This window comes from Vicia villosa, linkage group LG3, assembly GCF_029867415.1.
Source record: "Vicia villosa cultivar HV-30 ecotype Madison, WI linkage group LG3, Vvil1.0, whole genome shotgun sequence".
Taxonomy (NCBI): Eukaryota; Viridiplantae; Streptophyta; class Magnoliopsida; order Fabales; family Fabaceae; genus Vicia; species Vicia villosa.
This window is the reverse complement of record NC_081182.1, coordinates 25,685,715-25,757,803: the sequence shown is the minus strand read 5'-3', so window position 1 is coordinate 25,757,803 and position 72,089 is coordinate 25,685,715. Positions and strand designations below refer to the sequence as shown.

General features: G+C 32.2%; 6 protein-coding genes and 2 non-coding genes across 8 annotated transcripts; 2 read left to right on the top strand and 6 right to left on the bottom strand.

Moving 5' to 3' along the window:
* Positions 1-12,704: 12,704 nt before the first annotated feature.
* Positions 12,705-12,776, bottom strand: TRNAD-GUC (transfer RNA aspartic acid (anticodon GUC)). The gene has a single exon. It is a non-coding gene; the product is annotated as a tRNA-Asp (tRNA).
* A 104-nt stretch (positions 12,777-12,880) lies between these two features.
* On the top strand, positions 12,881-13,969 carry LOC131655209 (NAD(P)H-quinone oxidoreductase subunit U, chloroplastic-like). The gene is made up of 4 exons (XM_058925102.1): positions 12,881-13,216; positions 13,314-13,465; positions 13,542-13,682; positions 13,770-13,969. The coding sequence occupies exons 1-4, from the start codon at positions 12,970-12,972 to the stop codon at positions 13,863-13,865; spliced, it is 636 nt and encodes a 211-aa protein (XP_058781085.1). The 5' UTR covers positions 12,881-12,969; the 3' UTR covers positions 13,866-13,969.
* Positions 13,970-14,050: 81 nt separating this feature from the next.
* Positions 14,051-15,551, bottom strand: LOC131655208 (uncharacterized). The gene is made up of 2 exons (XM_058925101.1): positions 15,139-15,551; positions 14,051-15,027 (listed from the first exon to the last, which is right to left on the bottom strand). Exons 1-2 carry the CDS (start codon positions 15,465-15,467, stop codon positions 14,544-14,546), a joined length of 813 nt encoding a protein of 270 aa, XP_058781084.1. The 5' UTR covers positions 15,468-15,551; the 3' UTR covers positions 14,051-14,543.
* Positions 15,552-44,282: 28,731 nt separating this feature from the next.
* On the bottom strand, positions 44,283-47,263 carry LOC131655207 (uncharacterized). The gene is made up of 7 exons (XM_058925100.1): positions 47,009-47,263; positions 46,884-46,926; positions 45,857-45,927; positions 45,207-45,301; positions 45,037-45,104; positions 44,784-44,894; positions 44,283-44,589 (listed from the first exon to the last, which is right to left on the bottom strand). Exons 1-7 carry the CDS (start codon positions 47,175-47,177, stop codon positions 44,457-44,459), a joined length of 690 nt encoding a protein of 229 aa, XP_058781083.1. The 5' UTR covers positions 47,178-47,263; the 3' UTR covers positions 44,283-44,456.
* Positions 45,560-45,639, bottom strand: TRNAL-UAG (transfer RNA leucine (anticodon UAG)). Its single transcript has one exon. It is a non-coding gene; the product is annotated as a tRNA-Leu (tRNA).
* A 9,296-nt stretch (positions 47,264-56,559) lies between the features above and the next one.
* LOC131655206 (uncharacterized) lies at positions 56,560-58,720 on the top strand. Its single transcript, XM_058925099.1, has 2 exons — positions 56,560-56,839; positions 57,959-58,720. The coding sequence occupies exons 1-2, from the start codon at positions 56,749-56,751 to the stop codon at positions 58,561-58,563; spliced, it is 696 nt and encodes a 231-aa protein (XP_058781082.1). The 5' UTR covers positions 56,560-56,748; the 3' UTR covers positions 58,564-58,720.
* Positions 58,721-60,665: 1,945 nt separating this feature from the next.
* LOC131660725 (uncharacterized) lies at positions 60,666-61,791 on the bottom strand. The gene has a single exon (XM_058930027.1). The coding sequence runs from the start codon at positions 61,372-61,374 to the stop codon at positions 61,033-61,035; it is 342 nt and encodes a 113-aa protein (XP_058786010.1). The 5' UTR covers positions 61,375-61,791; the 3' UTR covers positions 60,666-61,032.
* Positions 61,792-61,907: 116 nt separating this feature from the next.
* Positions 61,908-64,023, bottom strand: LOC131660724 (ylmG homolog protein 2, chloroplastic-like). The gene is made up of 3 exons (XM_058930026.1): positions 63,663-64,023; positions 63,380-63,582; positions 61,908-62,347 (listed from the first exon to the last, which is right to left on the bottom strand). The coding sequence occupies exons 1-3, from the start codon at positions 63,921-63,923 to the stop codon at positions 62,083-62,085; spliced, it is 729 nt and encodes a 242-aa protein (XP_058786009.1). The 5' UTR covers positions 63,924-64,023; the 3' UTR covers positions 61,908-62,082.
* Positions 64,024-72,089: the final 8,066 nt, after the last annotated feature.

Below are 72,089 nucleotides of genomic sequence, written 5' to 3'. Positions count from 1 at the left end.
ATTGATTTGAATACTTATTATGTTTTAGCCTTAAATTCTTATCCCCTTAGTCACACTTAAGTAGTTTTACTTGCAGTCAGCTCCGACTTAAGCATACTTTACGTAAGGAAGCCGATGAATATAAGTGAATGATCCTAAATTTTTATTTATTATGATAAATTTAAAATAGGTAAATGAGCCCATAAGTTGGGTGACCTTCACAGGGTCACTTAACCCAACGGTTGTGAAATCTGCAAAAATTATAGAGAAACTCGTTGTTATTTACGCTGGTTCAGTGGTTTCTGGTACTGAACTTGGTAGGGTGGATTACAGTCTGATCTCCCGTAACTACGATAGAGTAAGCAAAAGGGTTACACCGTTTAAAGTGCCAGAACCCCGAGCAAAAAGTTCATAGTCACTAACCGGTCGCCTTGCTATGAGTATGTACGAATAACAAACTTAATATGATTGCATGAGGATGAAAAAGGTGAGGAAAAGGGGTGAGAAAGTTAGACTTAGACATAATAAACATGATTCAAATTGGTTTGTATAAGAGAGAGGCTTATGATCGCTAAATATGCGATTATGTGTTCTCACGATGTCAATAGTATATAAGTAGTGCGTGTCAATACAAATAGCCTACAATGAGTATCCGCATGCAAATGTTGTTCACTAATCTGGATTCTATGATAGCAACTTGCTTTAGGACAAAAAAAGGTTTAAGTGTAGGAGAGTTGGATGACACTAAATTACACCATATATTTGACTCAATTTATGCATGTTTATTGATCATTCATTTTATATTTCCACTGTTATGTTGGTATTCTATTTATGTTTCAGGAAATTTACAAATTAAAAGTCGATCGCAGAGAAACGAAGAAAAACATACAAAAATGAGAGAAATAAATTTCATTGTACTCGTGGCGACCACCATGGCGTTCACCATGGAGGTAGCCACGACCAACCCACGTTCTCAGATCTAGCCCTTCTGTTTGAGCCTTCATTGGTGTTTCTTATTTTCATGTAAATATTCTTTGCTAATTTGTAAATATTGGCATCAAGAAGAGAAATTTGTATCAAATGTTTTACTTTTGAGTTGAATCATAATCAAATCGTTCAAAGACAAATAACCTGTTAGTTACCTTATTTTGTAAAGAGTCTGTTCGCCGTAAAACAATATAGGAAAATGAATGTCTTGCATAGAAGACATTGAATTGAACATTTAATTATAGAGTAAATATCACAAGAATTTTTGGAAGAGCTACTAATAGATGATAAATAAGCTATTCACAACACTTAATTCTCTCAAAGTCAATTTTATTCTTATGAGTTTAGCAAGTAACAATTGTCCCGTCCGTCGTAAATTATATAGTGCAAGATTGCAGCTGTATACATACAGTTAACAATGCATGCATCAGAAAGGTTTATAAGTGTCAAGCACACTTTTAGTAGCACCCTAAGTATTGTATCCCTGCTCTAGTAAAAATTAAAAACTACTTATAGAATTGAAAAATATATTTTTAGATGTATTTCATTCACATTCGTTTTTCAGTCAAATCTTAAGATTGTGTTAAAAGAAAATTACGAAGTATAATTGTCACATAATTCTTTCATATTTCTTGGAAGTAAATTGTGTTGTAGACTTTTTTTATTAATAATGGCAAACGTGTTTATTATTTTTTTAAAAAAAATATTTTCAATCACAAATATTCGTCATTTTTATGTATATGTAAATATTTTGTCTCATTTTTTTTTAATATCCATGAATAAAAAATTTATCTTATAAATTTATTTATATTAATCAGTAACAAATATTTATTTTATAGTATTTATGTATCAATAATAAATATGTATTATGTAATTTTTTATATTTATCAATAATCAATATATGTATTATATATTTTTTAATTATTATTTATAATAGTGGTAGTTAGATATTAAATTATTATTATTAATATTATTATTTATTTTTAATGTAGGGGTAAATTAGTAAAAATATAATTAGTGTTTGTGCTTAGAGTTGTTACCAAGATGCCATGTGATTAGGGTTGCCATCAAGACAAATTTGGATTTATATTAAATAGATAAATTATTGTTATGACCTTAAATTGTTCTTCATCGAATTCTTTGTACCATCTTCATCAACGTGTTGGTGATATGTAATTTTTGACACACCACAATTGTCGTTTTACCTTTTTTGTGTAAAAGTAATTGTTCATTGTGTTTGTTCATATATACAAGAGTGAGAATATATCATACAGATCGATATGCGTATACAAGTTAGCCTATGTCAAGACTAGGTTAGCTAGATTGAACATTTTTGAAATAGAGAAAGACTTAGGCATTTAAAAAAAAATTCCATTGAGCTAAATAGTCCAAGCTAGTTAGCATTAAAAAAAGGAAAATTCTAAGGTGAAGTCATCAAATTAACTTTTTTGGTGAAGTCCTAAATTTGGCCAATCAGAAAACAGTGTTGACTTTAAAATTTCTAGTATTGACTTAGTCAATGTCGCGTAGGATTATATGATGCACACCATTATTGTGTATCCTCTTCTGTGTACCTCATAGATCAAAGTCTTTAATCTTCATCTTCTACATCTGAATCCAGATTTTCAAGTTCATCTTATATATCTATAAATCTCTAGATCAATCATTAACAGCATGAAAACACATTTAATTAAGATTTTCTAAAAATCTATTCAAGAACTTTTATGAACTCAAGAACACAGAAATGGCAAAACCATGATTATTAACTGTTTCAAAAATTCATAATACATATAAGAGTATATCAATCTAAATTTTAATTATTATTTTAGAGTTTAGTCTATAATTTACAAAATCTAAGAAATTTTTTAATTCAATGTGAAGTCCAAAAAAAAAGTTTTAAATCATATGTTCTCCAGATATTTTATTTAAGGAGAATACTTAGATACAGTTTATTTGGTGTGGTTTGTACTATTTTTCAATGAAAATATGACATGGTATAATTTTCTCTTACACATATGCAATTTTCTCCTATTTTCACTCCTTAAATGATGTTAAAGTACACTTGTCATATTTTCATTGACAAATAGTATAAACCACATCTAACAAATTGTAGGTAAGTTTCCTCCTTTTTAAAATCATATTATATCTTACTATATATATTTTTTATTCGGTGTTCCTAAGTTAATCAAGTAACTCCATTCAAAATTTTATGATTTTTTGTTTGTTTATTATAGTGGAAGAGATATGTCGTGACATGGTTAATGGATTGTTTATTTCATATGGTATTGAAAACTATTATTTATTAGAGGTTAATCAGCTTAATAAATTAATTATTTTCATTTCAATAATTAAATTAAAGAAAAAAAAGATTTTAAAAATTAAAATGAAACTTTAAAGAGTTTTTTTCTCAATTTTATAGGCATTAATGATACTAAAATTTATTAGTTTTTTAGCGAAGCTATCTTAATTTATTTTTACTAAATAGTGATATTTTTACTCTTAAATATACTCTTATTATTTTTTTAAAGATTAACCCGTATATTTACTATCATCCATTAAACAAAATAAATAAATTATTTATAATATATTTTATTTATATCTTATAATAAATCAAATACTCTATTATGACATAACTTTTAAAATATTATTCACAGTTTAATAACTTACAACTAAATCGAATATAACTTACAACAAAAGTTTATTTTACAATTTTATTTTTCGTAAATGATTATGTAATTTAAAAGGTTATATAGAGATAGTTAATAATTATTATCATATCAGTAATAAATAATAATAATAATAATAATAATAATAATTTAAAAATTAAAATATAATTTATAAGATTCAATTGATGTGTAAAATAAAATAGAAATTATACTAATTATTCATATAAAAAGACAATATTATTAAAGTAATTTGTAACAAAAATTAAATATTTTTGTGGTTATAATGCTTTAAAAAAGAAAAAAAAATCTATAAACATAAACATAGAAATAATGGAAGTGCATTGTTAGAATATGCAAATGCATACCTATTACTTAATCTATTATGGTAATAATACTCAATAAATATCGTATGCATACCGATAATTTTCATATTTAAAAATTGTAAATTTCTTTATTAAATTTTTATTATAAAAAAAAATTGTGTAACCCATTTAGACAACAGATAATTTTTTAAAATGTAATTAAAATAATATATATTTTTATATTTTCGTTGAAAAGTAATTTTAAATGCATTTATTTCATTTTTTAATGTTTATATATTATCATCAATATAGTTATTAGTTACAATTTCAGTATTCATTATAATAAAAATTAAATGAAATAAAATAAAATTTAAAAAGTAAGAGTTAAAGTTAAGATATTGGAGAGTTTTATTAATAGACAATTGAATAAAAGTTTTATGAGATATAAAACCAAATATTTTATTATAAGAAAAAATAAACACTTTTATTTCATTTTTTTAAATGAATAAGTTATTTTTTAAACATAGAAATTTGTAAAATAGATGAAAAAAAAGAGGAAAATAGAAAAAATAGAATTAGATTATAGCAAGAATTAATTTAAAATTATCTACTTTATCATAAAAATTGATTACTCAAATTATATTTAAATTTTATTTTGATAATTTTATATATATATATATATATATATATATATATATATATATATATATATATATATATATATATATATATATATATATATATATATATATATATATATTGAAAGATTTTTTTAATAATGATTTTTATTTGGAGATTTTTAATAGTGGTAATTGAATATTATTATTTTTATTATTATTTATAATAGTGATAGTTGGATATTAAATTATTTTATTATTATTATTATTATTATTATTATTTATTTTTCATACAGGGATAAATTGGAAAAAATATAATTAGTGTTTGTACTTAGAGTTGTTACCAAGATGACATGTGATTAGGGTTGTCATCATGACAAATTTGAATTTATATTAAGTAGCTATATTATTTTACGACCTTAAATTGTTCTTCATCAAATCCTTTGTACCATTATCATCAATGTGTTGGTGATATGTAATTCTTCACACGCCACAATTGTCGTTTTTTCCTTTTTTGTGTAAAAGTAATTGTTCATTGTGTTTGTTCATAAATACAAGAGTAAGAATATATCATACCGATTGATATGAGTATACGAGTTAGCCTACATCAAGACTAGGTTAGATTGGACATTTTAAAAATAGAGAAAGACTTAGGCATTTTTTAAAAATCTCATTGAGCTAAATAGTCCAAGCTAGTTAGTATTAAAAAAGGTAAATTCTAAGGTGAAATCATCAAATTAACTTTTTTGGTGAAGTCGTAAATTTGGCCAATCAAAAAACAGTGTTAACTTAAAGTATTGACTTAGTCAACTCCACATAGGATTATATGGTGCACACCATTATTGGATACCGTCCCGTGTAGCTCATAGATCAAAATCTTTAATCTTCATCTTCTACATCTAAATCTAGATTTTCATGTTCATCTTATATATCTATAAATCTATAGATCAATCATTAACTGCATGAAAAACATTTAATTAAGATTTTCAAAAAAATATGTTCAAGAACTTTCATGAACTCAAACACAAAAATGGCAAAACCATGATTATTAACTGTTTCAAGCAAATGAATACACCATTAGAAGTAGAATTTTACCACAAGCACATTTCTATAATAAGTTTTTCATAAAACCTCAACCAAGTTGAACCGAACGTGTTTTTGTTAGAGTTTCTCGCCACTTTTTTGCTTCGATTTGTCAAATTCACAACTTGTTTGGCAACTTTGAATACATATTTGAAATCGAGGTGAAATTTTGGTTCCAACGGTATATAATTTGTGAATTAATTTGTTGATTTGATGATTTTTTGATTTTTTTTTGTCCAGGATATCTCATGAACTCAAGATCCCAAAAATGACAAAATCATTATTCTTAATTGTTTCAAGCAAATGAATACATCATAATAAGCGGAATTTCACCACGAACTCGATTCTATAATTAATTTTTCATGAAACCTCATAACCAAGCCAGATAGCGTGTTTGTGTGCGAGTTTCACGCCACTTTTTGTTTCGATTTGTCAAATTCACATTTTGTTTTTCCATTTTGAATACGTACTAGTAAGATACTTGTGCTTTCGCACTTAATTATATATGTAGAAATTTAAAATGAATAGTTTAATTATAAATGAAAAATGATTATATAAATTTAAGTATACTAAATAATCATATAAAATAACTGTAAGATGATCATATAAGCATTAGACAATGACACAAGTGAGAACGCCATTGTCCAATGCTCAACTGGGAAATCTTAGTCAGCGATTGAATGCGGCAAGTTCAAGTGGAGTTATCAAAGGGAAAAGCCCACTTCTGGCTACATCGGGGGGAACGGGATTGGAAACGATTGTGGAGGAACAAAAACAAGCAAATACAGAGGAGAAGGAACCAAAGGAATCACCCCGCCCATGGGTGGATATCATTCGAGGTAACCGTCTGGCTTCTAATGGCATAAAAATTACTTATACCCCCCTTCTATTATTGATGGAGAAATAGAAGTTATACTATGTGAGAATGATATTGCATCCGAATTGGTATACTGGGAACATGCCTTAGTTATGTATGTGTTAGGGGAGGAACTGTCAATGAATGCTGTCAAGAAATTCATGAATAATGTATGGAATTTCGTGTCATTACCTGAGCTGTTTTATAATGAGGAGGGTTATTTCCTAATCAGATTCAAATCCAAAGAGGACAGGGATGCAGTGCTGATGAGAGGGCCATATACAATATATAGGAAGCCTATGTTCCTACACGAATGGACACCAGATTTCAAACTTGAGGAGGATATGCTGAGGGTGCTGCCTATCTGGGTAATCTTTCCTAACCTACCTTTAGCTTTCTGGGGGGAATCCAGTATTGGGAAAATTGTGAGTGCTATAGGAAAACCCTTAATGACAAATGAATGTACGGCAAAGAAATTACGGGTATCCTATGCTCGAGTGTTAATCGAAGTGGATGTAACAAGGGCTCTCAAGAGAATGATTAATATAAGGGATCCTACTGGAAACAAACTTAGCCAAGAAGTGTACTATGAATGGGAACCTTTGTACTGCCATAAATGTAGTAAAGTGGGACACATTTGCAAGGAAAAGAAGCCTCCAATACAACAGAAAGTGTGGACAGTGAAACCTGTTAAAGAACCTGAGCCAATGACAAAACCAGCTGTGGAGAATCAGAACATCCCAGAGGAACCAGTTTTACAACCAGTGATAGTGAAGCCTGCAGCTGTTCCATGGCACACAGTCATGGCATCTAGTAGGAACAAGGCAACTAGAACTGAGGGGAAAACTGGACAGAGTGGTGAAGTACCTATGAAGAATGTGTTTGGGGCCCTTGAAATGGAAGGTTCAAGTGCTCTGCTAGATGAACCACCATGCTAGCTTGGAACATAAGAGGTATGAATAAAAGGGCTAGACATCTTGAAATAGCAGCTCACTTAAATAAATTACACATTAATTTGGCAGCCCTGCTTGAAACTAGAGTGAAGAAGGCTAAAGCTGATGGCATAAGGAAAAGGTTTGGCAATAAATGGAATTGGATAGATAATTATGATGATCATAATAATGGTAGAATCTGGCTCATGTGGGAGGAAAGCACTATACAAATCCAACCCATCCACACCACTGAACAGTATATCCACTGTGAATTCCTTGATAGACAGGAAAACCAAAAACACTGGCTTACTGTGATATATGCTCAGAACCAGTTGACACACAGAAGGAAACTTTGGGAGGATATCAAGATGCTGGCTAGAAAACACTCAGGGACCCTGGATCATTTTGGGAGATTTTAACAATGTTCTCCATATTGGTGATAGGATTGGTGGCCACCCTGTCCAGGAAAGTGAGGTTAAAGATTTGGTTGAAATAATGGAAACAGTTGGATTATTTGAACATGGCACCAAAGGTAATTTCTTTACCTGGACTAATAAACACACAACTGACATCATTTATTCTAGAATTGATTGTGTGGTGTGTAACCAAGATTGGTTTCTCACCTTTCCTCAGTGTGAAATAAACATCCCTCCAGCCCACATATCAGATCATAATCCTCTACATGTACATAGAATGGGGTACAAAATGAACAAAAGCAGAGGTAGTAGATTTAAATTCCTTAATTGTGTGACTGAAAGAGAAAACTTTCTGGTCCGTACGACTCAGGTTTGGAACAGGGAGGAAGGTGGCAGACCTATGCACATCCTCTGGAAAAAACTGAAGAACACCCAGAGACTTATGCAAAAATGAACAAGCAGGCCCTCTCTCAAATTAATAGTATCAGGGAATACAGGCTTTTTCTGGAACAGGCTCAACACAAGCTATCTACGGATAAGTTTAATGCTGAGTATGCCAGGGAGGTTCAGGAATATACTTCAAAATTGATGCACGCCATAGAAACTGAAGAGCTTATATTGCAGCAAAAGGCTAAAGTTGAGTGGTTGAAACATGGGGATGGTAACACAGCCTATTTTCATGCAACTGTTAGGGGAAAAAATAAAATCACTGGCATTCACAGCCTGGAGGATTCGAATGGCAGAAAATTGATTAACCAACCAGAGATTAAGAATGAAGTGATTCACTTCTATGAGAACCTGATTGGAAATTCTGCTAGCCAACTGAAACATGTGGACATTACTATACTCAGAAATGGAACTCAATTAGAGACCATGGATAGAGCCACTCTAGTGCAGCCAATAACGGACCAGGAAATTTGGAAAGCTCTTGGAAGTATTGGTGACAACAAAGCTCCGGAGGTTGACAGTTTCTCTGCGAAGTTTTTTAAAGCTGCTTGGAATGTGGTAGGAGGAGATGTAAAACGAGCTGTTCATGATTTTTTCTCACAAGAAAGGTTACACCCTGCCATTAATTGCGCCCTGGTTACCCTAATCCCTAAGAAGAGTGATGCAAAGACTATGAAGGATATGCGCCCTATCGCCTGCTGCACGACGATATACAAGATTATCTCAAAAATCTTAACTAATAGACTAAACAAAGTGATTCACAAGGTAGTTAATTATACTCAGTCTGCGTTCATCCCTGGAAAAATCATTCACAATAACATCATTATTGCGCAGGAACTTCTTAGAGGATACAATAGAAAATATATCTCCCCTAGATGTGCCATTTAGATGGACGTGCAAAAGGCGTACGATACGGTTGAGTGGACAGCTCTTGAAGAAATTCTGAGTGAGTTGAATTTCCCAACCCAATTTATCCGGTGGACGATGATATGTGTCAGAAGTGTATCCTATAGATACATGATAAATGGTCAACAGAGTAGAATTCTTAGAGCAAAACACAGATTACGACAGGGTGATCCAATTTCGCCGTTATTGTTTGTTCTTGTGATGGAATATCTTCACCGCTGCTTGGCTAAACTTCATCAACAACCTCAGTTCAAATACCATCCTAAGTGCGGAAAACTGAAAATCACTAACATTTGTTTTGCCGACGACTTAATTCTGTTTGCTAGGGGGGATGATGTCTCCATTCAACACATGATGGCAGAATTCCACAATTTCTCTGAAGCTACAGGTTTGAGAGCCAATCCTAGTAAGTGTAAAGTGTATTTTGGGGGTGTTCCAGTCAATATCCAACAGCAAATTTTGGTGATTACGAACTTTTCTGCAGGAAACCTTCCGTTCAAATACCTGGGCGTACCGTTGGCTAGTAGAAAATTAACTGTTTTCCAATACGAACCGCTCATTGAGAAAGTCGTGGGGAGAATTCGTTACTGGACAGCAAGGTTACTTAGCTACGCCGGCAGACTGCAATTGATAAGAAGCGTTTTATTTGCAACCACAACATATTGGATGCAAGTATTCCCGATTCCAAAGAAAATCCTCCATAGAATTGAAGCGATTTGCCGTACTTTTCTCTGGACAGGAACAGACATCATCAGCAAAAAGGCTCCGGTTGCTTGGGATAAGGTCTGCTATTCTAAAGCGGCAGGTGGTATGAATCTCATTTCTTTGGTGGAATGGAATGTAGCAACCATAAGTAAATTACTATGGAACCTTCAAGCAAAAGAGGACAAGTTATGGATTAAATGGATGAACACTTACTACATTAAAGGACACCAAATTATGGATTGGCAGGTAAAAAATAATTGCTCCTGGATGATAAAGAAGATTATGCAATGCCGGGAGAAAGTGTGTCATACTAGGTATTGGGCCACGGCTGCAAGTGCACAGAAATTCGTTACTGCCCATATGTATCGGGAGCTTCGTGGCGCCCAAACTGAGGTTAGTTGGAAGAGAGTGCTGTACCATAATATTGCAAGACCCCGAGCACGATTTACTTTGTGGATGACCCTCCTAGGTAGACTTGCTACCAAAGACAGATTGATCAGGTTTGGGGTAAACATTGTTGCTGATTGATGTTGGTGTGAACAACCTGAATCCATTGATCACTTGTTCTTTGAATGTGGAACGACCCTCCCGATTTGGACGGAGCTTCTTGGTTGGTTAGGGTACAATAGACACCCGAATGGCTGAAGGAGGGAAAAAGAGTGGATTGTCAGTGAAACGAAAAGAAAAGTTGGAGAAGTCAAATTCTTAAGGTTCTTACGGCTGAAACGATTCATGAAATATGGCGCAGGCGGAATGAAATGATCTTCACCAATGGCTCCAGTGGAAATCTGAATGTCACTAATCTTAGCATACAGTAATCCTTGTGTTGCTTGGTTGCTTGGATCGTTTGCGATCGGCGTGTATCTATCCGTTTTTTTGGTAATAAAATCTTTCATTTCCAAAAAAAAAACTGTAAGATGTAACACCCTTCTAAAACCCCGCGGAATATATTAAATAATTCAGAGTAAACATGGAACAAGATGTCACAATTCAAAATAAACCACACTTGATATCGATTGTCATGCTTCACGAGGAACAAAACCTCATTTTAGTGAACCATGTTCAACACAACGGAAATAATTTTAAAAATTGAATAACATAACTATCCGTTATAAACACCAATCACTAATTCATAAACCAAATAACATAATCCAACAAAACCAATAAACTGAAAGTATAACAATCAACTATAAAAAGAGCGTTCCTTAGTGTTACAAATCAGAGCATGACACCAATGCTAAACTAGACGGATTAGCCCATAAGCTATCCTCACCAAAGCCAAAGACCGCTACTCCTCAATCTGAAAAATGTCAACAGTAAGGACAGTGGCGGAGGCAGAAATTTTAGGGAGCCTGGGCAAAAAATTTATACTTTGTTTTTACTAATTTTACACTATGTTCCTACTAATTTTACCCTTAATTTTGTCCAAAAATTGTACACCCTATTTTTACTAATTTTGCCCTTAATTTTGTCTAAAAATTACTAATTTTTCCCCTAGTGTTGTCTAAAAAATCAACTATTAGATGGGGAGTATACAATGAAAGGAGGGGTAGTGCCCGGGTGCGTGCCAGAAAAGTGGTAGGTAGATTTTGTTTGTTAATATTTTGTCAAATTTGTAGTGTAATATTTTTTAGTAGAAAGGGCAATTTTGACAGTTTGGTCAATTTTTTAGTAATAGCTATATAGTAGATTTGAATTCGTGGTAAAATTCTAGTTCCAAAAGTATATAATTTGTGAATTAATTAGTTGATTTTGTGATTTTTCGAATTTTTTGTTCATGAGATGTAATTGAAGATGATGAACACAACCATCTTGACAAGATATAAGTCAAAGTCAAGATGATGATTGCGGGTCTGAAATTGGGTTGAAGTGACCCGACTAAAGAATGAAGATGATAATTAAATTTTATTATTATAAATAAAATAAAAATAATAAATTCATGTAACATTGGATCCATTCCCAAATGATTTTTTTAAAACTGTCATTTTTACAACTTCACAATAGAAGTTCCTGAAAAAAATCATATAAGTTGGTATACTTAAAGAAATAAGAATTGTAATTTTGTAAAACTATTATCATATTATATTTTTGTATTGGTGACTATTAATTTATTATTTTTTTAAATCTTTTATAGTGATTTATGATAATCATCGTATATAATTTTTTTTGCATATTTAAAGTTATTATTATAATATAGAATTGAGATATAATATTATATATTAGGTTGATTATCTGAAATAGAATGTTAAATATTAGAATGGATCTTAATATTATATTTAGGCATTCAAGGATCAAGAGAGATTTAGATGTTGCAAATACTAGATGGATTCAATCTATCTAAATATATTTGATAATAGTGTTAATTTTATATTTTATCATTTGTGATCTATTTTTATGATTTAATATAGTTATTTTTTGAAAAATATGAAGTAAATTAAGAAGGTTTGAATTTAATAGAAAACAAAAAATGATTTAAACTAAAAAATAGTTAACAATTAGTATTTTAATAATTGAAATAAAAATTAATTATGAATATATTTTGGTATAAATGAATTATTAAGAGAGTGTACTGTAAATATATAATTGTGACATTAGAGTAATAATAATTGTAATTTCCTGTTTGAAAAAAAACAAGAGCAGCCCAAATAATGAGAGAGAGCCCACGATCCAGAAAGAAAAAGCAAAAGAGCTAACAGTTAAACGACGTCGTGTTTAGGAATGAATTCAAAAACGGAATGAATTCAAAAACGGAAAAAAAACGCTAAACGACGTCGTTTTGACGCAAAACACAAATAAAATGAAAAAATTCGCCGTTGCCGGGGATCGAACCCGGGTCACCCGCGTGACAGGCGGGAATACTTACCACTATACTACAACGACTCAGTTGTTTATTTTTTGTATCGTTTGTTATTAATATATTTTATGCAAACCATCATCATCAAGATAACACTTTTGTGGCTCTGGCTAAGTTCCCTTACATTATCTCATTCTCATCCGTCTGTTTATTGTTTCATTTCATACTGTTTGTTACCTTCAAAATAATCTCCAATTAATGAATACTCACTAGCTAGCAATGGCCTTGTCCCCCTCTACATCATTATGCATTCTCCCAACTAACCCAATCACTCCAACACCCAAATTCAGATTCTCAACTAACCTTGTTTTTACTGTGAATTTGCCAAGGAAATTATCCATTAGAAGCTCTGGTGAAAGCTCTGCAGGAGCAACAGAGGTAGATTCAGAGGATTCCATTGAGCTTCCAAAAGAATCGTCATCTTTAATTTCTACTCTCAATGTAGAAAGAGCTCTCCGTGGTATACGTAAGTTTTCAATGTGTATGTTAATTAATAATATTGTTATTATAATTTATAGTCCTAAAACAGCATCGAATTGATGAAGATATGGTTTAGAATGCAGCAATAACAGACGCAGATCATTATGGTAGACTTGGATTACCAAGAGGATGTCCTTATGACATGGTGCCAGTTGCGTATAACAACAAGGTTCAAGAATTGGAGAGTCAAGATTTAGAGAAAGACATACTCAACAAGAAATTGGAGCTTCTCAGAGTCAGTAGTTGAATATCTTTGTATTTGCATTATTTGTTACATGATGCGATGATTTGATTAACTTTTGTTTGTATAGGAATCATACACCATCATGTCAACACCAGAAGAAAGAAGAATGTATGACTGGAGTTTGGCCAGAGAAGGTAACACAGAAAAATTCATTTGGCCATATGAGGTTGATATCCTAGGGATTGAAAAAGGAGAGCCTCCAGCACAGGTACAATTGATTTTGAATGAATGAACTATGTAACATTGATTTAAGTTAAATGATAAATTATGACAATATTTTCACTTTTCATGGCAGGAACCTGAGGATGTTGGACCAACCAGACTGGTTGGATACTTCCTTGTGGGATGGATAGTGCTAGCATTTGTGTTATCAATTGGACTAAACTTATAGAAACAATTCTATGTATATTATGCACAACCTATGAAATTTTTATCCCCAAAAAACATGATGTAATGTAATGGAAAAATGTTTCAATTGAATGAAACTCTAGTTTCTATATTAAACAATGCTAGTAGTAGAATCTGAACATTCATCACCAACAATAGATTAATTCAATTATATATGGCAAAATCATGTTATCATTTGATGTACAAAACATAATCTAAAACGAATTAATCAAATATAAGTAGTTGAAATTTAAAGAAAGAATTACATCTCCCTAAAAATACTTTTGTACTTCCGACACTTGAAATTGAAAGCGTCTGATTTAAGAGGGATAGCGATCTTACAATTTTCTTTGTTGCTTCCCTATAGCACAACTCTCCTCTGATTTACTACAATTCAAAACTACGCACGTGTTTGGTTCTGCGCTGGACTCCAAACTCGCATCTAAACATTAGCCAAGATTTCACAAAAGCCACAATACCAAACTTCTATATAGAAATGGAAATTCTTTTGTAATCGTTAGTAAACACGGAAAATTCGCTGCAAAACCAAACATACACTACTAAATAGTACTCAAGTTATCACTACTAGATCATTGAAAAAACTTTTGAGGAATCCAAATGGCAACTCAATAAGTGTTGTTAAAAGTAACTGAATCAAATGCAAAGAAAAACACAATAATCTTCAATTTTGATGAGTGCTCTCAGAAACAAAAAAGAATTTTCGACCAGTAATTTTCTCTATGCTTGAAACAATGGAAGACTCTCTTCGTTTAGCAAGATCTCTCTCACGTGCTTTCACAATAGCTTCTCTTTCATACAACTCATTCTCTTCTCGCCTCCAATTTTCTTCCCTCTCTATTCGTTTTCTCTCCATTCTATCAATCACCTCCAACAATCTATTCTGAAGAGCCTCTTGATGATTCACCACACGCTTCACCAGCCTCTTGAGAAACGAATTCATCATACTCAATTCTTCCTTCACTACTTTCCTCTTCCTCATCTTCTTCCTTGTACTTTCCCGTTCTTCTCCATTCCGGCCAAGTTTGTTTTTGTACACTGCTTCAAGCTCGTCGAAGTTGTTGTCCAAAACCAAACATGTCTCGTTTTGGTTTTCATTATGTTGTTTTTCTGTTGCATCATATTGCACTGTGTTGTTGAATGCTTTCCTGAAAATATAAAACATACCATACAAACACAAATATTAGTAAAGGGGAGTGGTGCATAGTTTATTGTCCGTTTGTCTGCTATTTCTGTATAAATGTATAAATGTGAATTACCAAAAAGATACTCTAGCTGTGGATCCTTCCTCGCATTCGATGTAACGGTTTACAATAGTCTCACCCAAAGAATATGTTTCTTGTTGTTCTTGTTGTTGTGGTGGTTGTGGTTGATATTTATGTTGATAAAAATGTTGAAATTGTTGTCGGTGATGTGGAGAGTGTGAATGATGATAGTGTTGGAGAATAGGGTGATGAATGTGGTTTGGTGTTAAGGTAAGTTGAGGTGTGGAGAGAATGGAGGAGTGAGAATTATCAATGGTGAGTTGTTGTTGTTGATGATGGTAAAGGGTATTATTGGGAATTTCATTTTCATAGTAAGGCTGCATAAGCAATGTTATGATAAAGGAGGCAGGAAAGAATGGGAATACTAAATAAAACCTTTGCAGAGGGAATGAACTAGTGGACTAAAAGTGTTGAGTTGGATGGAACTTGGGTTCTATATAGTGTCTTGTTTTTTTTTAAAAGGAGTATCAAAACATTTTTATTTTAATAGTATTTTTGCTTTAAAAAAAAACCATTTTACTATTTCATTTTGTTACATCCAGTGGGGAGTTCAAATTATGTCATGTATCTTTGTAAAATAACTACTAGTACAACTTTAATTATGTGAAATGACTCAAAGTTGTAGAAAAACTAGTGAATCCACAAACTTATGATGAGTTGAGTAATCGATTTATAGCTCTGAAGTGTAATTCCTTTTTGTTTCTAACAACTATACTAAAAGAAAATTTCTCTTTCCATTATGAAATTTTTAACTCTTGTAACTAAGTGTGAAGTTGGTGTTTTTTAAATTACATAAGAAACATAAATATAAAATAAAACAAAAAGATAAAAGGATAAAAATGTGATGATAATTTGTTTAATAGTCATAACATCTTGGATGTTAGAATTTAGTCTTGTTCCACTAATAGTATGTGATTATTTCCGTTGTTTTGTTGTATGTAGCGTCCTAAATTCGGCTTGATCTTTTTTCTTCCACAACATTTTTGGTTTTCTTTGTTTTTACATTCATTTCCTCTTTACTACATGTCTTCCTACTTATCGTTGATGTAATTAGATGTGATATAAACATAGAATATGAATTAAATTTCAAATTGTAAAGTTCTCGTATATTTGGATGAGTCTAACATTCTCACGACCCTTATGAAACTCTGTCAAATTCAAAAAGATTTGATTGTCTCGTATTTGAATGTTTTGTGTTTGTGTGACCTTTATCCAATTAAGAGGAATGTCGCACACCCTAAATTTGACGACTTGTGATTCCCGACCAACATTTTGCTACTTTCTTTGACTATAAAGTTCTTTTGTGGTGGAAAAATTGTTATATTTTTAAGAAGAGACTCTTTGTATTTTTAGTTGTATTCATTACTTCTATACCAACATATTTCTATTTATTTTACATTACTTTTTACAATCTACAATACTATCATGAAAAAATTTGTGCAAACAAAATCAAGTATTAACAAGTTTAATGTCATAAGTGGGATAAGGTTTGGTTGTTGTTGTATCAACTTTTTTTAATTTTGTAATTTTTCAAAAGAATTGTATATTTAGAGATGAAGGTAGCATTTTTGTGTGTAAATAAATTAACTTTTATGTTGCATTATTTGTTAGTTTGACCATAGAGGTTTGCACAAGAATAATATCTTTATTGTGTCAAAAAATAAAATAAAAAGTCATGGTAAATCTTACCTCAACTTCGAATGGAAAAAATTATTGTAATCTTTCTGGGATGAATTATTCTAATAGATATTCTTATCTTTTTAATTTATTATTATCACTTAGTTTGATCTATGTAGTTGATCTTCATTTAGTGAGATAAAGTTTGATTGGTGGTGTTGTTGTAAAGTAAAATTAAGTAAAATATAACAATAAAATTATATTAAAAAAATATGTAAATAACTTGTTTAATTGAATGTGCATCCAAAAGATATGTACAAATGTAGTATTTAGAGACAAATAATAGTCTTATTAACCAACATAAAATAAATTTTTTTAAAATTGACAATATATAAAAAAAATTTAATCAGTAATAATTTGTTTTTATATAAATATTATTTTTGTTTTAGAATTATAGTCAAAAATATTTAAAGTAAAGTTGTTGTATTATTATTCAATATTTTGATCAGTAACTTCGTGTTTCCGTTATTATTCAATATTTTGATCAGTAATTTCATGTCTATGTTATTATTAAATATTTTGATCAGTAACTTCATGTTCCCGTAAATATTCAATATTTTGATCAGTAATTTCATGTTCTGGTTAATATTAAATATTTTGATCAGTAATTTAATATTTCTGTTAATATTCAATATTATTGTAATTTGTCTCCGATGAATTATTCTAATAGATATTCTTATCTTTTCAATTTATTATTATCACTTAGTTTGATCTATGTAGTTGATCTCCATTTAGTGAGATAAAGCTCGATTGGTGGTGTTGTTGTAAAGTAAAATTAAGTAAAATAAAACAATAAAATTATATTAAAAAAATATGTAAATAACTTGTTTAATTGAATGTGCATCCAAAAGATATGTACAAATGTAGTATTTAGAGACAAATAATAGTCATATTATTAACCAACACAAATGTGTTCTACAAACTTAGAATTGTTTGGCTATTTACACGAGTATTGTGTGTTTCTTTTTTAGTGAAAACTAGTGGGATACTCGTGCGTTCGCACGGGTACCGGTATGATACGTGTATTTGTTTATAAAATATAATTAAAATAAAATAAATTTTTTTAAAATTGACAATATATAAAAATATTTGAATCAGTAATAATTTGATTTTATATAAATATTATTTTTGTGTTAGAATTATTATCAAAAATATTTAAAGTAAAGTTGTTGTATTATTATTCAATATTTTGATCAGTAACTTCGTGTTCCCGTTATTATTCAATATTTTGATCAGTAATTTCATGTCTATGTTATTATTAAATATTTTGATCAGTAACTTCATGTTCCCATTAATATTCAATATTTTGATTAGTAACTTCATGTTCTCGTTAATATTCAATATTTTGATCAGTAATTTAATATTTCTGTTAATATTCAATATTTTGATGAGTAATTTCATGTTCCCGTTAATATCCAATATTTTTATTAGTAACTTTATGTTCTCGTTAATATTCAATAGTTTGATCAATAACGTCAAGTTCCCGATAATATTCAACCGTTTAATTAGTAACTTAATGTTCTTGTTAATATTCAATAGTTTTATCAATAACTTCATGACTTAGGAATATTGGAACAATAGTTTAGTATGGTTACCCGTGCGTTCACACGGTACTGGTGTGTTACCCGTGCACTCGCACAGGTATTGGTGTGTTATGCACATTTGTTTTCAAAGATATAATAAAAAATGAAATAAATTAGTATAAAGCAACACATTTTTCTCGTGTTTGGATTAATACATTATTTTTACTTTGGTTTTCTTTAATTGTACAAAAAAATATAATAACCTGTGCGTTCGCACGGATTTTGGTATGATTACCCGTGCTGTGTTACTCGTGCGTTCACATGGATATTTGTGTTACACATATTTGTGATTAAAGATATAATAAAGAAATGAAAAAAGACAAAATTGTGTAACCAAAATAATTTATTATTTTTAAAAGAGATAATAAATTGGTTTCTATAATTTCTTTCCTATATAAATACTATTTGAATTAACAATATAATTATTCATTTATATAAAAAAATTGTTTTGGAATTATTTATAAAATGTTTTGGAATTATTTAAATCTATAGTAAATTTATTTCCGTTATTATTCAATATTTAAATTAATAGTTTAATATCAATATTATATCGTGTACTATATCAGTCCCCGTTTGTTTGCACGGATACTTGAGTGATACGCACGATTTTGTTTTTGAAATATGATAAACATTTAAATAAGAAAAAAAATTGTTTTACCAATTTTTTTTATTAATTTTAAAATAAAAATTTATTTTAATTTATGTATTCATTATACATGTAATTCCAACTATTAAATTAAAATTTCTATAGAAAACTTAAATCAGTTTTAAAATTTCTATTAGATTAAAACTTAAATTAAAAAGTCATAGTTTTATAAGGATCCAATATTATTCTTTTCTAGAAAACACATTGTAAAGGATTCCAGTATACAATAAGAGTCCTTTAAATTATATTTATCGTATACAAAAATGAATTGTGAATTAAACAGTTACAGATCAAAAAAGTCAATTAAATTATATTCATCGTATACAAAATAAATAAGTTAGAGTCGTTACGAATTGAAGACTAATAAAATGATGAGTAATATTATCCAAAAAAAATAATGAACAATAAATTAAAATGTTACTGATTGAATGAGTCAATTAATTTATATTGATGGTGATTTTAAATTTGATATTATGTATTTACATATTACATGTGCTCAACTTTATAAATAATAAATTTACAATAAATTAATATAAATGAATGATTTTGAATTTGTGATTTTTTTAAATACATGTACAATATAAATAAATTCAAATGTAAAAACATAATCAATATAATTTTGTTTATGAATATTTTTATTTATTTTATAATATATATTTACTTCTTATTATGCTCACCTTTAGTAAAAATAATGAGGTTGCATTTTAAAAAGTCTTTTTTCTAAATTTTATTTAAGATTGAAGTGTTAAAAATCTATTTAAATTTAAATTAATAAATTGAATTTTGAATAAATTAGTATTTGGGATAAATTAGTAAATGAATATGACTTATCAAATATTTATTCAATAAAAAAATTAAATAGTTGGTATCTATTTTTAAAAGAAAAAATTACCTAAGCAAAAAAAATTATTATTTTTAAAAGAGATAATGAATTGGTATCTATTTTTTTTGTAGTATGTAAAAATATTTAAATCAAACAATATATTTTTCTCTTATATAAATATTATTTTTATTTTGACATTATTAATAAAAATATTTAGGTGAATAAATAGATTTTTATATTAAGATAAAACAAACTTTATTAAAAATTTTAATAAATATATTTTTACTGGTTATCTATTAAAACTACAAGAAAACATCAAATTTTAACATTTTAAATATATAGATTGGATTATTTATAAGAAAAATGTGAATAAACATAAATATTTTAAATGGATGTGAATATTTTTATTGGTCAATTTAAAATAATTTGGTATCAGTAGCACATATTTATTAAATCATTATTTCGATGGCACATAGACTTCAAAAAGTAACATTTTTTTCATATTTAAATCAATAATAAACATCACCTTCTATTTTTCTCTTATTTTGATCATTATTATGTTTTTGTCGTACATGTAAGATATTGTAATTTTTTTTCCGTATATATAAGTTATTGTAATATATATTTACTTTATTTATTTTAAATATTTTGAAAAATCACTTTTATAAATATTTATCAATTTTAGACTTTAATCTAGTAATAATAATAATTTTATAAATATTTATCAATTTTAGACTTTAATCTAGTAATAATAATAATTTTATAAATATTTATCAATTTTAAACTTTAATCTAGTAATAATAATAATTTTATAAATAGTATTCTTAACAATTGAAACAGAAAATTATATTTTATGTTTCTCTTCTTTATAATTTAAATTACTTGAATAATAACACATAAGCAATGTCTTTTTTCCTTTGTTAATTTTTCTTATTTTCACTTTTCATCTTTCTGATTTGGATGACCTCTTTGTGATATAATGGATTCAATTTGATTTATTTTTGTTCTACTCAATCACATTAAATGTGTGACTTATCAAAGTTTAGAACAAAATTAATAGATAGGACTAAGGACTCTTTGAAATGTGTGACTTATCAAAGTTTAGAACAAAACTAACAGATACGACTGAGGACTCTTTGTGTGACTTATCAAACTTTGGAACAAAATTAACGGTAATGAAGAAAGAATACACATATATCAAATTTAATCAGAAAACCCTTGTCAAAATTTGAAACAAAAAAGAATACAAATAATATTGATGTCAAATTTAATAAAACTCTTATCAAAATTTGAAACAAAATTAATCTGCAATGAGGAAAGAATACATATATTGATGATGTAAAATTTAATCTGAAAACCCAAAAGGCAGAGAACAGCTGTGTGACTGACAGTATGTTGATTAAGATCGGCCAACAATATTACTTCACCCAGCTACTGCAAATTTATTTAGACCAAAAGCTAATTAAATTATTTCAAAATGTAAGTATAGTCTAATGCTAAATGCATATAAAATTACAAAATATACCAAAATCAAACAGTATGCTACCAAATAAATAGATTCACAATCGGTGTCGTAAATTACATTTTTGTCTATGAAGATCATCTTAAAGTGTTTTTGTTGTTGGACACAACCGTCCATTTATGATGCAACCACCTTTAATAGCTCCTTGCTGTCAGCCACCTTAGATTTTCTCCTAAGATCTGACCGTGTAGAAGCGGTGGGAGTGCGAATAATAAATCCTCCATGTTTCAGAGGACAGGTTGATGAACATGAGAAAAAATTTAAAGTATTCAAGGGTATAATAGGTATAAATAACTGACGCTTAAAAGATGGAACGATTTTAGAGTAATGAATGTTATAAATGTTTTAGTAGATGGAATATGGAATAAAAGATGTAACGATTTTAAAGTAATGGATGTTGAAACTATTTTGGCCGATGGAATGTGGAATATAATGGGTTATGTGAAACTGCCAACCTTGATGTTGGTAACTGTAGTAGAAAATGTAAAAGAGGTGGAATGGAAAAAATTTGGAAAATCATTAAGGAGAGTTTTAAGGCAGCCACGTGGCTTATTGTGGAAAAGGTAAAATTACTTTTCTTATATGATAGATATATGGCGCCCATATTTGGCCCTATCATCTTTCCTTCCTTCGCGTTATTTTTTGTTTCTTCTATCCATATATGCACACACTTTTGTGAATGTGCCTTTGTATCAACGATCACTTTGAGTAGTGGCCTAGTAAGCTTAAATCGTGAATAAAATGTTAAATTAACAAGTTTTATCGTACTTTGATTAAATCTAACACTCTCATAATTCTTGTGAAATTTTCTAAAGTTGAAAAATATTTGATTATCTCGTATTCAATTGTTCAATCCTTGCATTACCATTATTCGACTAATAGAACTTCAACTATTAATTTATACTACTTCCATTTTCTTTTATAAAAGAGAATGGAGAGAATGTTATTTTTTTCGCTTTTAACTAATATTTTATTTAATTTTAGTGTTAACACAAACTCTTTTTACTTTGAACTAATAAGAGACTCCACGTTTGCACTGGTCACAAAATGTCGTAATAAATAATAAATAAATATAATATAGTGATGATTAAAAAATATATAAAAGATATATAAATTATGAAGAAATAATATTTTTAATTATTATTGTCATATAAATATTAATTTAATTTAGACGGTAGTAGTGTTTTGTGAAATATATAGAAAAACTATGTTAATTGAATTGAATATATAATAAATATATAAGATAAGTGAGTAACTTTATTTGATTTAGGAACGTGTATAATATTATTTTGGCCAAATTTTACTCATTCTCATCTCTACGCCTCTCTTATTATAAGCACTTCCATAATTTTTTTCATATATTTTAAATAAAAAGATCAACAAATTTGATAGATTTATTTTTCAAAAATATCATTTATATATTAATATTTGCAAATTTTAATTTACACATTCTTAATATCAAAATAAAATATAACATGAAATATTATGCTTCAGACATGTCTGTTTTGCTTGCATATTTTGTAGGACATATGTTTGATGGTTAAGAGATTCTCGCCGACATAACTTAAACCTCGTTTACACTTTTATTCAAGTGGGTCGATTAATTTATTCATCTTTTTTCTCATTAATATTTAATTTATAATAAAATATATTAAATAAAATTTATCACTGCAAATAAATAGTATAAATTAAAAATAAAAACTATTTAATGTTATATTAAATAAATGATTCGTGCAATGCAAATGAATGGTATAAATTCAAATAAATTCAAATAATTTCTTTTATTTGATTTTATACTTTGTCGGCTTAAAACTCTATGTTACGAATTTAAACTAATAAAAAAATAAATTAATTAAATAGAAAAACCAAATAACTAACCTATGTTTTGGTTATAGTAAATTTAGATAGGTCAATCAATTGAAATAATATTAGAGGTAATTAATTATTATTTTTTATAACAATTTAAACTCAAAAAAAAATCTTATTTAAAAATTAAAAAATAAATAAAAATTAAAGTAATGTAGTTATTATATGTATCATTATCCACAAATATTTTGGGCTCACACTCCATATTGTGTATGTCCACCTATTTTTTTTGGACGCACACATTAATGGGGTGAGTATTTTTTTTTTCAAGTTTTAGGGTCTGTTTGGTTCAAATAAGAGGGAGGGGAGGGGAGGGATTTTTTGTAATTATATATATGTTTGGTTCAAACGAGGGGAGGGAAGGGGAGGGAAAGGATTTCGTTTAAAAATATGTTTGGTTCACGAGGGGAGGGGAGGGATTTTAATAATAATTTACAATTTTATCCCTGTAATTTTATATAAGTGATATGATATTCAATTGTAAAAATTTCATAAATATTTTCTTGGAAATAATATTTGTATAACTGAGTGACTAAAAAGTCATAACTTATACTATAATATTAAAAAAATTGAGTACACTTGATTCGTATTATAACTCTCTACACAAAATAAACTATGGTTGATAACCACTTTTGAATACATAAACTAAATTATAATAAAACACAAAAAATTATAGTAGTTATAATTTTTATTAAGTAAAAAATAAAAAATAATTTAAAGATGAAGAATAATTATAATAAGTTGATGGAAGGCTTGGAAGCAATAGATAAAAAAATCACAAAAAGAAAAGTAGAAACATGAAAGAAAATAATATTTTTATATTAATAAAATAAAATTGAGGATATTTTAGTAAATATATTAATTTAATTAATATTAAAACTCAGATCCCCTCCCCTCCCTTCCCGTCCGAATCCCCCGATTTGGGGGAACGCAAAAAGTGTCATTTGGAGGGATTTTGCTCCCCTCCCCTCCCCTCCTCTCCCCTCCTAAAAATTGAACCAAACACATTTCATTTTAAATATTCCCTCCCCTCCCCTCCTCTCCCCTCGCCCTACCTCGAACCAAACACACCCTTAGATTTTATAGAGCAATGACCGTTGAAAATATATCATATATAATATGTTGTACTTTTTTTAAAACTAAGAAAAATATTAATGAGGTGAACATATTTGTGTTTTACATAACAAATTCGTGTGAGAATTTCTTAGTACACGGTAAAAAATAATTTTGAAATCTCCAAAATACTCTTCGGATATGCATATTCAAACGCACCTAATTTTTAATTTAAGGTATTTTCGGATATGCATATTCGAAGTATCTCAATATTTTATTTTTAGGAGTTTTCGAATATGCATATCCGAATTAACTAATATTTCAAATTTCTTTTAATTTTGTTTTGATGTTATTTTGAAAAGATATTTATTTATAATATAGTTATAATATAATTAAAGTGAGTTATTATTGATAAAGAATAATTTAAATTTATAATTGAAAACTAAAAATTAAAGTAAATTTATGATATGAAATTAAACAATGAATGTAATAATTAAATTTTGAATTGCAATGGTGAAATGTAATTGTATTTTTTTTATTTAAAATTATGAAGAAAAAAATTGATAAAATATATAAGAAGTATTTTTTAATTGTAACTTTAAAAGTTAAATTAAATTTAGATGACACTTTTATTTGGAGAAATAAAACTAACATTTCTAATTAAAATTTTTTAAAGTTTTTATTAGAATTGACAATTAATTATTAAGTTGTAATTAAAAAATTTATTATATTAAAAAGATATTTATATTATAATCAAAATTTATAAGTTATTAATAATTAATAATATTAAAATAGGACATTTAATATTAAATAAATACACGACGCGATAATTTTTTATAAAAAAATGATGAATAAATTATAAACTATAGTATCATCTATAAAATCTTTTCAAAATAAAATCAAATATTGCATTAAAACTTTGTTGAGATATTATTGGGATTGATATTATTAATATAATATCAAATATAATCTAATTTAATAATATCAAATATAATTCAAGTTGGGTAAGTCCAAGCCCAATAAGAGTTGTATGTAAATAGTCATAGTCTGTATCATTATTTGTACAATTCAATTCAATAATATAATCCTTATTTTCTTTATTCTCTCTATTCTCTCCTCACTAAAAGTGTCTCACGCACTAACAATTTGGTATCCATAGCTTCTAGTTATTGTTCTTGAGAACTTCACATCAGAGATCGTGTTTCCAGGTAACGTGAATCAATCGTTGCAATGATGAACGATACTAACGGTATTCCAAATTCACTTTCAATGTTTGACGTCAAGAATTGGATTTGATGGAGAAAACATATGCAATCTCTATTTGGCTTTCATGAAACCCTAGAAGTGGTTACTGGTGGAGTTCCTATGCTGGTTGCAAATGCATCCGAGCATAAAAACTACTCACGTCGAAGCCAATAAGAAGGATTGCAAGGCTGCGTATTACATTCAAACGGCGGTTGATACTACAGATTTCAACAGAATCTCTCATGCTAAATCGGCGAAGTAGGCATGGGAAATTATTGTCAGATATTATAAAGGAGCTAAGAAAGTCAAGGTTATCAAGTTGCAAACCTTGCATCGGTAATATGAACTGTTGTTGATGGGAGAAGACGAAAAGGTTACAGAGTATGTGTCGAAGGTTTTGAAACTCATCCATCTCATGAAGGGTTGTGGTGAAAGTCTAACTGATAAGATGATAGTTGAGAAGGTAATATGTACGTTGACCTCTCACTTTGATCACGATATCGTAGCTATTAAATAATCCAATCAACTTGAAACCCTAAAATTGGAAGATTTGGTTGGTTCGTTTGAGGCGCAAGAGATTAGGATTGTCGAAAGGAAAGGAGTTCAATATTCGATACAAGCTTTACAGCCCGAGTCATGGAAAATGAATGGTGGTTCCAATAAATTCAAAGGTAAATTCGACAAGACTCGGGGCAAGAAGCCTTAGTCGAACTTTCACAAGCAGCAGGTCGAAGATAGAACTTCTGAATCCTCGAAAGGAGGACGAGGAAACTATCGAAAGGACAAAGAAGATAAGAAAGGTAAAGGTGTGCAGTGCTATCACTATGAGAAGTAGGGCCACTTATCTAAACATTATTGGTACATGAAAAACAATGGATCGACAAAAGGCAAGGACGAAGGAGTGAACCTTGCACGCCAAGATTCAGATGATTCTGAAGGTATGGTGGTTATGGCTGCAGTTGCAGATAACCATGTTGAATCCAAGATATGGTTCCTCGATTCAGGCTGCTCGAATCACATAACTGGACAAAAGGTGTGGTTGGGAGATTTCAACTAATCGAAGACGAGCAAGGTAAGACTTCTTGATGATATTTCGTTGCAAGCATAAAGTACTGGCAACATAGTTTTTTACATGAGTAATGGAGGGAAAGTTATGATCAAAGATGTGCTCTATGTACCTGGTATGAAGTGTAACTTGGTAAGTGTTGGACAATTGGTCGAAAAAGGATTCTCAGTGTTCATGAAATATGGAGTTCACCCAGAACAATTTGGTCTTGAAATCTCCTCTGTCGAAGAACATGATGTTTAAGACCATGATTAGTTCTACTGAAGTTCAATGTCTAAAAAATATTGTCGATCACAAGGATAATTGGTTGTGGCATTTGAGGTTTGGACATTTGAACTTTCTATCACTCAATCAAATGATTACTCAAGATATGGTTACTGGTATTCGAATAACATACCCTTTGTGGAAACAGATATTTTGTTTTGTTAGTCGATGAGTTTAGTCAAAAGTATTGGCTATATGTGATCAAGAGAAAGGGCACAATATTTGACATATTTAAGAGATTCAAGATACTTGTCGAAAACCAAAAAGAGAAGAAGATCAAAGTTCTGCGAACAAGTGGAGGTGGAGAATACACATCCAAGATGTTCGAAGAATTTTTTGTTGAACATGGTGTTGATCATGAGGTAATTACTCCTTATACTCCTCAACATAATGGAATTGCCAAAAGAAGGAACAACCATATTGGATATGGCGAGATGCATGCTGAAGAAGAAGAATCTGCCAAAGTCTTTATGGGGTGAAGCTGTTTCGACTACAGTTTATATCCTGAATAGGTGCCCTACTAAGAAGTTGAAGAATAAGGTTTCTGGAGAAGTGTGGAGTGGAAAACGAACATCAGTGAGTCATTTGAAGGTGTTTGACTATATGTGTTACAAGCATGTTCCTGATGCAAGAAGAAGGAAGTTTGATTACAAGAGTGAACCTATGATTCTAGTAGGATATCATCAGACTGGTGCATACAAGCTATTTAATCCATTTAATGCAAAGATTGTGTTGAGTCGATATATTGTGGTTGATGAAAATTCTTATTGAGATTGGAATTCGAGTAATTCAATCAACAGGCCATTGATGAGCCTTAACTTCGAAGAAGAAACTGCAGAAGTCAAAGTTGATGCAATTTTCGAAACTCCAGTCAAAGTCGAAGTAGCTTCCAACATTCCCAACAGAGTCGAAGTCTAAGAGGGTGTGGCTGATACAAGCCAAAGACCCCAAAGAACGTGAGTTCTTCCAGTAAGACTTCAAGACTATGAAGTGGCTGGTGATGATGAAGTCACATCAGATGGAGAATTAGTTCATTTTTCTTTACTTGCAGGTGTTGAACCAATCAACTATATAGAGGCTTTAAAGATTCAAAAATGGAAGTTAGTTATGGTTCAAGAGTTACAGGCAATCGAGAGAAAAAACACATGGGAGTTAGTCGAATTTCAAGCACATAAAAAAGCTATTGACGTAAAGTGGGTGTTCAAATTCAAATACAATGGTGTTGGGTCGATAGCAAGACATAAAGCAAGATTAGTAGCTTGAGGATTTCTTCAAAGATCAAGGCTCGACTACTCTGAAGTATTTTCTCTAGTAGCAAGATTGGAGACCGTTCTACTAATGGTAGCATTGGCATGCAATCAAGGCTGGTCGACATTTCACTTAGATGTGAAGTCAGCATTTCTGAATGGTCCTTTAGACGAAGAGGTCTATGTCACACAACCTCCCTGTTTTTTGATTCAGAAGGAAACGAATAAAATATATAAGTTGCACAAAGCACTCTATGGTCTCAAGCAGGCACCTGGGGCATGGAACAAGAAGATCAACTCATACTTAGTTGAATTAAGATTTGTCAAATTCAAATCTAAGTATGGTGTCTATGTTCAAGTTGCGGCACAAAATATAAAAATCATATGCTTATATGTCGATGACTTACTGGTTCAAAGAGCTTGGAGAACTTGTTGAAGTTCAAAGAGCTGACGATGAAGGAATTCGAAATGTCAGATTTGGGAAAATTGTCTTATTTCCTAGGAATGGAATTTCAAATATTGAAGCAAGGTATGGCGTTGCATCAAAGGAAGTATGTCAAAGAGATACTCAAGAGATTCAGAATGGATGATTCAAATCCTGCATCCTTATATATCGAAACAAACTTAAAGTTGGAGAAGCATAGAGAGGAAGACAAAGTCGACGTAACTTTGTTCAAGCAAATTATTGGATCTCTAAGATATGTGTTCAACAGTCGACTTGATATAGGTTTTGCAGTCAGATTAGTGAGTTGATACATGAGTGAACCAAGAGTGTCACACATGAAGGCTGCAATAAGAATTCTAAGATACCTAAAAGGATCGATAGTCTATGGAATTCTATTTTGACGAGACTTTGAAGGCAAAGAAGCAACAATTACTTGCTTTTCAGATGCTGATCGGTGGGGAGATAAGAAAGATTGAAGAAGTACAACTAGATAGTTCTTTCAAGTATTTGGTGCCCCAATTTCATGGTGTTTGAAGAAACAACCTGTGGTGACATTATCATCATGTGTACCTGAATATATAGCAGGATCCTGTGCTGCATGTCAATCAATTTGGATCAGATCAGTACTTGAAGAAATGGAGGTCGAAGTGAAGAAACCTCTTGTGTTTCAAATAGACACTAAGTCAGCCATAAGGGAAAAGGTAGATTTCACTTCCTAAGGGTAAAGGTAAATCGAGGTGAACTTGAATTAGGCATTGCTCAAGTGAAGCATAGATGGCTTAAATTTAGGCTTTCCTTGACAGGTTGCCCTTACCAGTGCATAAAAAGGTTCTACACAAAGCTTCAATTCTCTTTATAACTCTTTTGGGCAAGGGAATACACTACAACCAATAATTGGCGATGATAAAAATCACACTATTAATGAGTTGTATCCTCCCTACATAGATTAAAAGGTGAGAACCCCAATGGTTAATTCTAGCACCAATCCTCTCCACAAGAGCAATACATTGGTAGTTTGTAAGTTTCTTACTGGACAGGGGAATACCCAAGTACCTGAAAGGAAAAACACCAGGACAGAAACCAGTAATGTTAGCAATCTACTTCACAGTACCATTATCAATATTACCACAACATATCTTGCATTTTTTAGGGTTTACAACCAACCCTGTGGCCTCAGAGAAAGACTTGAATCTGTCCATTACAAGTTGCACAAAAATCACATCCCCTCTTGTGAATAACAAGAGGTCATTTGTAAATCTCATATCTACAAAATTAAACTTTTCACACTTACTATGGAAATTGAAATTAGGAATCCTTTTAAGATCTTCCAACTTCCGATGTAAATAAATATTCCATTACAATCACAAAAAGCAAAGGGGAAATGGGATCCCCTTGCCTAATGCCTCTCCTAGCATTCATATTGTCGGTATAAGTACCATTCAAAATAAATTGGTATGTAACAATTGTCACAACTTGCATAATCCAGAAAGTGAACCTCCTAGGAAAACTCAATTCCTCCAAAATAGACTTCAAAGCATGCCAGTCAACTGAGTCATAAGTCTTTTGGATGTCCATCTGTAAGACTGTAACATACACCTTTGCATATGACTTTTCCTATTATACCCTTTTATTAGTTTATAGGCCAACAGAACATGATCATGAATCTTCTGCCCAGGGACAAAGGCAGCTTGGTTCCTACTAACAATGCTACTCAACACTTAGCCCATCCTGTTAAACACGATCTTTGAGATAATTTTGTAAATAGTGGTGCAACAAAAAATAGGTCTCTAATCTTTAATTGATTTGGCATTCTCCTTCTTAGGGATAAGAGTCACCAAGGTTTTATTAAATCTTTATCCAACTTTCCCTTATCGAAGAATTCCATCACCACCTGAATCACATCCCTTTTAGCAATATACCAGGCTCGTTTAAAAAACTTTGACCCAAATCCATCAACCCCTGGTGCTATCAAGTCACCAATGCTCTTTAGTGCATTTTCAATTTCCCCAACAAGCCACCGGACTTACAAACATCTCTCTTTGGACAATAATTTTTTACTCCTATAAAATTATTATTGTCTACGGATATATTTATGATAATTAAAAACTATTTAAATGTTATTAAATTATTTTGTTATTAACTAAATACGAAAATTGTTATGTAATATAAAAAGTTGATTATTTACGCCATATATTTTTTTTTAACAGTTATAAGAGTTTTTACCACTAAAAAATATATTTGAATAAATGAGACTTTAAATTTATTTCCTTAAAAAATATAAGGTTAAATATACAAAAATCTCCTGTAATATAGGCGAAATTCATTTTTTTCCTTGTAATTTTTTTTTCAAACACCCCTAAAATATAAAAATATTATGTATTTTACCCCCTAAGTGTAAAGTTTACCCCGGTAATATTTTTTTTTTGTTTTTTCCCAAATTTGATATTAAATTTGCATACTTATGGGATAATCCAAACAAAAAAAATATTACAGAAAGAAACTAAAAAAAATATTACTAGAAGATAAAGCGAATTTCGCATGGTATTAACCCAAAAATATATAAGTTAGAAAATGTTAATGGAATTTAAATGATATCAAAATTTGAAAACTAAATCACAACTTTAAACCAAAACAAACAATGATATTAAATTTTGAAAAAGTTAAAACCAACGTTGTATCTGAAAATGTGCATTAAATTTTGAAAAAGTTATAAGTTAGAGATTATAACAATTAATATTTATCTAAGGACATAACTTATTTTATTAGTTATGGTAGTAATTTATTTTATTAAATTTATGATAAATATATAAAACAAAAAGAACAAATATTATATGATCTCTAATAGACAAAATTTATTTAACGCCATAATTGATGAGTATTTGTGATGAATGTTTTGATAGGTCAATTTTAGCCGGCTGCAAGTGCGTATAATAAGCCATGGAAACAAGATATTGTTATCGCAAGACACGTGTGAATCCAATTATGATCTGACGAGACTAAGACATTGTTTTGGAAGTATACAATAGATGTTCACATGACTGCTCTATTACGTCGTTCTCATGTCTTCACCATTAATTTTGTGTTTGCACCATCTAACGGTCATAGTAACATCGTTTTCCTTTTCATTGATTTGACTTTTGTTTCGTCAGTCGGACCCAAATGAACGGGGGGCCATCTGCAACTTTGTATTTCATAGGCCACCTGTGTTGCCGTGGGATGTTAAGTCACTTTCTCTAACGTACTATATTCCATTGCTTTCTTTTTTTAAAAGCATTAATTTGCTTTTTTTTAATAAATAGAAAATATCTCTTAAAATAATAATGGAAAATGAAAGGTAGATATTTACTGTATATTTGGTGGCGCTGTTTAAATAAAGTTAAATTCAAAATAAATTGGTTATTAAATTATTTATGTTCTAATGTATTTAGATAAAAAGTGATTTTATAAAATCATTTTATGTTTAGGTTAAAATTGTTTTTGAATAGTGTTCTGATCAACAAATAACATGCAGCATTAGAGAATTTTGTCTAAAAATAAGTTATAGTTTCTTTCTGTTTTAAAATGTTTTAAAATCAATGTCGTATAAAACTTTTGCAAAGAGATTAAAGAATGTAATAATAGTGTCATAAAATATTGTACTTTTATTATATTAATTAATCTTTTTAATGTATTGAAAGTAGTATACAAAGTAATAATTAAATGACACAACTCAAAAAATAGCAATTATTTCTAACATTAAAAAATGAGAATGAGATTTATTTTAAAATAATTTTTTTTCTTTAAACCGAAACTCATTTTAAAAGCGAAGAAAGTATAAGATACATTCATCAATCTAATCAAACAAGAAAATTTTTTAAAAGACAAAATTGAGATGAATTTTACTTACACTTAAATCGGACAATACCTTAATGCTAGAGTGATCAGTAAATTTGAAATCGATAAGATATTGATGCTTAAAAGGGGGGTCAGATCTATTTGTTAGAGACCCACACTATGCCTCAATTGAGGAAAAATTGCTTCATTCGTCAAATGATTTTGCTTTGAGAATCTAAGTTAAGATACTTTATATAGAACACTTAACTTTCAATCCAAAGAGTTGCATATTCTAAAAGAGAAAGTTGTGAAAGATATTTACAACAAAAACAAAAAACATCTCATAATTGAACTTGGGTTATACTCATGTCTAGTTGGGGTATAACTAGGGGTGGCAAACGGGCATGTCTGTCCCGTTTAGGTTCGTCCCATAAAAACCCGCAAGAAAACGTGGCGGGACGGTCATAGCTAAGGGTGCGGACCTAAAACATTGGTCCGCTCCGCAAAAAAAGTGAGGGTGGGGCAGACTAAGTCCGCGGACACTGCACTTTTTAAGTTTAAAAATACAAAAAAATTGTTAATTCTCGTGCCCGGAAAAGCCCACATAGAAAACAGAGCGGGGCGGGGCAGTCACACTAGAGGGTAAGGGTTTAAACCCTTGATCCGCCCCGCACAAAAGTGCGGGCAAAACGTGCATGCCCAACGGGCCGGACCCGTTTTGTCATCCCTAGGTATAACTAGTGCCAGAGCTTGAAGATTTTCTTTATAAGAAAATGTTTAACAAAAAAAACAACCATATTGCTATGGTGCGGGTAAAATTTATGGGCGAGATTTCGCTCATTAAATTACTAGTTGAGTATTTATGAGAATGACCGTAGTTTTTGTTGTTTGGGCTTCGGCCCTCCTTTCTATCAAAAAAAGTTAATCAGAAATAATTTGATATGTTAAAGAGAATGATCAAAATTAACAGTTTCGTAAGATGTTGGTTTTTATGCATTTCATTGACATATCAAATGATTTCTCATTGATGTTATATTTTATTGACATGATCTATATGATGTTAGCTTTCAATCCAACGGTGGATTTTTGTTATACGGATATGCGGTAAAAAGTTATCGAAGATGTCATGTTACTAAATTTGACACCTTTGTGTCATTTGATCTTGTCTTATATATATATATATATATATATATATATATATATATATTCTGAAATTAGGGGTGCTAAAATAGATCTGATCCGTTGGGCATTTCTATTTTGCCCACACTTTTTTGCGGGACACATCATAGTTATAGGCTCGCAACCACTAATGTACTCGTCCTACTCCGTTTTTAAGCGGACTTTTGCAGACACGGGCATTTGCATAAAATTTTACATTTTTAGACTTAAATGGTGCAGAGCCCACGGGCATTCCCCGCCGCAATTCAAGATATTATGCCCACACCCTCAACTATGTCCATCCTGCCCCACCTCTTTTTTTTGTGGGATTTTGTGGGGCGGGCATGCCCATTTTTCACCCTTACCTAAAATGGGTGTGCTTTCTATATTCATAGTGGAAAGGTTATAAAATCTTGTCATTCGTTAAACGTGAGATGCGGGAAGCCGTTGGATGTATATGGGATTTGGATCATCTCCATTTATCTGTAAGATAGTTCTCGTGCATTGACAAGGTTCTAGAAGGATCGCAACCTTTTTGGAATGGTCGGTCGTGAATCATTATGGTATGCCCGGAACAACTGCCCTCAAAGCCCTTGTTCCTATGTGGCAAGGCAAGGGTTTGTCATATTAATCTCAGTTGCTGATCATTATTTTAGCTATCCTGGAAGAACAAGGAAAAGTGTTATGGTTTCTTCAGAATTCATGCCTTTAATCCCTCATGCTGCAAATGTCTTTTTAGGGGTATACTCATTATGACCCTTGAGAAATGGAAACTTGAATATTGCATGTAAGGGTACATAACTTTATAGTTTAACTTGAATATTGCAAGTACTAAAATAAGAAGCATTTCTTAATGGGAAAGTGGTTGTATGCTTACAAAGGGGACAACATCTCTTAATAAGAGTTGTATAAAAATAAACAACATATGAGTTTCGTCAAATATTTGGGTTATACCCGAGTGTTACTCCTTGGTGAAACTGCTTGAAAACTCTTGAAACTTCTCATTGATACCCGCTTACTGATGGATACCCGCACCCGGAAAAAAAGGAAGATTATTTTTGGTAAGTCTCAAAAGCTTTTGGCCCTTATATTTTTAGTTTGCTTAATTATGGCGTATTTATTTTGGTGATGAATGTGTGTAGATTCAATGAAGGATGAAGAAGTGACCTAGATTTTACGGAGGGTAATATGGCTAGGAAGAACTACAGTGGGCTCTCCCACCGCTCCGAAGGCCTTTGGGAGTTTTGCTACTCCAAATGTCTCTCAGCAACCACAATGTGCATCAGGTCCTTGGCCCTCGTGTCGTTGATGGGACCAAGCTCATGCCCTTCTAAGGAACTTCAGTTTCCCCCTTTAAAGAAGTACAAACACCTTCCACTTACGTCCCCTTAATCTCCTTGGTTTTCTTGTTGATCAGGTGACTCGATTGGTAAGGGAAGTAGAAAGAAAGGAGAAGTCACTAGGTTCTGTCTTGGATACTCTATTGTTTACTCAGGAATCTCTTTTAGTAACTCAAAAATAGTTAGAATATTTACGCCTTGAGAATGCTTTGTTGACCCAGCGTCAAACCGATTATTCTATTACTAGCATTGGGGCCATCTAGGAGTCTTTCGAGAACGCCTTACAATAAGTGGAGCATTTTCATAGTCCTCTGCATATTTTGAGGGAGTAGGTTCGGCATCATATGCTCAAAGATGGGAATTTTTTTAACTGGGGTAGCCTTGCTACTTTTTATATTGTTACATATTGTATGTAAAATATATATGTAATTGAAAAATATATATTTTTACTTTTACCTGTCCGAGGTATGTTTGTGTGATTCCAAAAGCGGAGCTCCGAATCCCGTGCGAAATTATAAGGTCTTCCCTCAAAGTTTATTGGACATCTCTAAAGCCATTTTCGGTCAAAGATGGGTTTCCCTTCCCCCGCCAATGTGAAAACCATATCTGAATTTGACATTTGGCTAACCCACTGCGACCTCTGGAGCGGATAGCTTCCAGAAAAGGTAGACCACTATTGTTGTTTTAGTGTGTGCTTTATTTTGTGAGGAATTTATTATTGTATTTGCACGCGTGTGGCAATTGCGACGATCCTCTAGACTTTCTTTGTATGTGTTTTAAGCTTTGGGGAATTGATTTTTATAGTCGCACATGCACCATATTTGAGATAACACCCCTAAGTCATTGTGCTAGGGCCTCGATACCTTCAGTCATACTCAGGATTCACCGTTACCTTACACAATCACAAAAAATGAATATTTCAAAACTTAAAATATTTCATTAATTCTTGAAAATTAGCTCTACATTGAGAAATGTGATTATACAAACATATCATTTAACGCGAATAATAAGGAAAAACATAACCAGGCGGGTTGGCTACCGCTTATTCCTCTTGTTTTATTTCTAGCTAGCTCAACCACTTTTGGGGGGATGAATGTTCATGCTTATGAGATGGTCGGTCATGGATGTCATGTTGATGTCCATTGCTTTGCCTTCTCCTTGGTTTCATTGGAGTGCTTGATATATTCTCTTCACTCTTTCAAGGTCGACATTGATTATGGTCGACTTTCCTTGAAGATTATGGTATTTGAGCTTGAGATGAATCGACGAGGCTGCAATGCCTAAGGTGACTGCAAAGGTTTTTCCAAGAATACAATTGTAAATGCACATGCAGAGAACCAAAAGGAATCGTGAGTTGACGTACCAGACGTCATTCCCTTATCCAACAGATATCATTAATTTGACGTACCCCAGGGATAGGTTGTCATACCACCGAATGCTTGCAGGTTTAAACCTTCGTACGACCATACATATCCTATTTCAAGATCCATCTTCTCAAACAGCTTAGAATACACGATATCACATGAGCTTCCATCGTCAATCTAAATTCTTGTTTTAAATTATTTTTCATTTTTAATTTTTTTGAAAATAACCTTTATGTTATACAATAAATTGTTAGATTGCATATAGTTTTTTAGATACGATTTTATAAAATAAATTATTATATTGCATATCAATTCTTTAGATTCGATTTTATCAAAACATTTATTCCGTTAAGTTACTTTATGTTCAAAATATTTCAGATACACTCTTCTTAAATGTTTTAAATCAATTGTTTTCAAGTTAGATCTGTCGGATCGGCCCGTTAGCCACCCGTTTAAATTTGTAATTTTTTCTAAGAGTGTGGTTGTTTCAAGTTTAACAATTAACTTTCCATAAGTAATTTTAAAAAAAATATTATACCCATGTTTGTTAAGAGTTTGAAGAAAATTTACTATTAGGCATAAAAATTCTAAGGAATAAAATAATTTTCAATAACTTCTATAAATCTAATGGTTTTATTTTCATGTAAGAAGGTGAGAATATTCGTTCTCATGAAATTTCATACATTTTTTTTTTAAAAATATAACTACTAATTTTTCTAAAATTATCAAATAATATGTCAAATACTTTTTTTTTTAAATATACCCTAAAACCAAATTTCCTTATTTATATTGTCGGATAATTTAATTTTAGGAAAATCTCTTTCAAATTTTTGAACCAACACACCCTAAATTCAAAATGAAAAATAAAATAGAGAAACTAAAATCTACAAAAATTTGGTAAAACGGAATTAAAAAAGGTGGGTTTTATTTTATGTTTATTTTAATCATTGAAGTTCCAAAATTTTATTCCATACCCCCAACAATTATCCACCACCTTTACAATTTATTTGAGAAAACATCTTACCACACCCATTGATTCTCTCACTCATCATGCGAGTTGTCTAAAATGTCATCCTGCTTCCGTATCTTGAAGCACTCTTTTTTTTGTTTAACGTTGTTTTATTCCGTAAATGTACATATGGAAGCTTCTGTAGATGCATCTACGGAAGCATTTGATGTTATATTCACGTCAGACTCTTCCTCTCCCCCATTCTTCAGTTTTCATATTTCCAAACTCTCCAAACCTCTAAACCTCAAATATCAAATTTCACAAAACTTATTTTCTTCTAGTTTGACCAATAACGTCAACATCAACTATCAACACATTCCAACAACTTCCAAACTCAATTTAATCGGGTAAGTTTTCGACGTTTCGAGTTATTTTAGAGTTTTTGTAATAGACTTTGAATTTGATTTTTAGGTGTAGAATGATTGGATAGTTTTAGAAATATAGTTTAGATACAATTTAGGTAGTGTTTGTTGTGTAAAACGGACTATCAAGCCACCAAAATGGGGTTTTTAACCCTCTGCAACAGTGACCAGACGCCATTGTTGCGTTTTGGAGGTTTCAGAACCTTTCGTAGATTCATTTACGGAAGAATGGAACGTTGGGTCATTCCGTAGGTGCAACTATGGAAGAAACTCAGTTTTATGAAACTTAAGGTACTTTCGTAAATGCATATACGGAAGAACAGATATATTTTTTCTTTCTTTTCTTGTTATAACTACATAGTATCTAATTTGATGTTATTTGTATCACAATGCAGACATTATGGCCGACCATCCAGACCACATTATACATGGGAGGACTGCACAATATGCATCTGTGTGGTGTGAACGGATGTGTGTAGTATCACAGGTGACTGATGGAGCGGCCATTTTCAGCTGATGTACCTGTTACACCCGTTCTAGCCGGGCCTTCTCCATCTGTTCCAATCGAGGGGCCTTCTCCATCCGTTTCAGCTGAGAGGCCTTTTCCATCTACTACTTCATTACGGAGGCCTTGGGATGATGCTGAAGGTTCCTCGCATATGCCCTCCGCCTGTAGATGTCGACGGGGCAGTTCTTATACTTTTGTGCATGTGTCAGTGACGGCCGAGACTCGATCTTTGGTGTCACCTCCTGAGCTGCACGAGGATGATCCAGTGCCGGAACCTGTCTTGTACCCAGGAGGTCCTATAGATGCATCTCTGTTGCCAGGATATGCACATCATTCATCCAAGCATATCTGGGAGAGGGAGATAAATTTTCTTTGGTTATTACTTATTAATTTTTTTAATCAGTTTATGACTTTGCTTGAAGGTAATAGTGTTTTTTTTTGAAAATTTTAGGAGAGGCATCCCCAGAGGTTTTACAATCGCAGTCGGAAGATTGCTGCTCTCGCGCAACCTGACAAGTCGTGGTTCTAGGATGCCCTCGTAGCTTTTGAGCTGAGGGACCTCTATCAGGTCGGCTTCTAGACGATCCTAAATGAGATGTTGCTGGCATTTGCAGAGAGGTGGCATCCAGAGACTTCGTCCTTTCATCTTCCTCACTGTGAGATTATCATTACTCTTAACGGCATTACATGCCTCCTACACCTACCTATCATGGGTACCCTCTTTGTTCACGGTAGGCTGATGAAGGAGAAAGCGATGGAGATGCTTATCAAGGAGCTGGGGCTGATCCTGCTGACGCGCTTGATGAGGTGGAGAGGACACGCAGGACGCACGTGAGGTTTCACTCCTTGCAGCGAAATATGATGCAGAGCTTCTTGTGGCACATGAGGCTGCTAGTGACGAGGCAAAGGCGGATATACATAGAGAGCGGGTGTTGAGATGTTAGTTTCTATATTTGATAGGCACTCAACTCTTTGTAGACACAAGCTCGACGTACACAAAGGTCATTTACCTGGCGTACATATCGGATATCGCACGTGTCCATGAGTACAACTGGGGAGGGGCTACAGTGGCGTACACCTACCACAGACTCAGGATGCTTGTAGAAGGCAAGGACTGTGGTTGGTAGTTGTACCCTCTTAGTGGTAACAATCTTATATCCTTCTACATTTTCTCTAAGTTTATTATATATTTGTGATAGTATGTTTGATCACCGTGTTTTTTTCCAGGGTTGAATACTACAGCACTTCCTTGAAATTATTGGATGGGGGGAGGTGTCGGGTTACACTGAGACCATGCCGCGTGCCAGAGCCTTCGCCCCCTCAGAGGGAACCAGGTGTCGGATCCTTACAGGCACTGTCTTGAACGCATGGCTCCTGAGGGCGTCTGATATGAGTGTTATAATGATCACCGAGAGACGGTTCCGTTTGATGACATTGCACTATATTTTGGATGGTTGGCTGCCAATTTGACCATCATTGTTTGTTATCTTCCAAACCGCGTCATGCGGCAGTTCGGCTACCAGCAGACGATACCTCGCCACCCTTATGACTCCGCTCATATCGCCACAACCCGTGGGTAGCTAGATGAGGTCTTTGCAAACTAGGAGCACCACATGGTTCATGCCGAGGCTCGGGCGACCACATCAGAGAAGGACTGGAGCTGCGTCTACGGGTACATCACCTGGTACTATAGAGTGTCACACCCGTACATGATTCTCAGCGAACCTGGATCACCGTCCAGACCAGCCCACGAGGAGATTTTGTGGACTCATCAGGCTCAGTTGGACCACACTCAAGATGTTTTCCTCGGTGTCGTCAGATAGCTGACATGGGGCGGGCAAACATTGCAGATGGTTTCTTCCCTGAGGGGTCTGATGCTAAACATGTAGTGGATGGTATGATTAGGCTGGCAGAGGAAGCATTTATGTACCATCGACATTGTGCCGGGACAGGTGGGGAACTTGACGGTAGAGGCAGAGTAGCCAGCAGACGGCGTGGTGGACGCAGAGGCGAAGGCGAGGCCAGAGGCATAGTTTCGACACACAAAGTAGCGACGCGTGTGATTTTTTTTATATTTGTATTTTGATTTCATTTATGTAACGTTACTTTGATTATGTATTCAACATGTTGGCCGACGATTTATACGATGTATTTTTTTGATGTACTATTTACTATTGCCTTAAATTGCATTACTTTAATTTATTATAATTTAAGTTTCCATTTTTTTTATAAAAATTGAGTTTTTGAGTAAAATATATGTGATTTGAAAATATAGCAGACTGTTCCGTAGATACATCTACGGAACACTCTGCTTTAACACGTTCCGTAGATGTACCTACGAAAAGAAACAATTTTTTTGAAAAAAAAAATGCTTTCGGATGTATATCTACGAAAGTAGGGGACATAATTAAAATTTTGTCAGGTGACTGAGAGATTCAAAGAATGGATTGAGATTTTCTCTTATTTGATTTAACTAAAATACTCTTATATTATATATAAAAAAAAGTTAAAAAATAAATTTTCATTTCGAATGACTTATGATAAATTACTCGGAGATTACAACAAAAATAACTTTAGGCAATAATGAAAAATTATGCTTAAAATAAAATTAAAAAACAGTTGTTTATTCTCAAAAAGTCTTTTTATAAAATTATCTGGTTGTATTATATTTAGAAAAAAAATTACAATCTGAATAACTTATAAATAAGTTATTGATAATTACAAAAAAGTGAATTTATGCAACAGTAAAAAAATGTGAATTAAAATAGAAAAATGTTTTTTTTCCTTGTCGTATGAAATTTGTTTGAGTGATCTTTCCACTTTAAAAATGATATTTGAATCCAATAAAAAAAATGATATTTGAATATTTTCTATTCCATTTTAGTAATGGTTTTCAAACCGTTGTCTATTATGTGATGTAAAATACAAGAAAAAAAATATTGAAAAATCCGTTGAACAAAAATTTGGTAAAAAGTTATAATACTGAAAAATTTAGAGAAAAAAAAATATGTACCAACAGTATAAAGTATTTTTACTGTCAAACAATCACAATCATGTATCTAATTAAAATACAATTTTAATTTAAAAAAATTAATATAATATGGCAAGTGTAAAAATTTTGATTGAATGTATATGTAAAGTTAGTTTACATTGTCAGTGCACTACCTTTAAACTCAAAAATTTATTGTAATATATCATGTGAACAAAAATTTGATAAAATATTATTATATTTAAAAATTATTGCAAGCTATCGGTTGGAAAAAATTTAATAAAAAATTATAATATTGAAAAAAAATTATAATATTGAAAAACTTATTATAAATTATTTGACGTAGAAAAATTAGTACCGAAATTCTTTAATACAAAGGTGAAGGGGCACAATAATTTTTTATTTTGAAAATATAATAATAAATAAAAATATATATAATTGAAAAAATTTAAAAATACAAAAATAGGAAGATAATTGTTGGGTATCAGAAAGTTTTCTTGAATTTTTTTTTTTCAGAAATTTAAGAAGTGTTGTTAAACGTCTTGAATCAAACAAAAATGTTAATGTAAGAATCAACCTATTTTCTTATAAATCAATCTGTAGAAATTTTGAAAAACCTCCACTAAATAATTTCATTATTAATCGGACTTTTGGGTTACTCTTTTAATCTTATAGGGTGTGATTCACCCGTCTGAAAATCTAAAAATATTTTTGTTGTGTTTGGAGAATACACCTACAATTACATTAACAAAAGTGTTATAAATAAGACACCTTTATTTTTATTAAAGAAAATGTATGAAGATGTATTTTCTAATTTTGAAAAGGTGAATTTTATCTACCCAACACAAAAAGTATATTATTTAATAATTAATTAAATAGGATAAAATTAAATGTTATACTGTAATTAGTGTGATTGATAGAAGGTACACCCAACTTTTATGATAGATAGAGAAATTGCCCCCTTGTAAAAATATATCTCTTCTATATAAATTCTTGGACACACGAGATATACTATTTTTACCTGATACTTATTTTTTGAATTTTTTATTGTTGTACCATCTTTTTAGAAGTTATTACTTAATATACCACACTTTTTAACACAATTCCCAATATACCATCTTTTCAAACGTTTTTTTTATTGTTATAGAACCTCCGCCAATTGAATGGGCGGAGGTGTGTAAAATATAAGAGGCTCCACCCAATGTATTGGCGGAAGCATGTAAAGTTTGTTTTTTTTTTTAAAGAAAATTGCACAGCTCCGCCCATTCATTGGGCGGATGTTTTATAAAAAGTAAAGGCTCCGCCCATTCAAATGGCGGAGGTTCTATGAAGAATATTTTTTTGTTTGAAATGATGGTATATTAGGAAATAAGAATGAAATTGATGGTATATTGGAATTTATTTTCTATAAACATGGTGTTGGTAAAAGATTCTTACTTTTCATGCTCTCCTCACTCTCAATTTCATAAGAAGCTACTCACAATTGATTTGATTTGAAGTGCCATGTAGCTTGGTGGACAACTTAGTTACATTTGATTTGAAGTGCCATGTAGTATGGTGGAGAACTTATTTGAAGTGTCATGTAGTATGGTGGAGAACTTAGTTGAATTGTGTGCCTTAGCTTTTATGAGTTGATTTGAAGCCATGTAGTATTGTGGAGAATTTAGTTGAATTGTGTGGCTTAGCTGTTATGAGTTTAGAGACCTACACTTGTGGTCTGGTCTAGACGGCTCTAGTAAGGTATGGGGCTTTCAAAGGGGGAAAATTAACCCAGTCTAAGCCAGGCAAGCAATGCAAAGCTAGACGAACCTAGAGAGAAAGACTGCAAAGTATTGCTACAAATTTTTAAGGGTGGAATTTTTACGGAAGGGGAGATGCATTTCAGGATAATTCTTAGGCAAAATAGAGGTGCCTTCGCTAAAATGTGTATAAAGAATGTATTCGTAGATACACCTCCGAATTATATAAACAATTTTTTATTTTTCACCATAATGAAGAGCGTAGGAATCCCGTTTTCCGAATTATATAAACAATTTTTTATTTTTCACCATAATGAAGAGCGTAGGAATCCCGTTTGATGGAAAGATGTGGTGTGAGAGGGGTAACCCCTTTTGTAATGATAAATGACTTTCAAACTAACATTTAAAACCCAATTTTGAAGAAAATAAAACAAAAACTAACATTTTAAACCCAATTTTGAAAAGAAAAAAATAAATAACATTTTAAACCGTATCAAATGGTGCTTCCAAACACTTTAAAACATAAAAAAATTAATTATTAAAAAAATTTACTAAATAATGAATTCTGAAAATAGTCAAAACTAAGAATTTGAAGATCTAAATTTCTCTATATTTTATGTTTAAGGCCCATATTTCCAATGACTAAATTTCAATTAACTTTTTGCATTGTCCGTAGGGGTGGGAATAGGCCAGGCCGGCCTACGGCCCAGCCTACATAGGCCTAGGCCAGGCCTATTTAATAAAGAGGCCAGGCCTATTTAATAAAGAGGTCAGGCTTAGGCTCTTTTAAAAGCCTATTTTATTTAATAGGCCAGGCTTAGGCTATTAAAAAAGTCTATGAAGCCTTATAGGCCGGCCTATATTTTCATATATATTAGAGATATGTTAAATAAGTTGGTTCATGTATGCATATATATTAGAAAAAAAAAACTAAATAGGCTACCCTATATATATATATATATATATATATATATATATATATATATATATATATATATATATATATATATATATATATATATATATATATATATATATATATATATATATATATATATATATATATATATATATATATAGGTCGACCTACAAGGCTTCTTAAGTTATACAGACTAATTGAAAACTTTAATAAGATACAGGCTTTTTAAATAGGCTTTCAGGCCAGGCTTTTAAAAAGGCCAGGCCAGGCTAAAAAACTGAGCCTATGATAGGCCTTAGGCCAGGCTTAGGCCTTTTAAGTTTATCGTAGGCCAGGCTCAGGCCTTCTAAAGCCTAGCCTAGCCTATTTCCACCCCTAATTGTCCGTACATAGTTATTAAGCACTTGATAATAAATCAACATGGTTGGTGTAGTAGTGTAAGTGGTAGATCAGAAGAACCTCAAGTCCTTCAACGTGGTTGGTGTAGTATAAGTGGTAGATTAGAAGAACCTTGAATCCTTTTATTATTTGTTTAATTTATGAAGATGCAGATGCAATGAAGCACCAAATTCAGTTTCTTCAACTGAATATGAACATGTGAGGATAACAATGATTGGGAACATAGAGGTGAGAAAGTAATACAGGTTGGTATAGAGATATAAACAAGGCTATTTTCATAGTATTGATTCTAATTGCTTTAAACCAGGGTCCAAGCTCTCTGTTTCGACGTCTTCCCGATCCTCCAAGTATGAATCAGCTATAACCTTTCCCTTACTTAGCACATCCGATGGTACTGTTTGTAAGAGGCTGAAACAGAAAGTTTATTAAGAATAGCATCTTTCTCTGCCACGGGAATGTGTAAATTGGTAGTATGACACAATTCAACTAGTCGGTTGCAGGGTCGTTAGATTAAGAGAGACGTTTCTCTCTCGTAATTTAACGGCTAGCAGCTGACAGCCCCATAAAGCCGGCTAAGGAGAGAAAAAGTACATGAAAATCACCTGTCTAGAGCAATAAGGGCAGATTTGACGTTTGTCTTCATTGATTTGACTGAGGCGCCAGGATCATTTCTTGATGCACGCAGAAGCAAGGAGTCGAGTTCCTCAATTGACCTTCAGACACCAAATTCTTCAATTGAGGTTTAAGTTTATACATAATCATGAAATTTATTACTATAGCTCAGTTGCTAATGGTGATAATTATTTCAAGCATATTAGTTTCATAATGATTTTTGCGGGAAATTGATTATGTTACCTCAAACATTCATCGACATTGTTGAAAGCAGCTTTACCATTGCCACTGTCTGAAGCATATTGCGCAACCTATAAAAAGATTGTGGAGCTTTAATTAACTTTCACAGATACTAACATATCATAAAGTAGGGAGGGTGAAGAACTAAGATGCTGAAGGAAGCCTTTACTTACTGCTCGAATATTTATACGAAGAGATGCTGCAGGCCCAGAACGAAGTAGAGACCGGCAGAGGGCAAACTGGGGTTCATTGCCCTCTAATGTTTTATCTGTAGTAATAGAAAGAAAAGTATAAGTAGAATTTATATGAAGATAATCAAGAGATTACATGCATACAATTATATAAGAATGAGGCCAAATTTAAATCTCAAAAAATGCATACAACTCTAAGAGATTAGATGCATACAATTATATAAGAATGAGGCCAAATTTAAATTTCAAAAAAAAAAAAAAAGAATGAGGCCAAATTTAAATTTCAAAAAACTAAAACAATAAATAAATTTCAAAAAACTAAAAAAAAAAATGAATGACAGCTGTGGGATTTGAACCCACGCCCTTTCGGACCAGAGCCTAAATCTGGCGCCTTAGACCGCTCGGCCAAACTGTCTTGTTGATACTTAACCACAGAGTTATGATGAGATTGTGTGCATTATGCCAAATTTACCAATCCAATGAAGAAAAACAGGTCTCGTTAAATTCATGTTCATAGATTTTGTTTTTCATAGTTATCTTAGCATATCAAAAAGAGAGAAAAAATGGAAAGCTTGACAAATTGTACAATTATACCAACTAAGAAATAAATAAATCAAAGTCTAGAGATTTACCCAAATCCTCGATCTGGAACTGTGTGAGTATTACAGCGGGTACATAAGTCTCCAGAGGCTCTAGCTTTTTTCTGAGCATTCAAGAAAAAAATTAGAATCAGAATCATTATTTTGTAGGAACAAAACATTGATTTCAAGTATAATGTCAATAATATAAAACCCACTACAAATTACAAAAAAAAAAAAAAACAAATCTAAAATTAGGAAATAGCTACTTTAAATTTAATAAATTTATGATTGCTTAATTGTATATTTGATATGACACAAGTACAATAGGACATGGATGCGAGGACACAAGAATAGCAAAAATACCAAAATGTCACATAACACTTAACAGCATTAGATTTAAAATAAGTGATGAATGAGTTTAGTTGCATATGCTTCTATCCAATTGCCTATTGCTTACTATATAATACTACTAATTATATCATTTTCAATTCTCCGTTTTCATCATCTAAAAAAGAATAGATTAAAATCGTTCACCGAGGGACAACTTTTCCAATTCAAGAAGTCCATAACCACCATTATCATCAAATAGATCATGTGCATCTCCACTAATATCCTACAATCAAGCATGTCTCTATTCTTTTATATCCTTCCTCAAAGAATGAATAAAGGAGTATGTACTCCAATTCTGTTCAAAACATGATGAAGCTCCACAAAAAGCTCAAGAACACCCTCAAAGTAACAACTCATTGTTTTCTACTTAATTAACATAAGTCTCGGGTGTATACATCACTAACTTCAAGCCAGCAACACAAAAAATTATAAAAGATCCGTTTGAATTGACAGCTTATCAGCTAGCATAAACCCTTGCAAAACTGTTTGGAAGAGCTTATAGAAACAACATATGACATATTGATAAGTTGTTTTCAGTTATTTTCATAAGCTCTCTAGAATAGTTTAGGAATAATAGCCTATAGACTATATGAAAACAATCTTGTTATTGAAATAGATTATGCATAAGCACTTATATAATAAGCGCTTTAACTAAAGAGAGAAAGCTGTGAATGTGAATGAGAATTACCTCTTAACATATTTATCCATAAAATTTCCTTCAGCATTAGCACCTGCAACACAGAAAACAAGAGCAATTCAATGTGCAGAAGAAGAGGATGGAACAGCAAAAAGTGAAACAGAGAGAATGCATACGGTTAGGAGTGAGAAGGAAGGGGGAAAGAAGTAGAGAGATGGACACCATTCGCCGGCCTTCTCTCCATGATGGCGGTGAAAGTTCACACTTCACACGGTTAGCCTTCCGAGTAGAACAGTGCAAGGGTTTGGTGTTGCTAACATGCGCTGGGGTGACGAGTGACGCCATATCAACAACACAACATAATAATCGGAAGAAGGAATTATCCGTTTAGCTTTTGTTCTCCTTCACAAAAACACTCCTCTATTTAGCCTCCTCTGTGTTATTGCAAATATACCCTTTGTTTATTTACTTATTTATTTATTGGTACAAATTAAGATGAAAATATGTTGTATTAATCTTATTTATTTATTGGTACAATTAAGATGAAAATGTGTTAGTCGTGGAAAATTTGATAATAAATGAGGGATATAGGAATATCAGGTGCACGTGGGATTGGAATCTCAAATATAACTTTAGTCGTGGCCTGAGACCCATAAACTGTAATGGTGATGTTCTTAAGTTAGTTGAGGATGTAAAAGGATTTGACTTGGTGGATGTTTATGTTGAGCACTCAGTAGAAGTGATAGATGAGTCTGAAATAGTATATGATTATGATGAGGATGATGGTCCAAACTATGTTGATGATGAGGTTGATAGTAATGTTGAAGTTACAAGTGATCATGATATGGCTGATGTTGAAGTTGGTTGTGAACCTGTTGAGGCTGGTGATGAATTTGGGAGTGAACATATTGAGGCTGGTGTTGAAGTTGGTAGTGAACATGTTGAGGCAAATATTGAAGTTGGAATGGAAAACAACAAGAGTTCGGGTGATTATGATTATGAAGACTATATTGGAAGTGATGGTGAGTTAGGTAGTTTTGGTGATGATGATTATGAGTTCAGTGAGCATGCTATCAATGTTGAAAATGTTGAACATAATGTGGATTTGGATTTGACAACTGTCATACAAGATGATGAGGATGTTGATAGAGCTAGACATTCTGATGAGGATGGTGATTCTGATGTGTTGCATATACCTAATGAGAGTGGTAGTGATGAGGAACATGAGAAGTTTCCTTCTTATAAAAGTGGCGAGTCATTAAAGTTTGAGCTAGGTATGGTGTTTAGCAAAAAAAAATGGTGATGGATGTTTAAAAAGAATATGTTATGGGAGAAGAAAAAAAATATTGTCATTAAGAAAGATGATGCAAAGAGAATAGCGAATAAATGCATGGAAGAATGCAATTTCCACATGAGAGCTAGTAAAAAGGTAAGGGATCAACATTGGCAAGTAGTTAGTTTATTTGATGAACACAACTGTTCTATAACTCCATGTAACATGCAAGCAAAGACTACATGGTTGGCTAAGAAGCTTGGTTACATTCTAAGACACAACCTTGACATGAAGCCAGCAGGATTGATTGCTTATTATCTTGAAAGATGAGGAGTGAATTTGTCCCATGATCAAACTTATAGAGCTAAAGGAAGGGTTGTGGATCTGTTACAAGGTGCTGGTATGGACTAATTTAACCATTTGAGGAGCTATGCCCAAGATTTATTGAAATCCAACCCTAATAGTAGTGTTGTGATCAAATGTGCTGACTCAAATGAAGGCCTTGTATTTGAGAGAATTTATGTATGTTTAAAGGCTTCCAAGTATGATTTTGCAAAATATTGTAGGTCATTAATAGAGCTCGATGCTTATTTTTTGAAAGGTGACTTTAGTGGGCAATTGATGGAAGCTGTGGGGAGAGATGGAAATAACAAGGTTTTTCCTATTGCTTATGCTGTTATGGAGGTTGAAAAAAGATTCTTGGGATTGGTTCATCAAAATTCTATTGGAAGACTTGAAAGGTATAAACCAAAGGGCTTATATTTTTATCTCATACCAACAAAAGGTAACTTGTAATTATTTATCTGATGGTCAAGTTGTAATTATTCATGTAGTGACATTGTAATGGTATTGTTTGTATGTTAGGGATTAGCTCTAGCAATTCAAAGTGTGAGTGCTCGTGTTGAGCAACGTCTTTGTATGAAGCATCTATATGGGAATTAGAAGAAGAAAAATCTTGGGCTTTAATTTAAAGAGGTTGTGTGGAGTACATCATAAGCTACAATTGCACCAGCATGGGAGAGGGCAATGTTAAAGATGAAGAGCATGAAAGAATCTGCATGGAAAGAAATGGTGGATATCCTTACATCTTACTGGAGTCGATCTCACTACGAAACATATTCTAAATGTGACCTTCAGGTAAACGACATGTGCCTGGCTTTCAATAGGGCCATTCTAGAATATAGGGATAAGTCAATAATTACTTTATTGTAAGGGATTAAGCGTTACCTTACTAAGAGGATAGCTAAGTAGAAGGAAGTAGTGAATAACTACAGTGGTGATATATGCCCTAAAATACAATTGGTTCTTGAAAAGAACAAGAAGAATGCATCACATTGGACTCTTACATGGCATGGTGATGATGACATGGCCATATAATGGTGTGACTAATGGAATTGACACATATGTTGTTAATCTAAAATAAGACTAATGATGAACCAAGAAATCAACATGTCCTTCCTAGAAAACTTGCAACAGTCACTTGCCATAAGTGTGGAGCAATGGGACACAACAACAAAAGTTGTAAAGGCAAGAGGGTTGCTGATAGAGCCATCTCAAAATATGGAAATAACAAGAAGACTACAAAGGATGGACAAAAGAAGAATACAAAGGGTGGATAATAGAATAAAACAAAGACAAGTGAAGTTAAAATTGGAAGCTCATCACAAGCACCCCCTACCTACACAACCATCTCAGCAGTAGTATTTTGATTTGAAGTACCTTTAATGTTGTGTATTGTTCAAGTACTATAAGAACATGTTGGTTAAGTTGTTATTTGGTACCTTTTGGATCAAGTACGATAAGCACCTTTTGGTTAAGTTGTAATTTTTTACCTTTGGATCAAGTACTATAAGTACCTCTAGATTAAGTTGCTAAACATATGTAATGAACAAGTATAATGTATGTGATTAAGTACCTTTTGCCAGTTTCAAAAGTTTGAGATATTGAAATATTGGTACGTTGTGACCTGTAATATTAAAATATTGAAAGTTTGCAAAGCTTGATTTAACTGTACACTGAAATAATGGTACGTGTATGATGTGACCTGTAATGCTGCAATGCTGTGAAAATCTTGGTTTGTGTATGTTGTAATTTAACAATGACCTATAATGATGTGTATGTTGTGATGTTATGGTCTATAATATAAAAATGATGTTATTATATGTATGTTGTGATATGGTGGTCTCTATTTAGACAACAACTAGAAAAGAATTGGCACAATTTAATAGCATATTTTTAGGAACAACATAACATTGAACAACATTTCACATTACAACATTTCACATTACAACAGATTTTCTGGAAACATTACTCCCAATTACATTGAACAACATTTCAAATTACACATCTTACTTCATTACACATCCTGAACAACATTTGACAAAGTCACTCCACATCCTACTTCATTACACATCCTGAAACTAGTCCTATTACCAACACAATAATAATGGCAATCGAAAACTTCAAATACTTGATCTTTATATTCAAATTCTTGATCTTCATATTCAAATTTTTGATCTTCATCTTTAATTCATCTTCTTGGATCATCCCTCATCGATTTTAACCTTTGCATTATTCAATATCTGATTCAATATGAAATCATGTCTTTTGCTATTGGGCACATCTCTTCATCACACCAAACAAAATGGTTGCATCGTTTGTACCTCTGAATCTACATAGGATATGAATTCTCAATGATGGAAAGAATTGGAAAATTTGAGACTCAAACATAACTGATACAAAAACTTACTTTCTACATCGCACACCCGTAAAAGTGGCATCTTGGGTTAGTATCGGTCCATGATGTCATCAACGGTGCATTAAGACCATATATACATTCACCATGGACGGAGGGAGATTTTGTTCGATTGCTTGCTTCGAAACACCAAGACATGGTTGATTGGCAAAGTAAGATGCAATTTTGTTATATGGATGAAACAATTTTGTTATGAAGAAGAGGCAAGCTTGAATGTGCATACAACTAATGAATAAGATGAAGAGAAATTTGGGGTCATCTAAAATTAACATTCATCAGAATATTATGTTCTCTGGTTAATGAAGAGAAATTAATAACAAAACTAATTCAAAGAATTTCATAAATTCATTTTGAAATTAAAAATAATGAATTGACTCATTTAATGAAGTGGCAGCCTGTTGACTGATCCATGTCATCATTTTTATGTGCCACATACACAAATATGGGGAGGGACCAAAAAATTGCCAAAAAAATGTATATTTTGGGACCAAAAGGCTGAATTTTTTAAAAAGGGGTTCAAAAATTCAAAATAATACAAATAGAGGGGTTAAAATTGCATTTAAGCCTATTTTTAAAAAAAACTTATATTGGAAGGATTAACATATTACCTTCAAAGAATTTGGGGATAATGCATACCTTTGTTTGCCACCACAAAAGTGTTAACACTATCATTTAGTCTCATACACATCAACAATTTGACACATCTGAGTGGCTAATGTTTGATAAGTTGCAATTACATGTATATGATTGAGTTAATTATTATGTCCATATAATGGATGATCATATGCATTATTTAATGATTATTGTCATTGATTTGTTGTCTCATGGATTTCAAAGTAGTTATTTAATGTGACAATTGTCCATAGAAATATGTAAGAATTTATTACTTCTTGTTTCTATGTGATTCAAATATATTCCTTATTGACTCATGTATGAACATAATATTAGTATAAGGGATTTATGGTGGCAGAACAAAACCTTGTTGTAAACTGTAAAGAGGCCCATTAACACTTAGCATTTAAACATGAGTGGTCCTATACAGATTTGGGTGATAACGAGACTTGAAGTTAGATTCATACTAGTGATTTCATGTTGCATATGCATATTATTGAGAAACAAGTGTGAGTTGTGTTAGTCCTACATTTTTTGGAAATATGGAGGTTGAACACTTTATAAGTAAGACGACTCATACATTGATGGATCATCACGAGGGAAGCATCAATGTTGGGTAAAAGATTCCCCTAAAGTTCAAAAACTAACCCAATAAAGTGAGAGAGAGAGACCACATATTTACCGAAAAATTTAAGATAATGGGTGTATGGGTCGTCTCACTTCCTTCACTTTTTCAAGCAATGTGGTACTTACATGACTCACACTTGTTTCTCAGCAATCTAACCCTCGAGTATGAGTCCATCCACTATGAACCTCACTTAAGTGGAAGCTCTTTCATCGGCATACACTTGTACTTTTGTTTGCAAACTACAATGGGACATGTCGCCTAACCACCACCTTGTCAAAAAGACTTTTGATACAAGGAGTCAGTCCCTTACTTGAACCATCGACTTTGATGCCATTGTTGGGTCATAAAGAGTTGGGTTATAGATTGTGGGATCCAATTGAAAATAAAATTATTAGAAGGTGTGATGTGATATTTCTTGAAGACCAAACTATTTATGATTTTGATAAAATAGATAAGTCAAAATATGATGGTAGAAGTTATACTAATGTTGTGCTTAAACCTCCTAGTGGAAATTTTGTTGATGATCTAGATATACAGGTAGGCGATGATAATGTAACCAATGACCAATAACCTTATCATGATGAGCAAGTTGAAGAGGCTACAATGAACAAATGTATGTAACCAATAACCAAGAACCTTATTTAGTTCTTGTTGTGACACTTACTAATTTAGTTATGAATGGGAAATTGGTAATGTCAATGATTAAACATTGCATGCTTAATGAAAAAGTTAGAAGAGATGAGTGTGGTATAATTGTTACTCCTAACCAGTTTGAAGATCTAATTATCGAGTCAGATGGGAGAAGCATGTTGGGTCATCATAGGGACCATCCACATTGGGCCAAGAGCAATGCACAAGTGAAAGAGGCACCATATATGGTGTGTCTCTCACAAAGGAATGTCCCAAGTGTAAAATACACCCTCGAATTGCCCCTAACAGTGGTATTAGAGCTGATGGTTCAATTAAGGGACTGACTCCTTGTATCGAAAGTCTTCCTGACAAGGTGGTGGTCAGGCGGCGTGTTCCGTTGTAGTGCCTGCAATGGCGGTACAAGTGTATGTGGATGAAAGAGTTTCCGCTTAAGGGTAACATAGTGATGGACTCACACTTGAGGGGGGATTGTTGTGCACAAATGTGAGTTGTTAGTCCCACATTGCTTGGAAAAGTGGAGGTTGAGCACTTTATAAGTGAGATGACCCATACACCTATCACCTTAAGGTTTTGGGTGAATATGTGGTGTCTCTTTCACTTGTGTGTTGCTCTTGACCCAATGTGGATGCTCCTCGTGATGACTCAACAATGGTATCAGATATGATGGTTTAATTAAGGGATCGACTCCTTGTATCAAACATCTTCTTGACAATATCGCGGTCAGGCGGCGTGTCCTATTGTAGTGTTTGCAACGGCGGTACAAGTGTATGTGGATGAAAGAGCTTCCGCTTGAGGGGCGCATAGTAGATGGACTCACACTTTGAGGGGACGATTTTTATGCACAAGGGTAAGTTGTTAGTCCTGCATTGCTTAGAATAGTGAAGGTTGAGCACTTTATAAGTGAGATGACCTATTTATTGGCGCAACAATCAGGGGGTTGAGCGAGGAGCATTCTACTTTATGGAAATTTTCTTTAAACAACACACCTTTGTGAGAGACTCACCACTTATTCACCCAAAACCTTAAGGTTTTGGATGAATAAGTGGTGTGTCTCTCACTTGTGTGTTGCTCTTGGCCCAATGTTAAATGCTCATCCTCGTGAATCAACAAATGGTCTCAGAGCCTTTGGTTTCGAGAAAGGGATCAGCTTACTTGTATCGAAATGCCTATAGGGGTGTCCCATTAAAGAAAGTCAACGGTGGTATAAGTGTATGTGGAAGAAAGAGCTTCCATTTGAGGGGGAGAATTGTGGATAGACTCGCACTCGAGTGAAAGTGATGAGAATGTAGAAAGTGTGAGTAGTATGGATAATAGCCCCACATTGGATAGGAATGTGGTGACTTGAGCATTTATAAGTGGGAGAACCCACTCACCGATCACCTTAAGATTTTGGGTGAATAAGTGGTGTGTATTTCACAAAGGTGTGTTGTTCAAAGAAAAGTCCCACAAAGTAGAATGCTCCATACTCGACCCTCCGATTGTTGCGCAAGCAAAACTAGAAATTTTCATAAGTGTGACAAATCTGAGAGTCGCAGCAAATCAAGAAGCAAGTCAATAACTAGAAAAGAAATTATATGCTACAATTATGGCAAGGTGGGATGCATAAAAATGAATTGCAAGTTTCTCAAAAGAAAATATTCAAGGAAAATAGATGAAGGTAATGAGAAGAGAAATAATAAAGACACAACAGTAGTTGCGCGTGGCAATGATGTATATAGGGATGAAATTTTGGCTCATACCTTATGGATACCCGCAAAAAATGCCCACAACGAATAGGATAAAAATCCGCAAAATAGGTACAGGCACGAATAACTACCCATTAAAATAAGCGAATATGGGCGCGGGCACGAGTACCTTACTACCCACCCCGCCCCATACCCACATTACTTATTTATATAATGTCATTTATATTATTATATAAAAAATGCACATTCGTCAAATTTTAAAAAAATATATCGCTATTAAACTATTACACATTTTAATAAAAATATTTATTTATTTCTTAAGTCAACAATAACATCCATAATTTTTTAATATTATTAAAAAAATTAAGTTATATAATATTTTATAATTAATTGATTTAATTTTACTACACACTCAGGTAAACGAGTACGAGTATGGATATTGAGATACCCATAGGGCACTAGTATGGGTATGAACATTGGTGTCCACGCAGATATGGACTCGGGCACAGAGATTTTTTCGAACCGCAAGTATGCGGATGGGTACTATAGTTCTTTGTCCTAATCCTGTCCATTGTCATCCCTAGAAGTATACATTGTTTATGATGATAATTCCATAAACCTTACATGTCAAGATTCAACATGAATTTTTGTTCTCAGATCCTCGTACCATGTTACTCCTTTTGCATGATGCTTTTGTTAACATTAAGGAGTTATTCATTTGATCAAGGTTAGAACTTAGGAGTAGTTTTTTTTCTTCTCAGAATCCTGCAAATATATAAAAATAAAAAGCAGAATACAAAGATCTAAGGGGACAAAAACTAAAACCCAGTAAAAACATACAACCAAAAAATAGAGAGAGCAACCTTAAAGGGTAAATAAAGAAAATCTAGATCTTAATTTTTAGTTAACAAACACGCACTACAAGTACAATCCAACGTACCCGCGTACAGGCTCGAAACCGAATTGTAAAAAAATAGTAGTTTGTGAATTGATAAACACATAATCCAAATCTTCAAGAATAGCGAATGAACTTTACCGCCAACACAGAAACAAGTCCATACCCCAACAACCCACTGTATCAATATACCACAAAATCCCTATGTTAAAAACAGTAAGCAAAATGACTCTCTCGAGCCAAATAATCCACTATCAAAAAATGATATGGATATCCACTCAATCTGATATCAATCACAATGATTGATATAGATATAAAGTCGACATCGATGCAAAGGAGGCAAACCTTAAAACTCGAAATCTGCAGATCTCAACAGATCTATAAACAATCAGAACATCAAAAGATAAGGACACCAAACTTGCATTGAAAACACAAACTTGCCTATGTCGAAGAACTGAAAACACACACGACCCTAGCGAGAAAGAAACCACCGTTGCGCACCATTCGTCGTCGGCAAGGTAAAAAAACAACCCCATCAAAAGGGGTTTGACGGTGACGCGACCAAGATGACTGATCGCACCAGCGTAAATTTGAGGTTACATTAGGAAAAACAACTTTGAATTTAAGAAAGAAAGGATGAAACTTTAAAAAAAAAAAAAAAAAGCAGAGCATTTGTCTTTTTTTTTTTTTTGGCTTTATACCACCGGTTTAGTCCGGTTCGGGGGCGAGTTCTGGCATCAAGTGGTTTCATCCCCCTCCCGATCGCAGTTGCGGGGGATCGAACCGTGGTTCTCCCTACCAAGTCCAGCGCCAATCACCACTGGACCAACTAACGATTGGTAGCATTTGTCTTTTAGAGAGACGATAATGCTTTGCCAGAGTAGTTTGATTTAACTCAATAATAAAAAAGAATCTCTTTAAATTGATTGGTGTTGTTTCCGGAGTCTTTGTTTTTTAATATCCCTAACTAATGCCCTGCCCCAAGTTTGCTTATAAAAAAACAAATTGTACTAACAAATTTGAAACTTATTTGTCACTAATTAATTAACTAATAAAATCACGTGCCATTAAAAGCAGTATTAGGAAAAGAGAAAAAAAAAAACTCTTAAAAATCTTCAAATGATAATTTGCTGATTCCTCTTTTTGAATTACAATAATAAACCTAACCACGCCGACAGATTATGAACTAATTTAATTATAAAATCACTAACATGAAATGAGTATAGTTTCCTAATTGAAACGTACTTTCTTCCTTATAAGTTATAATAATCTCATAATAATTAAACTTCCAGAAACTTTAAGAACCTACCTTGAGCTACCAAAGACCCACTCGTTTGGTGGATTTTCAACACAGAAACAGACATAATAACAACACACAGATCTATCTTCATTCTCTGTTTCCTCTGAAACAGTAACAATGCCTAAAACTTTCACTGTCTGCTTTCTTTTCTTCATCTTTTTCTTCTTTCTTGCTGCTTCTACGGGCTCTACTGCCGCTGTTACTCAAAGTAAGTCTTGAATAAGTTCTTTTTACTTTTTATCTACTGGTTTTGATTCAAGATTTGGAATCTTGCTGTTACTCAGTTTGATCTATTATAGAATCGCTTTCTAAAAATGTGATTTTAAATACCTTTGCTGTTAATTTTTGTGATCTGTATCAATGTTTGCTCCTTTGAGATGAAATGAGTTTTACAATGCCGGCATTTCACAGTAAACCTGCCAGCTGTGACTAGATCTTAATTGCTAGGGAAAAATAGTTTCATTTTTCAATATTGTTGAATCTTGGTTGGTATAGAAGTTTCTTATAATTCAGATGTAAGAAAGTTTCAACTATATTATTATCTTATGCTAATTAGTTAACTGTAGGAATCAGAATGAGTAATAATCACTAAAAACTCTTTCCGAGGTTCTGGGTTCCAATCTGGATGATGGTGTTCAACCTAACAATATTGATTTTTGTTAGTTGAGATAGGATTTGCGGACTCGTCGTTATATTTTGTACTTGCTAAATGTACAATGTGTGACAACGCCTAGTTGTATAGGGGCTGTCAGAGAGTTTTAGGATTGTTGTGGTATCAAAGCAAACTCACTCAGGGACGGTGAGGAGCTATGTTTATTGGTGTCTTATGAGTGAATTGAATGTCCTTCCTCAACCTTAGAGTTGAGGTATTTATAAGAGCCTCTTGGGTTTGGGTCTTAAAACCCAAGAAAGCACTAACAACTCCTTTATCTCTCATGAGCTTGGGAATTTATAGTTATTTCTCCTATTACACTAGAGAACATGACCTGTACTCTTCTTACTAAGCAATTTCTAAGTAAGGACATGTCATTCCCTGTGTCTTCATCAATGTGCAAGTATTTCAATTAGCGGGCGACCATTACAGATAAGGGGCGCACGTTCCAATAAATGGGCGATTAGGACACTTGCTGGAGAGATATATTGCATCGCATGTCCTTCGAAAACTCTTGTGCCGCCTCTTGCGGCCCTTTTGTGAATATACCAGTACATTTTTCTTTACATACTATATATGATTAAATTTCTTTTATTGCATTAACTAGTATATACTCACTGTCACTGTGTGTTTTCTAAATTCTCACTGGGTGACATTTTGAAAACCACTATGCAGCCAATGTTACTGCTAACCCTGCAGACAAGTTAGTAGCTGAGATTAACAAAAACAGAACTGCTCACAAGGATTCATCTCTATATGACAATCCCGGGCTTGCATGTCTCGCTCTACAATACATTAAGGCATATCAGGGTGATTGTGGTGCTGTTGGTGGATCTGATGCCAAGAAACCTCCGGAGTCTCAATTTGTTGAAGTCTTTGCCCCAACCTGTGGTGTTAAGGCGACAACTCTTGCTGTTATAACCGGTCGTTTCTTGGGGTGCCAGACTAAGTATGTTCATGCACCGGAGGCGTTTTCAGAAATCTTGATAAGAAACCAGAAAAGCTTAGACCTGCTATACAGTAAGAACCACACTCAGGTGGGTGCTGCTGTTACAGGTACTGATGGAGGGTCTCCTTATTTCTGGTGTGTGTTGTTTGGCAATGGTAAACCTAATAGCACCTTTGCTTTTGAGGGTGGTGTGGCTAAAGCAACAAAACCAGGTTGCTATAGCGGAGCTAATGATGAATGCAGTGGTGCTCAAGATTGGTCGCCGGTCAATTTGATGTGGCTATTTGCTGCCTCAGTTTCAATTGCAATGGGTTTTGCATTTCCATTATGATCATGAATTGTATGGATTTCCACTTGATTTATGTGACTTTATTCTTTTTTTCTTCTTTCCATTGGTTTTGATTTTGTTATTTATTGAGATACTCTTGCCAATTGTCTTTCTATCTTTAAAGTTTACCTATGAAATGTGTGATATTGGCTCTTGTAAATTTCTTGTCTAGCAATTCAAGTTTTGCATTAATTGTTTTAAGATTGGAGTTGAAGATGCATTGATTTGGACAGTCTGCAATGTACCCTAGCCCTGATAACGGGTGAAGTTGTTGAATAAGCTTTTTTGAGAAATCATAATATAATCATACTTTAAAATCATATCACACTTGAAAAGATTACTACTAGACTAGACAACAAAAATCATATCACACTTGAAAAGATTACTACTAGACAACAAAAATAATCATATGTGAATGGTAAAAAAAAAAAACAAAATGGTAAAATCAACATTTGTCTTAATATTCTATCATCCAAATTATTAATTTAGAGATCTTTTTTTAATAATTTTCTTAAAACTTTTTTAGGTCTTCCTTCATTTCTCTCCATTTGATCTAGTCTTTTTATTACTTAATCTATAAGTCTTTTTCTATATGTTCAAAACACTTAAATCTATTTTATACAACTTTTTCCACTATAGGTGTTATTTCAACATTTTCTATAATATTGTCATCTTTAATCTTATTATGTTGTGTTAATCTTAACTCTCCAACATTGTGTTCCATATAATATCGCAGGTCTTTACCGTAGGTCGATAAAAGAAATTTTTCAGCTTGAGCAGTACTTAGTGTCACATAAAATCTCTTAAGTACTCCTTCATTTCAGCCGCCAAAATTGAACTCCTTGGTTTACATCCCTTTTATTTCTCCAATATTTTATATTACGAACCCAAGATATTTAAACCGCATGACTTGTGCGATGATATGACCTTCAATTTTCACCTTTAGATAATAAACGCTTCTCCTTTTACTTAACTTACATTTCATATACTTTATCTTACTTCCGCTTATAAAGTCATGTATTTTTAAATCTCGTCTCCAAGTCTTGAACATCTTATTTAAATTCTTTTTTTACTCTTCAAATAGACAATATCATCTATAAAAAACATGCATTTCAGTCTAGCTCTTGGATATGTTTTGTGAGTATATTCAAAATTAAAGTAAAAATATAAGAGCTTATGGTTGAATCTTGATGCAACTTATTGTAGTGGAGAGAAACCATTTGTCTCCACCCTATGTCCGCACATTAGTCGACACCTTATTATATATATCTCGGAGAAGGTGTATGATAGTGTTTAGAAAAGTTTTGTGAAATTTTTTAGAAAAGAATGTACAGATGAGAAGTTGACTAAAACATCATCCCGTTATACCTAAAAATGTCAAACATTGATTTGACTATATCACTCATCTCTCTTATGTATTACTATTTAATTTGTTCCAAACGAGCATGAACTAATAACTTATGTTTTAGTTTTAACAATTGTAGAATGACTAGGAACTGTTGTTCTTTTTGTAGTTTTAACAATTGTAGAATGACTAGGAATTGTTGTTCTTTTTGCTAGTGATTTTAGCATACTTTTTAGAATAATGCTATACTTACACCCCCAAACTTACACCAATACTTACACCATACACTGTTCACCGTATTTATACGGTGAACAGTGTTTTTTAAAATAAAATAATAATATTTATAAAAAATATTTTTTATTTTTAAAATTATGGACGACACTGTTCATGTAAGGACGTGCATTAACCAACTTCATTACTGCATTAACCAAGTTTTTACACTGCATTAACCAAGTTTGATGACGGCTAAAAATCAATTTTAATACCTGGATGTTGCATTAACCAACTTCATTACTGCATTAACCAAGTTTTTACACTGCATTAACCAAATTTGAGTAATGCTATTCTTACACCCATGAACAGTACTTTTCAGTAGTCATTAAATTTGGTTAATGCAGTGTAAAAACTTGGTTAATGCAGTAATGAAGTTGGTTAATGCAACATCCAAGTATTAAAAATAATTTTTAGCAGTCATCAAACTTAGTTAATGCAGTGTAAAAACTTGGTTAATGCAGTAATGAAGTTGGTTAATGCACGTCCTTATATGAACAGTGTCGTCCGTAATTTTAAAAATAAAAAATATTTTTTATAAATATTATTATTTTATTTTAAAAAACACTGTTCACCGTATAAATACGGTGAACAGTGTTTGGTGTAAGTATTGGTGTAAGATTGAGGTGTAAGTATAGCATTGCTGTACTTTTTATCACTAAGTTGAGTTTTCTATTTTATTTAACAGTCGCATTAGTACTTTAGCTAAATTCTATCAAAATTTGATAAGATGTTTACTTCTCTCGCCATTGAGATTACAAAATGGCTATCAATTTCTTCACAAAATATGGCACAAAAGAGATTCTTACACACTTATAAAATATCTCACAACAACACTGTTTGAGTATCACATGACCTTACATAGATGATTTCCACTTCAAAATAAGAATAAGAACAGTAATAGTCACAAAAATACCGCCTGAAGAACCGCAGACTCTATGAATCCAGTAACGATCAAACACAGCAAAGCTCTGGTCCAAGTAAGCTGATAAAGCTATGCACAAAATCAATAAAAGAAGTAGCAAAGGCAGCCAAACAGAAATGTTTATGAGCTGTTCCTCATCTTCCAAGTCACTGTCACTCTCTGGCTTGCGCTCCATATAAAGAGGAGAGGCCACGGCTAGAACCACCAAACCTATGGTGGCTAGTTTCTCATATAACGAAAATCTGCTTCCTCTTCTGAAAGCTTCAAGTTCCATTCACTATGCTATGATTTTTGAGTGACCCTGGTCCTTGGTTCGTTCCCTGTGGATAGCTAATGTTTGTTTGTTTTTCGCAGAAATGAATATGGTGGAACTGTTAGGGAAAAACCACCACCATAATGTTAATATGGTGATTGGAATCCTACTTTTTCAAAGCAAGGTAGTAAGGACTAGAAATCACATGGATGTTTCTGAAAGGCTATTTCAGTAGCTTTTATACTTGTTACATTGCATGGATATGATTATGAATCAGATTCTCTACTCGTAAATCATAATATTCTCCTCCTGCTCAAATTTCATCTGGAATCTGATGCTGTCTGTTTCTACTATGGAAGTGCACGCGAAATTAATTAATGTAAAGAAATACACAATCTTCGGACAAGGTTCTTTTACAGTGAGCAATTCACTTTAGAAAGTAAAGTAAATAATACCAATGGTTGATATTATATGTGCTTAACAAATCACAAATCATGTGTAATTGCAAAATCTAGCTTATTTAGAGGATGAACGGTAGGAGAATTCAAGGCGGAAAAAAAAAGGTATTAATATGATTATAATAAATTCAGAGGTTTTTACAAAAAAAAAAATCATAGGAATCGCAGGTTCGAAAATTGTGTTGCCTAGAACTATGATAGCCGAAGTTACAACAGAAACCTATTTAAATAAATAAACAGGCAGAGGTACAATCGAAAGCATTGTGATATTCTAATCTGCAGTTGTGGAGGTCTTTGACCCGATCCCTTGAAGCCGTCTCATCCATTTGTTCTGTGAAGAAGTAACATCGGTAGACTGTAATCTTGTTTCAAGACCTTGTTTAGATTGTTCTGTGATTGGAAGCTCAGCAGGGAGTGCTGCAGCAGTGCTGGTGAAGGCATTCAGGACAAGAAATGCTAGGATGGGAGAGAGATCCAGTCCTCCAATAGGAGGGATAAGTCCACGGAATACGTTCAGATACGGGTCACATACGGTGCTGAATTAAGCAAAAAATCATTTTATTCAACACGCAGAAATTAGATCATAGCATCATATGCATAAGAGATGAAATAACAGAATCAAATGTTTTGGTAATTTAAGGTAATTTATTATATTTTACTTGCATGCCACTACGCAAGTACTCTCATGGAAATGGATTCCGTCAGTCAAATAGTGAATGCATCAATATTTCAACATCCGATTTCGAACATTGTTTTACAATGTTTTCAATTTATTTATCGAACTTAAATTCTAAACCATCTAATTTCAATCAAGCGGCTTCCAAATCATTGACATCAGGGTTCTTTGACTGCAGAAAATCAGAGTCCCTTTCTAATAGCATCTCGTCCACAACCCAACACGTTCCATTTTGTGCGCTCATTTTGACCTTCCTCAACTTAAATTAAACACCTCATAAGTCATAAGCACCATATTTTTCTGAGTATAGATTCCCCTAATATCACATCATTACATTTCGTCGACAAAGTATATCATTTAAATGCCTTCTTATCCCCTCATGGAACATAAGCTTTAGAGTTTATATTGATTCTTTGTTCCCATAAGAAACTCTCTCCAACCAACAACAACAACCAAGGCTTATCCCACTAAGTGAAGACTGCTACATTCTATTCAGAACCATGCTTCTAAACAATTCGTTAATCTCAAGATCTTTCTTAATAACTTTTCTTATACTATTTTTGCTCTTATAGTTTTTCTAGGTCTTCCTTCACCTCTAGTCGCTTGACTCCTCTCCATCTGATCTACTCTCCTTACCACAAAATCTACATGTTTTCTCTTTTACATGTCCAAACCACGTAATTCTATTTTCCAGCATCTTTATTTCTATAAATGTTTCCCCAACATTCCCTCCAACCATTCTAGATTTTTCAGATTCTTGACCACTTTGTTGACACTAAATATAACTCTAAGCTCTAAACTATATTTCATCAATCAATATTTACATCTATTTCACAATTGGCACATTGTGGCTACCAAAACAAATGAATAAAAGAATGGGTCATTCATTCACCTGAGAGGAGCAACGAGAGCAGGAGGAGCATTGGGAAACCAGGTAAGAACAAGCCTACAAACAATCAAAGTATTGTAAAGGTTCAAGAAATTCTGAAGCCCATTAGCCACCACTAACCCAGCCACAGAATCTCCAGGCAAAACAGCAGCAAAATTGAGATGATTATTCACCAATCTCCTATTCCTATAGTTACTGCACCGAATCTGATAAACCACAAAAATCAAAACTCCCACTAAAATACACATAACCAAATCACAAAAAGTATTACTAATACATTTATTACCTGGAAGCATGTGTCATGGAATTGAGAGGAAAGAGAGAGTAGTTTGTTCAATATAGGGTTTTTAGAGGCGAGGGAATGGAGAAGTTTGGAACAATGATCGACTGCGTTGGAAATGGAGATGGGGAGTTGGGGAGTGGGGAAATTGGAGATGGGGAGTTTGAAGAATGGGAGTGCGATTAGGAATGGTGATTGGGGGTTTCTTGAATGGAAGGAGATGTTGTTGTTGTTGTTGGTTTCTGAGTCGGTACTATTCGGAGCCATTGTATGGAGGTGAAACAGGATAACCTGAGGACAGGTTATGGGTCCTGTGATAAGATAACTATCTAAAGAAGATAATGAAGATAGGAGTGTAGTAGTCTATTCCCTCAACGCCCACCCACATCTATGGTTTTTTTTATTAATAAAAAATGAACGGTTTCTTTTTATTAGGCATAACTAATAACAAACCCGTGCATACTCACGGGTTGTGTTCGGTTACGCGAATTTCGATATATCATTTTTTTTAAATAGAAATGTTAAAAAAGAAAAAAAAAATTAGATAAATAATTGATTATTTCATATATAAAAATATTTAGATCAATAATAGATTTTTTCCCATATATCATTTTTGGATTAAAAATATTTAATCATAAATATCATTTCTCGTATATAAAAATATTTAAATAAATAATAGATTTTTTCCCGTATACAGACTTCATTTTTGTTTAGGTATCATTTACAAAAATATTTGAATCAATAGTAAATTTCGTATATACAAATATTTAGATCAATAATAAATTTTTTCCCGTATACCATTTTTAAATAAAAAATATTTGGGTCATTAATACCATTTTTCGTAAATAATAGATTTTTTTCCGTATACAAATATTTTTTTTGTTTAGGTATCATTTACAAAAATATTTGAATCAATATTAAATTTTCGTATATTAAAATATTTAGATCAATAATAGGTCAATTTTCGTATATTAAATTTTCGTATACAAATAACTACAATTTTTCGTATATAAAAATATTTAGGTCAATAATAGATTTTTTCCCGTATACAAACTTCATTTTTGTTTAGGTACCATTTACAAAAATAAGGGTATTTTGGACTTTTCCACAACCATTAATTTTTTTACATTATAAATTGATAGATTTTTTTTGGAAGAAAGAAGTGAGAAAGTGATGAAAGAGAAAAAAAATAGAGAATAGAGAGAGATTTGATAAGTTTGATAAAATATAAGAGTTGTATTATCTACTATCTACCCATTACTAATCAATTGACCAAACTACCAATAGTGCCCCTTCCTCAAAAATAAATTACACTATAAAAAGGATATTTTAGTAATTAACAAATTAACACTACAACTTTTCTACTTTCCAATAACTATTTGACACTTGGCAATTAAAATTCTATCTCCATTTCAAATGAATGGACACATTTTTACACTCTTTTCTCTCTCCCATTTTAAATCTCTTTTTTCAGTTTTCTCTCGTCTCTCTGTTTCTCTCCTTCCCTCTTCTCTCTCCTCAAACCCTAAAAATATCTAGAAAAAAAACAACAGAATCCCATCCCTGCCGTCGCAAAATCCAGATTACGTCGAGACTCCCCTTTCCCGTTGGCCACTCGGTTTCCCACACTTTCTCTATCTCACTTTCATTCTCTCTCACATTTTGAATTTAGGGTTAACAAGAGAGAAAACCCATTTTCTCCTTCTATTCCTTTTCCTCTTCTATCAATCTTCTTTTATTCGCTTTACTTTCTTTTCTCTAAATCTGATTTCATCCTCTTTTTTCTTTTTCATTTTCAATTCACAACTGATTTTCTCTATTTCTTCTCTTTCATCCATTCACTTTTTCATGTTTTTCCTTTCAGATCTGATCAACCTTGATCTTTCAAGAACCACCAAGCAACTCATTGATGAATACATAAGGTTAGTTACTCACTTTCTTGGCTCTTTTTCTCACTTTTTCTCTCACACGCAAATTAACAAACACATAAAAACACACATTCTTTAATCTCTACAATGTTATTTTTGCTTCTTCTATACTTACAGAAAAACACTAATTTTTCCATATTGTTTGCCTGATCTATAATCTATGATGATTTTCTCTGTTTTTGTAGTGAATGAGTTTAATTTTAGTATGTTTTCTTTTAGAAAAATTGCCCTGGTAATTTGTTTCTGATTAAATTTGAAATAAAGCGGAAAAGATTTTTTTTTCATTTGTCTATTTGTTTGTTGCCTATCAAAATTAAAAATTTCCCTATTTGATTAATTACAGAAATTTTATTTTCATTTTGACTGGATTGGTGGTTCTGATTTTGAAATGAATTTTTTTGTTTCCCAGATCAGACAGTTACTTACCCTTCAGACCTCCCAGATGGAATTATGATCAAGCGACAAGAAAGTGAAGTTGTTTTATACTCTGGTTTTCTTTAATGATAATATTGTGTTCAATGTTTTTTATGGAATTTTTGAAATTTACTTATTTGATTTTTTATTGAAAACAGCCCACAATTTTCTTTAAATGATGTTCATAATGTTTTTAGGGTTAATGAACTTTTTGGTCCCTCTAAATATTGCAGATTTCGTTTTTAGTCCCTCCAAAATTTTCCTTTAAGAAATCGTCCCTTCAAAATTTTTCATCTAAACTATTGGTCCTTAACGTCAAATTTGCTAGAGATTAGCTACGACTTTAGCCACCAATTAGCTAAGAAATTTGACGTTAGGGACCAATAGTTCCGAAGAAAAATTTTGAAGGGACGATTTCTTGAAGGAAAATTTTGGAGGGACTAAAAACGAAATTTGAAATATTTAAAGGGATGAAAAAGTTCATTAACCCATGTTTTTATTGTTATTTTTTTGACCTACTTAAGTTTCTATTTTGATAATTTTTTTCCTTCCTCTGAAAGTCAGGAAATTGCTCGATGTTTATGAAAAATTTAAGGTTTCTGACTTTGGCTTGACTCCATTGACTAAGCAGGTAAGAATGTGTTCTACTTACATAAGAAGATGACAATAATCTATATTTTCTTAAGCAAAAGATGTATTGGTTTAGTTTATAACAGAATAATAGCTTCTTGATTTTCACCTATTCAACTTAAATTGTATTGTGAATTATGTATTGGTCTTATGCTGCTGTTACACAACATAAGCCTGTTTTAAAGAATATGAAAGTTGTTTTAACATTCCTGCTCTACTTATTGGTGTTATGTTGTTACCAAAGTTTAAACTATCTTAGTTTTAGTTGATTTGAATCTAAGTTTTGTTACCAAAGTTGTTTAAACTATCTTAGTTTTAGTTGATTTGAATCTAAGATGCATAGATCAAGGTTGAGGCAGAAAACTCTAGAACAACATAAAAGTGAAAAAGTGTCCAAACTGTTGTGCAATAAGAGTCAAAATGGATTTTCCTTACCTCTTTTATCAATTTTTAATTGTTGTCTAACTAATCCTATTTGCAGAGCAACTAGGTAAGCAATAACAATTTGTTTGTATTATTATACTTTGCAGGAATTTACATACATTTTATTATTATTTATTAACCATTATAACGATCATTACTTGGGAAATAGCATATTAATTATATTGATGACTATTCATTATACTTTTTACTATTTATTATATTTGAATAATACATCAATAATTATATTAATCTTCGCCATTCATTACATTTTCATTATTCAAATATTATATTATTATTTTAATAACTATTCATTACATTTTTATTATTCGTTTCTATTGCAAAAATAGTTTGCTGCATAAATACAAAAAAATTTGCATGACGCCGGTTATTGCATTGATAAATAATGCACAATAGAGAAAACTATTGTCTCAGACTCTATTTTCTCTTTTTTTTTTTTTTTTGGAGAAAGTATATGTGCTTCATATTAATAGAAGCCCTTAAAATGCTTTTATAATAAATAGCAATTAACATCATAATTTGTTATGATGACTTATTCTCTCTAATATACATGGTTGTTAATTCAATTGAACCTCTTTGCGCATATTCCCATTTTGCAGAAACATTGCTCTTATAACAACAGAGGCGGGTAAAATATTAATTGTTGATTATTGTTTTTGTTTGACTTTTTAATGAAATAATGTTCTTAAAGCTTTTATTGTTGTTTCATGTTGAGATTTTAAAATGTATACCAATTTTCTCTCCTTTTTAGAATCTATTTAAATATCTTAACTCTCTTATTGTTGTATCAGGTTGATATTTAAATTTAAATATGATAATATACCACCACTTGCAGCTATATATTATATTTGGGGAGTTTGTCACGTGGATGCACATCAAATATATATATTTACGAGCTATTTTTTATGATTATTTAATAGAATTGAATTTGTATTATCATTATTTAATTTATAATTAAATAACTTATTTCAAATTATATATATTTAAATAAAATTTATACCATATTAAATAAATTTACCTATGTGTTGGGTATTTTGCATGCTTTCCAGTGATTCGATAAAATTCGTTGTCTCTATACTCTCTCTCCATCCTAAATTTGTCATAACATGTAATAAAATTGGTATCTAAAAATTTATGATATGAATTGTTAAAATTCGTTGTCTCTATACTCTCTCCATCCTAAATTTGTCATTACATGTAATAAAATAGTTGATGAGATTAGTGTTTGCCAACTCCGATAAATTTTATCATTAAAATTCAATATTTTCACGGGTCACTATCACCACAATATCGTTTTTATAACAAAATATTTGTAAACATTTATAAAATTCAATATTTTCACAGGTCACTATCACCACAATATCGTTTTTATAACAAAATATTTGTAAACATTTATAGATATTAGACACATTAGATTTATTGTATTGATGATTTGTTACATATTTATTTTTAAATCTTTTTAATAATTAGTGATTTTATAATAACAATTATATAAGAAACAATTAAGCCTTATCAAAAGATTTAAGATATGAATAAATTCACCCGTGCGGGAGCACGGGTATCTTACTAGTTTTAATAATAAAATTAAGAACTTTATGGTACAAAGACAAAAAAAACCCACAATTTTAATGTGGTGGCAAAAAATTAAATAAGGGTATTTTGGACTTTTCCACAACCATTAATTTTCTTATATTATTGATTAGTACTTTAAGTCTCTTAGCTTAATTAAATATTTTGCTTTAATTATTTAAATAAAAATGTTATAAAGTAGTCCTTTAACTAATATTCGGTTAATTTAAATGGTCTTTTTCATTAGTTTTTGTCAAAAAATATTAAACAGTCGATTACGTGGCATGATAAGTAGACAAATGTATCTTGTTGACTCAACATTTGTGTTATATTTGCATTTCAGGGTTGATTCTTCATCTTGCAGCTTTTGTTTTGCTTTTAGATTCTATCCACATTCTTCATCTTGCATCTTGTTTTCAAAAATTAGGGTTGAATCTTCATCTTCCAGCTTTCGTTTTCATCTTTCAACTTTTGTTTTCTTTTGTTTTTTATTGTTTGTCATGTTTTCTTTCGTTTGTTTTCCCAATGTCAAAGAATGCAAGCAATGCTTGAATGTCAAACCATCAAAGTTTTGGGACAGCTGGATATGTGCTTCGTGGAAACAAAAGGGTGAAGTGTTTTTGCCAAGATGAAAGTGTTCTTCGATATATTAGTGATATGAATAGTGTTAACTATGGGAGAAAATTTTGGAGTTGTGGAAATTATAGAAATTAAATGAAAAAAGGTTGTATTTTTTTTAAGTGGTTAGAAGATGAAATAGTTGATGAAAGAGATTTGAAAATTGAAAGACAAAAGAAGAAAATTTCAAATTTGAAGAATGAGGTTCACCACTTTTGAGGATGGTTGAAAATGTCCATTGTGAAGGATAGAAAAACACTTAGAAAGGGGGGGGATTGAATAAGTGTGACTTTAAAATCTTGGGCGATAAAAATAAATTGCACAATTATTTTTATCCTGGTTCACTGTTAACGAAGCTACTCCAGTCCACCCCCGCAGAGATGATTTACCTCAACTGAGGATTTAATCCACTAATCGCACGGATTACAATGGTTTTCCACTTAGCCGCAACTAAGTCTTCCAGAGTCTTCTGATCACAACCTGATCACTCCAGGAACAACTGCTTAGTTCACTCCTAAGACTTTTTCTAGAGTCTACTGATCAACACGATCACTCTAGGCTTAGTTCACTCCTAAGACTTTCTGCTCAGCCAACTGCCAAGACTTCCTGCTCAGCCAACTGCCAAGACTTCCTGCTCAGCCAACTGCCAAGACTTCCTGCTCAGCCAACTGCTAAGACTTCCTAGAGTATACTGATCAACCGATCACTCTAGTTTCTTACAACTTAATGTAATTCTAAGAGTTTACAAATGCTTCTTAAAAGCGATAATCACAACTGTGATATTTCTCTTACAGTTTAAGCTTAATCTCACTAAAATATTACAACAGCAATGTAGTGAGCTTTGATGAAGATGAAGATTCTGAGTTTTGATTTGAACAGAGTTTCAGCAAGTTAATTTGAATTGTATTGGTGCAGAATCGTTAACCTTGCTTCTCATCAGAACTTCATATTTATAGGCGTTGAGAAGATGACCGTTGAATGCATTTAATGCTTTGCGTGTTCCGTACAGCTTTGCATTTAATGTTATACGCTTTTGTCAACTACCTCGAGCCTTGTTCACGCTGTGTCTACTGACGTAGCCTTTAGTAGCTTTAACGTTCCTTTTGTCAGTCAGCGTAGTCTGCCACGTGTACTTCCTTCTGATCTGATGTTTGTGAATACGACGTTTGAATATCATCAGAGTCAAACAGCTTGGTGCGTAGCATCTTCTGATCTTGAAGTGCTTCTGAGCGTGATACCATCTTCTGATCTTCAGTGCTTCTGATCTCATGTTCTTCTGATGCTTCCATAGACCCATGTTCTGATTCTGCTTCGACCATCTTCTGATGTCTTGCCAGACCATGTTCTGATGTTGCATGCTGAACCATTTGAGACACAACTTCTGAGCGCTGAATTATGCGTACTCTTTATATATTTCCTGAAAGGGAAATTGCATTGGATTAGAGTACCATATTATCTTAAGCAAAATTCATATTATTGTTATCATCAAAACTAAGATAATTGATAAGAACAAATCTTGTTCTAACACATTGTGGTTGGGATCTTGTGTTTGTAACAATGTATTTCCAATAAGTTAGGAATTTGGTTGGGTTGAATTTTGTATATGTCATGAGTTTATCAATGTAATTTGGTTGTGTTTGTAACAATGCAGTGTGTTGTCATGAATTTATCAATGTAATTTAGTTGGCTGAATTTTGTATCTTTCATGAGTTTATCTATGTAAGATTTTCGTTAGTTTCATGCATAATGTTATGATAAATAATGTGTGTTCAATACACTCCGTCAATTTGTGATCACTATATTGGTGTAACATTTCAATAAGCACTAACAAAATTATAATAAATTGATCTTAATATCATGAATAAAAATGGCATTATAAGCCCTATCATTTCAACAAGCAGTGTCAGAATTACAAATAAGTTCTAAAAGGCATTATAAGTCATATCATTCAAAATGCAAAATTGCATAGCATTTTCATAATATGGTTACATTCTACAACAACATAGCAAAAGTATCAAACAAAAATCATAATTCATGGTTGACTTGAAATATGTCCCCCCCCCCTTTGAAGTGTTCTTTTCTTTTTTGGTGGTGACTTACTTGAAGGTGCTTGTGGTGGCTGATTTGGTGGTGTTTGGGTTGGCTGACTTGGAGTTGTTTGTGGTGGCTAATTTGGCGGTGCTTGCTGTGTTGGCAGTTTACATGTGGCCTTGTTGTGACCATCCTTATCGCAACGACTATGCTTAATTCAATGTCTTGCTCGTTTTAGATTTGACTCATCTCTCACCATTTCTTCAGCCTATTTCTTCCTTTTTTTCTTGGGCCTACCGAGTTGCCTCTTTATGGGTGGTGGCTGCAAATCAATAGAATCAACTTTTGTTCACAAAGTTTCCTCATTAACTTGATAAAGAACCGATGCATAACAAACTTCATAGTGTTCTTTTTTATAACATCCACAAAATCACAAAGTTCTAATTGTTGATTCTTCATGCATGACATTGCATGACAGAATGGCAACCATGTCAGCATCCATATTCTACATGAGCATTCTTTTTTAGAAAGACTAACAACATATTTTTCTCCGTGGAATGATAAATGTCTAACCTCGTATTCATATTCACTGCATGCTTATAACACATGTAGAAATCACAATATAATCATAAGCCAGCCCCAAGAGAGATATTTGTAGAAAGAAAAATATAACCATGTTACCTCATAATCCAATGGTTTGTTTTTTCTGATTCCTTTGCCATCCTTTTTTTTTATATTTAGTAGAACTATACCTTCATATTTGGCAATCTTTTACCTATTTGACTCTCATCTTTGCATAAGA

Excerpts from the sequence above, each read along its gene's own strand:
- LOC131655209 (XM_058925102.1), top strand. The coding sequence starts at position 12,970 with ATGGCCTTGTCCCCCTCTACATCATTATGCATTCTCCCAACTAACCCA. Across the intron at positions 13,466-13,541 it reads AGAAATTGGAGCTTCTCAGA|GAATCATACACCATCATGTC; the intron begins GTCAGTAGTTGA and ends TTGTTTGTATAG. Across the intron at positions 13,683-13,769 it reads AAGGAGAGCCTCCAGCACAG|GAACCTGAGGATGTTGGACC; the intron begins GTACAATTGATT and ends TTTTCATGGCAG.
- LOC131655208 (XM_058925101.1), bottom strand. The coding sequence starts at position 15,467 with ATGCAGCCTTACTATGAAAATGAAATTCCCAATAATACCCTTTACCAT. Across the intron at positions 15,028-15,138 it reads ACAGCTAGAGTATCTTTTTG|GAAAGCATTCAACAACACAG; the intron begins GTAATTCACATT and ends TTATATTTTCAG.
- LOC131655207 (XM_058925100.1), bottom strand. The coding sequence starts at position 47,177 with ATGGCGTCACTCGTCACCCCAGCGCATGTTAGCAACACCAAACCCTTG. Across the intron at positions 45,302-45,856 it reads GTTCCAGATCGAGGATTTGG|ATAAAACATTAGAGGGCAAT; the intron begins GTAAATCTCTAG and ends CTATTACTACAG. Across the intron at positions 44,590-44,783 it reads GCCCTTATTGCTCTAGACAG|CCTCTTACAAACAGTACCAT; the intron begins GTGATTTTCATG and ends TTTCTGTTTCAG.
- LOC131655206 (XM_058925099.1), top strand. The coding sequence starts at position 56,749 with ATGCCTAAAACTTTCACTGTCTGCTTTCTTTTCTTCATCTTTTTCTTC. Across the intron at positions 56,840-57,958 it reads TACTGCCGCTGTTACTCAAA|CCAATGTTACTGCTAACCCT; the intron begins GTAAGTCTTGAA and ends ACCACTATGCAG.
- LOC131660725 (XM_058930027.1), bottom strand. The coding sequence starts at position 61,374 with ATGGAACTTGAAGCTTTCAGAAGAGGAAGCAGATTTTCGTTATATGAG.
- LOC131660724 (XM_058930026.1), bottom strand. The coding sequence starts at position 63,923 with ATGGCTCCGAATAGTACCGACTCAGAAACCAACAACAACAACAACATC. Across the intron at positions 63,583-63,662 it reads TCCATGACACATGCTTCCAG|ATTCGGTGCAGTAACTATAG; the intron begins GTAATAAATGTA and ends GTGGTTTATCAG. Across the intron at positions 62,348-63,379 it reads GCTCTCGTTGCTCCTCTCAG|CACCGTATGTGACCCGTATC; the intron begins GTGAATGAATGA and ends TGCTTAATTCAG.